Raw genomic sequence first — 72,089 nt, 5'->3', positions numbered from 1 at the left:
ACACAGACACTCATACACGTCAACATTTTGAAATGAATGAGTTTTGTCACCTGTCGACTGCTCTGCACGACATATTTGCTTGCTGTGTTCTTGGAGAGAATACTCTGCTTAGGGCAATATGGAGACAGTAATTAAAATGGTGTTGTGAAGAGAGTGGCAGTTTGGTACAATGTGTCTCTTGAAGACCTGGGAAGAAAATAGTTGCATTTTGCAGTTTTTAAAAAAAATAAGAACTTTTCAAATACTGAAGGTAGTCGAATATAGCTTACATAGAGTCTCAACAAAAGGCAACTACACTATACAGTTGAAGTCGGAAGTTTAAATACACTTAGGTTGGAATCATTAAAACTCGTTTTTCAGCCACTCCACAAATGTCTTGTTAACAAACTATAGTTTTGGTAAGTCGGTTAGGACATCTACTTTGTGCATGACACAAATCATTTTTCCAACAATTGTTTACAGACAGATTATTTCACTTCCAATTCACTGTATTCATTGGTCAGAAGTTTACATACACTAAGTTGACTGTGCCTTTAAACAGCCTGGAAAATTCAAGAAAATGATGTCATGTCTTTAGAAGCTTCTGATGGGCTAATTGACATCATTTGAGTTCAATTGGAGGTGTACCTGTGGATGTATTTCATGGCCGACCTTCAAACTCAGTGCCTCTTTGCTTGACATCATGGGAAAATCAAAAGAAATCAGCCAAGAAAATTGCAGACCTCCACAAGTCTGGTTCATCCTTGGGAGCAATTTCATGTGCACAAACAATAGTATGCAAGTATAAACACCATGGGACCACACAGCCGTCATACCGCTCAGACGAGAGACGCGTTCTGTCTCCTAGAGATGAACGTACTCTGGTGTGAAAAGTGCAAATCAATCCCAGAACAACAGCAAAGGACCTTGTGAAGATGCTGGAGGAAACGGGTACAAAAGCATCTATATCCACAGTCAAACGAGTCATATATCGACATAACCTGAAAGGCCGCTCAACAAAATTCACCCAACTTATTGTGGGAAGCTTGTGGAAGGCTACTTGAAACGTTTGACCCAAGTTAAACAATTTAAAGGCAATGCTACCAAATACTAATTGAGTGTTTGTAAACTTCTGGCCCACTGGGAATGTGATTAAAGAAATAAAAGCTGAAATAAATCATTCTCTCTACTATTATTCTGACATTTCACATTCTTAAAATAAAGTGGGGATCCTAACTGACCTAAGACATGGAATTTGTACTAGGATTTAATGTCAGGAATAGTGAAATACTGAGTTTAAATGTATTTGGCTAAGGTGTATGTAAACTTCCGACTGTATATACAAATGTATGTGGTACACCTTCAAATGAGTGGATTCATCTATTTCAGCCACACCCGTTGCTTCCAGGTGTTTGAAATCGAGCACACAGCCATGCAATATCCATAGACAAACATTGGCAGTAGAATGGCCTTACTGAAGAGCTCAGTGACTTTCAACGTGGCACCGTCATAGGATGCCACCTTTCCAACAAGTCAGTTCATAACATTTCTGGTAGAACTGCCCCGGTAAACTGTAAGTGTTGTTATTGTGAAGTGGAAACGTCTAGGAGCAACAACGGCTCAGCCGCAAAATGGTAGGCCACACAAACTCACAGAACGGGACCGTCGAGTGCTGAAGGGCGTAGCTCATAAAAATAGTCTGTCCTCGTTTGCAACACTTACTACCAAGTTCCAAACTGCTCTGGAAGCAACGTCAGCACAAGAACTGTTCTTCGGTAGCTTCATGAAATGAGTTTCCATGGACGAGCAGACGCACACAAGACTAGATCTCAGTGCGCAATGCCAAGCGTTGGCTGGAGCGGTGTAAAGCTCGCCGCCATTGGACTTTGGAGCAGTGGAAACGCGTTCTCTGGAGTGATGAATCAAGCTTCACCATCTGGCAGTCCGACGGATTAATCTGGGTTTGGCGGATGCCAGGAGAACGCTACCTGCCTGAATGCATAGTGCCAACTTTCAAGTTTGGCGGAGGAGAAAACAGGGGCTGTTTTTCATGGTTCGGACTAGGCCCCTTAGTTCCAGTGAAGGGGATTCTTAACGCTACAGCATACAATAACATTTTAGACGATTCTGTCCTTCCAACTTTGTGGCAACAGTTTTGGGAAAGCCCTTTCCTGTTTCAGCATGACAATGCCCCCATGCACAAAGCGAGGTCCATACAGAAATTGTTTGTCGAGATCGGTGTGGAAGAACTTGACTGGCCTGCACAGAGCCCTGACCTCAACCCCATCAAACACCTTTGGGATGAGTTGGAACGCCAACTGCGAGCGAAGCCTAATCGTCCAACATCAGTGCCCAACCACACTAATGCTCTTGTGGCTGAATGAAAGCAAGTCCCTGTCACAATGTTCCAACATCTCGTGGAAAGAAGAGTGGAGGCTGTTACAACAGAAAAGGGGGGACCAACTCCACATTAAAGCCCATCATTTTGGAATTTAATTTTTTACCTAACCAGGCAAGTCAGTTAAGAACAAGTTCTAATTTTCAATGACAGCGGGTTTAACTGCCTGTTCAGGAGCAGAATGACAGATTTGTACCTTGTCAGCCTGGGGATTTGAACTTGCAACCTTTCAGTAACTAGTTCAATGCTCTAACCACTAGGCTACCCTGCCGAATGAGATGTTCAATGAGCAGGTGTCCATATACTTTTGATCATGTAGTGTATTTTCTTTGATATTCAAATACAGGTCTCAGCAAAATAATAATTTATAGTATTTTGAATACCTCTCAGAAAACCAAAAAATATTTGAAAGTATTTCAATATGTGAAAGTTATTTGAAAACCAAAAAATATGTATTTGATGACTGCCAAATATTTGATGAAGAACCAAAAACTACAACAGTTAGTTGAATTAGTTCAAACCCCAGAGCTGACAAGGTACAAATCTGTCGTTCTGCCCTGTTCCTAGGCCGTCATTGAAAATAAATATATGATCATAACCACGTGGTTTGGACGGCTCTTAGATATGAATCTTAATGTGGCCTATAGCCTAGAATTAAATATGAGGGAGTAGACAGAGTAGAGGGAGTAAGATAGAGTAGACAACTTTTGAAGCTTGAAAATGACGAACAAATATATTTTCAGAATGAGTGAGACATAAGGTAATTACAATAACACTTGACACCAAGTTCTTATACATGTGTAGTAACTTGGTGATTATTACAATAGTAACATTTTTGTTGCATAGGACTTTGGAAATGGCTTTATAATTGCACAATAACGGGATTATTATGCAGCCACTATTCCTCTCGTGTACAGTAAGTTACAAAAAGTCTCATCTCATTGCTATGCAATGTCAAATGTAATTACCAGTATTATGTAACAACATGCTAACAAAATGTAGCTCCACAAGTCATTATAGGTTTTTTTTACACAGGCATAAGAACAGTTTAATGTTATGTCTTACTGAGAACGCTAACAGTTACAAAATATGGCTATGAAGTGTTGAAAGGAAACGAAATATCCCAAAACGTCCTTCTTGAATCAACTAACAGCCAAGGTAGGTGAAACAATCATGTTAGTTTGTATTCTGGGTAAACTACCCCTTTAGAGATGGTGTGTGTTTGAAACAAGAACCCTCAAATGGACAAAGAGGTTGGAAGTTGTCGTTGCATCCAACTTGGCTTTGAATTACTCCGCAGTATTATCCAGCTATCGATCTTTTCAGTGGCATGTTGAAAGAGTCATACAGTAGTCGAGCGTCTGGTTAATTATCTGGTTAATTGGTTTGATTTGATTATGTACACATATGGAGCAATGGACATTCAGGAGGATGGGCATTTACTAAATGTTCAGATGGAAATGTCTTGTGTAGATCAAATATGACTGTTAGATTGGAATATTATAGGCGGATCGTGTGCACTCTATTCATTCTATATCTATTCATTCTATCTTCAACCTTTTTTGGGGGATCTGTATCCAAATAGTTGTCTCCATTGGCGTGACAATGGACAATAGGAGTTGGCAAGACATCACAAACAGATCTGGGACCAGGCTAAGTGCTCCCTTCCTCTGACAGATGATGCAGTGTCATAATAGAAACAACGTAGCACAACTACACTGTCTTCCTCACTCCCATATTCACCGGTCTATGTCCCAGTGGGTTCCACCTTTACCGTCCTCTCAGGAGGCTTGTCTGTGTAAACGGGGAGTCACACAGTTGGTCCCTAACCCAGGACAGCAGTCACTTCACCAAAGAGATCTCAGGACCCTTTCATTGCGACATAATCTATCCTGCCAAGTGACATAGGAGTTACTGAGCTATTACTACACAGCAATAGCAGAAATGGCATCATGTTGAACACATGCTCGATACAGGTTGAATATGAACATTACTGCAACCCTCATTGAAGGCAATATGTTATGCAATCATTTGTATACCCCCTTGAGAAATCTGCACCGGAGAGGAGCTGAACAACGAGAGACAACATTGGAGCCAGGGTTCCAATATCATTTGGGTCCGGGTAATGACGTACGGCCATGATGTACGGCCATTGATTCATTGCATGGAGAAGTGGTGACCAGACGAAGTCTCCCGAGTAGGGCGTTGGTCTAAGGCACTCAGTGCAAGAAGCATCACTGCAGTCCCTGGTTCAAATCCAGGCTGCATCAGATCTGGCTGTGATTGGGAGTCCCATAGGGTGGCTCACAATTTTCCCGGTGTGGCCGGGGTAGTAAATAATCATTTGTTCTTAACTGACTTGCCTAGTTAAATAAACAAAGAAGAAAATAAATAGAAATGCTGGACAGAGAAAATAAAGCAGGATGGAAGTGTAGTGATTCATAGCTACCACTAGAGGGATTTCCTGGCCCTCAAGACCAGTGGGTCCTACAGTCCAGAACAGGTGCCATCAGTCACAATGACCCTCTAGTTCGCCTAGCATCATGTGCTTATATGGTATGTGTGAACTATACTGCGCTATACGTAGCCCACACAATGCTATATTATCTCAACAAGAGAATGCGTGCACATACAACATTACACACTCACGTAAGTGAGGAGATTGGGCAATGGTGATGACTCATACACACCACACCTCACCCATTTACAACACAGAGGTCTCTATTGTCCTTGTTTCCCTCCAGTCTCAGGGTAATCTCAGTCATACTTCCGGCCCCACGGTCCAACACCTTTTCTCAACCTGGCCGTGCCAGACTACCAGTCTGCCTTGCTGTGATGAATATCCTTACGAGCATACGATTTAGCAACGAAGCAACGGATTGGGCATGCGCACTAACTGGCGTGCCAGCATGGGCATTGGAACGAGGCTTACACCTACTTCCCGTTCACTGACTTGAAGGGCTTCAAGCGCATCAACCACGTCAATTGTCAAACTTCGCAAGTGAGTGACCGTAGTCACTGGAGGAAGCTCAGTTCTGCAGCCGAACAATGACGATATTGAACGTAGGCCTAGTTGCTTAAAGACTCCAGGCTCCAACCATCCCACCTCATTCACAGAGGAAGCCGCACTTAAAGTACATACAACACTATATTATGCGCTTCTCTATATGGGAAGCAATGACAATGTCTGCTATTCCACACATCCAGGGTTATGGGGGGGCCAAATAGGCAGCCCCCCCTCCTCCTCTCTCTATACAGCCACTCAGCAGTGTTACGGTGACAGACGGAGAGATGGAGCGCAGGTGAAGGGCGGGGTCAAGCCTGTCTCATGAAGCTTATAGAGGTGAAGGACACTCTCCATCATCAGACTGTAGTATAGACATCACATATACGGATCATTTACATCCATATACATAGGCTCGACCTGGGCCATTCAAGAGAAAATGAGCGAAGATGACTAAATGAACCCGGTTTCATAGTCAAACTGATAGATATACACAGTCTTGACCTGGACTTGGGCTGTTCCCATTTAAAAGAGAGAGATACAAAGAAGCTAACCACTTCTTATCAGTCCACATATATTCCTATTTTTTCAACTAGGCAAGTGAGTTACGAACAAATTCTTATTTTCAATGACAGCGCCTGCTTTGTTCAGGGGTAGAACAACAGATTTTTACCTTGTCAGCTCAGGGATTCGATCTTGCAACCTTTCAGTTACTAAAGTAATACTGCAACAACTAAAACAACATAGATCTTGTACGCAACAAGCCACTAAAGTAATATTGCAACAAACAAACAAAACATGCATCTTGTACGCAACAAGCCACTAAAGTAATACTGCAACAAACAAAACAAACATGGCAAAGAAATATACTTTTTGGCCTAAATGCAAAGCCCTTTGTTTGAGGAAAATCTATGCTTGACATCGGAAAACACCGGGGAGTTTTTCAGGATAAAAAGAAACGGGATAGGGCTACGCACAGGCAGAATCCTACAGGAAAACCTGCTTCAGTCTGCTTTACACCAGACACTTGGCGAGCAATTCACCTTTCAGTAGGGCAATAACCGAAAACACAAAGCCAAAAATCTACACTGAAGTCGCTTACTAACAAGATGGTGAATGTTTCCAAGTGGCCAAGATACAATTTTGACTTAAATATAATGGCAAGACTTGGAAATGGCTGTCTAGCCGTGATCCCCAACATCTTGACAGAGCTCGAAGAATTTTGAAAATAATAATAGGTAAATATTGCACTATCCAGGTGTGGAAAGCTCTTAGAGACTTACCCAGAAACACACAGCTTTAATCACTGCCAAAGGTGATTCTAACCTGTATTGACTCAGGAAGCTGAATACTTAGGTAAAAACGATATTTTGTTTAGTTCGTTCTTATTAATCTTTTACAAAATATTAGCATTTTTCTTCCACAATTACAATTCAAATCCATTTTAATCTCACGTTGCAACACAATCAAACGTGAAGAAATCCAAGCGGTCTGAATACTGTTGCAAGTTACTGTACATAGACTCGACCTGGGCCGCTCCCATTGAACAGAAGAAGCAAAGGAGCCAAGACGAAGAAATTAACCCTGTTTAATAGAAGGGGTGGTGGTGGTGTGGTGGGGGCGGGGGGGGGGGGGGGGGGGGTGTGATCTCATAGACTCATCGACTCATCCTACTGATGAATACATAAAGGCATAAAGGAGGCGTAGGGGCGAGCGGATCCTTAACGTCCCATCAGACGTTTTGGGGCAGTATTGCTGGGTGCCGTCAGGCCTTTGTTGTTCCACCAGACAGAGGGAATATGAAAGCAATCTGTCCTGTAGCGAAGCTGGCTCCAGAAGCCGGGCCCTGATAAGGGGACCCCCTGGCCTCCCGCTAGTGTTTGGTCCAGCGGTCTAAGCTCAGCCCCTTCTCTAATCCCCTGAAGAAAAAGTGCTTTGATTATTTGCTGACCAATAAATCCAAACTGGGTTAGAGGTGTTGGGAGTTGGGCGATGCGGCAGTCAGAATAAGAAAGGGAGTCTTGATTGGCTCGTTGATTGGGAAGTTTATCGTTTATTTGCCATCAGGTCCGCGTGGCGGCTAATGTGAGTGGAATCTGGGTTTGAGGTGTCCGTCCATTGTGCTTTTCATTCCTTATTTCCATTCTTTGCTCTCGACTCAGTCTCGCTTTCTTTATTCCCTTTTTATCGGCGTAAAACAATTACTTCGGAATGGAACCACTTTGAAAGGGGCTAATCTTTGATTGCGGAGAGGTGGGGTTCTTAAGGGCCAGAAAATGTCACTCGGGTTCTAGTGGGAGCATTACATAAACCTGACAGGCACACACACAGACTGATAGAGGCCATACGTACCCATTTCCCCCAAATCTCATACCCACTAATTACGGGTCACCCCCCCCCCCTAAAAAAAACCGCACAATGCAAATTACCACATTGGCTCGAGCGAGATATCACTGTGCCTTTAAATCTATGCAAAAATATGCACAGCCCAAGCCGAGGAGGAGAAAGAGGAAAAATAATAAGATGTGAAAAGTGGGGTAGAGCGAAAGAAGAAAAAAATGAATATATTTTGGCAGCATGCTGGCTGTATATTTAGCCTGTCTGGAGTGCGCTGATGATTTATTACAGTCTATCACTTTCTTCGTTCACTTCAGGAACATTGAAGTCCCCGTCCCCTGCATCTCGCTCCTAATTAAAGTGTTTGTTGTCACACTCGGATCCGACGGTGTGAAATCAAGTTAGCAGTTTACGTAAGAGCCGTGGCGAAATATCAAACACTTTGTTCATCAGAAAGACAGGGACTTCAATCACTCCTGAGCTCCATATATATGTTCCTATTGTTGAGTTTGCTATCTGCATGCTAAGCCAATTTTCTACTTAAGTCTCCCGGCTTTAAAAAAAAAATGTTATTGAGTTTCCCTATGTGGTCTTAATTCTTACCCCTCGCTGATAAGCAGCAGAGCCGTGGCAGACAGTGAAAATATAGGCCCAATTATAGAGGAATTTAAATTCCAAATCATTCTTGGGCGCAATAAATAATAACGTTAATAACAAAAAAGAACTGGGGTGTATTTTGGGGTCCGATGGTCCTTAGCGCCAAGGCCCAAACCCACTCCCACGGGACCAAATGGGCTTAATACTCAAACTCAAGAACTAGGAGACAAAAAAAAAAAATGGAAAATGAGAAGGAAAAAAATGAAATGCATCCATTTAGTCATGATCAATTCAGGACCATTTGGTCAATCCATACATATTCACGGCATCCATTTCATGTTGTTGTGCCTGCATGAAACAACCAGGCAGCCAGACACGTAAGTTGCTACCAGCAAAATAGATTCTATTTGGGTTAATATAGGCTATTGATATCACTAAGTACTGATATGAAGATCATTGTCCAACTGGGTCCAGTGGCCTGAGTGTATGAAAACCAGTTGGCGCATCCTGTGAAGATGAATAGCCACCACTACCAAAGTGCAAGACCCAGGCATCCAGACAAGAGGGCCCAGGCCAGCTGCGGCTGGCAACCCCGAGACGGAGCAGCGTTTCTGGGGCAGGTGTGTCTCGACGTGGGCCCTGGGCCTCCAGTCGGTGTCAGGGGCCAAGAGATTGTAGGAGACCTGGCAGAGGTCTGGCTCTCTGTGGGTCTCTGTCAGCACCCTGCCACCTGGCCCCATACCCCCCCCCCCCCCCTTTAACCCCTCCCAGGGGCAACAGGATCTGGTCCAGGGGGATAACAGAACAGAGGCAGAGAGGAGAAAGAAAATCCAATTCCTTATCCAGTCTGGCAACTGACTTAATTCCATTTTTGGCAGCCCTGCGACTGGCTGGCTGCTTTGCCTAGCCTACATTGCCTGAAGCAGCCAAGAAGCAGCCCAGAAATGCCTGGTTTCGGGAGAAACAGGCTCATTTAGGAGAGGATGGAATTCCCATTTAGAAGTATTCTGCAAAGTTCTAGTTACTACTTACAATTTGTATAGCTTCGAGGCTACAGACATAACTTGCAACTTGTACAGCTTCGAGGACTTCAAGGCACCTTTTGGGGCCCTCATGACTATCCACATCTCCGATCACATTGTGTGCTACCCCCCCCCCCCCCCCCCCCCATCTCACCACCACATCACAGAGATAGCAACAGTTCTAGTCCTCTCCCCCTCCAAGGGCCACTGCAGAGCAGGCCAAATTGAAAAGGTGGGGCTAGGGGCCCTGGACCATGAAAGAGGATAGAATAGGAGAGAAGAGAAAGAGAGAATAGAACGGAAAGACAGAGGACAGGGAGGAGGGAGGCCTTAAAAGGACCCCATCCCGATCACTTAAGAGACATGAGAGGAGAAGGAGAGTGACCGAGAGAGGGGGGGGAAAAAAAGAACAGAGTGACAAATTATTAACACTCCCGCAGCCACTTTTAAGACAACAAAGGGGGCGGCGACATGGGCAAGGGGGGGACGAGGGGGTTGGGGGGGGGGGGGGCATTGACGTTTCACCCAGAGGACCGCCCCCCTCGTTTAATTAGCCACTGAGGGTAAATTAATCGACCCGGAGGGGGACAGAGGGAAAGGTACAGGGGGCGACATCATTCCTGTTCTGTCAGATCTACCCCCCCCCCACCACCACCCATCCAATATCGTGCAGGGTCGGGTAGGTAAACCCAAAGAGTTGGCCCCCCATGCAATTCCATTGTTTTCCCAGGAACAATCCAAAGAAGTGTTTCTTTCTGTTCAAGTCAAGAGAAACTGTGTGGGGGTGGGGGGGGGGGGGGGGCAGGGGGGTGCGAGGTAGGTTGCTTGTTCGTTTGAGATGTTTTGAATAACGATGATGACATTCCATTGTCCTGATGCCTCTTTGAGGATGACTGGCAGACAGTGTGTTCAATTAGTGGCTTGGTCATAGAAGAGCCAACGGTGGGATGTGGAATGTAATTACATGTGGTTTTTATGCTTAATGGAGAGTTGTGCCTCAGGTCATCTTTTAACCACCTTCAGAATGATGGTCAAATAGAAATCTGTGTGTGTGTGTGTGTGTGTGTGTGTGTGTGTGTGTGTGTGTGTGTGTGTGTGTGTGTGTGTGTGTGTGTGTGCGTGTGTGCGTGTGTCTCTCTGTGCATTAACATCTCCCGGGGTGAAGTCCATATGTCGGTGCACTTTTCGAAATTGATTCTATTTAACCGAGATCTCATCTAGATTGGGCTCCCAGACTTAATTCTTTGTTTTACAATTTGCTCTAAATCGGCCTTCCCTATAAACTAATGATAAGAGCAGATTTCTCCTTAGGCTAAAGCCCTCATTGTGAGCCTTTAAAGCTCTTAAATAAATAAGATTAGTGCATATCCCGTGTTACATTTGTGAATAAGAGCAGTCATATCTGATCCTCTTGTGAGCGGCATTATTGTTTGTGATCCACTCTAAACGGTCAGAATCTAAATCTAAACGGTCTCCTCTCCTTCATCTGTTCCCATATCTCCATCTCTGTCTGTCTTTGTTCCCATATCTCCATCTCTGTCTGTCTCTGTTCGCATATCTCTGTCTCTGTCTCTGTCTGTCTCTGTTCCCATATCTCTGTCTCTGTCTGTCTCTGTTCCCATATCTCTGTCTCTGTCTCTGTCTGTCTCTGTTCCCATATCTCTGTCTCTGTCTGTCTCTGTTCCCATATCTCTGTCTCTGTCTCTGTCTCTGTCTGTCTCTGTTCCCATATCTCTGTCTCTGTCTGTCTCTGTTCCCCTCTGTCTGTCTCTGTTCCCATATCTCTGTCTCTGTCTGTCTCTGTTCCCCTCTGTCTGTCTCTGTTCCCATATCTCTGTCTCTGTCTGTCTCTGTTCCCAAATCTCTGTCTCTGTCTCTGTCTGTCTCTGTTCCCATATCTCTGTCTCTGTCTGTCTCTGTTCCCATATCTCTTTCTCTGTCTGTCTCTGTTCCCATATCTCTGTCTCTGTCTCTGTCTCTGTCTGTCTCTGTTCACATATCTCTGTCTCTGTCTGTCTCTGTTCCCAAATCTCTGTCTCTGTCTCTGTCTGTCTCTGTTCCCATATCTCTGTCTCTGTCTGTCTCTGTTCCCATATCTCTGTCTCTGTATCTGTCTCTGTTCCCATATCTCTGTCTCTGTCTGTCTCTGTTCCCATATCTCTGTCTCTGTCTCTGTTCCCATATCTCTGTTTCTGTCTGTCTCTGTTCCCATATCTCTGTCTCTGTCTGTCTCTGTTCCCATATCTCTGTCTCTGTCTCTGTCTCTGTCTGTCTCTGTTCCCGTATCTCTGTCTCTGTCTGTCTCTGTTCCCATATCTCTGTCTCTGTCTCTGTTCCCATATCTCTGTTTCTGTCTGTCTCTGTTCCCATATCTCTGTCTCTGTCTGTCTCTGTTCCCATATCTCTGTCTCTGTCTCTGTCTCTGTCTGTCTCTGTTCCCATATCTCTGTCTCTGTCTGTCTCTGTTCCCAAATCTCTGTCTCTGTCTCTGTCTGTCTCTGTTCCCATATCTCTTTCTCTGTCTGTCTCTGTTCCCATATCTCTGTCTCTGTATCTGTCTCTGTTCCCATATCTCTGTCTCTGTCTGTCTCTGTTCCCATATCTCTGTCTCTGTCTCTGTCTGTCTCTGTCTGTCTCTGTTCCCATATATCTGTCTCTGTCTGTCTCTGTTCCCATATCTCTGTCTCTGTCTGTCTCTGTTCCCATATCTCTGTCTCTGTCTGTCTCTGTTCCCATATCTCTGTCTCCGTCTGTCTCTGTTCCCATATCTCTGTTTCTGTCTGTCTCTGTTCCCATATCTCTGTCTCTGTCTGTCTCTGTTCCCATATCTCCATCTCTGTCTGTCTCTGTTCCCATGTCTCCATCTCTGTCTGTCTCTGTTCTCATATCTCTGTCTCTGTCTGTCTCTGTTCCCATATCTCTGTCTCTGTCTGTCTCTGTTCCCATATCTCTGTCTCTGTCTGTCTCTGTTCCCATATCTCTGTCTCTATCTGTCTCTGTTCCCATATCTCTGTCTCTGTCTGTCTCTGTTCCCATATCTCTGTCTCTGTCTGTCTCTGTTCCCATATCTCCATCTCTGTCTGTCTCTGTTCCCATATCTCTGTCTCTGTCTGTCTCTGTTCCCATATCTCTGTCTCTATCTGTCTCTGTTCCCATATCTCCATCTCTGTCTGTCTCTGTTCCCATATCTCCGTCTCTGTCTCTGTCTCTGTCTGTCTCTGTTCCCATATCTCTGTCTCTGTCTGTCTCTGTTCCCATATCTCTGTCTCTGTCTCTGTCTGTCTCTGTTCCCATATCTCTGTCTCTGTCTGTCTCTGTTCCCAAATCTCTGTCTCTGTCTCTGTCTGTCTCTGTTCCCATATCTCTGTCTCTGTCTGTCTCTGTTCCCATATCTCTGTCTCTGTCTGTCTCTGTTCCCATATCTCTGTCTCTGTCTCTGTCTGTCTGTCTCTGTTCCCATATCTCTGTCTCTGTCTGTCTCTGTTCCCAAATCTCTGTCTCTGTCTCTGTCTGTCTCTGTTCCCATATCTCTGTCTCTGTCTGTCTCTGTTCCCATATCTCTGTCTCTGCATCTGTCTCTGTTCCCATATCTCTGTCTCTGTCTGTCTCTGTTCCCATATCTCTGTCTCTGTCTCTGTCTGTCTCTGTCTGTCTCTGTTCCCATATATCTGTCTCTGTCTGTCTCTGTTCCCATATCTCTGTCTCTGTCTGTCTCTGTTCCCATATCTCTGTCTCTGTCTGTCTCTGTTCCCATATCTCTGTCTCCGTCTGTCTCTGTTCCCATATCTCTGTTTCTGTCTGTCTCTGTTCCCATATCTCTGTCTCTGTCTGTCTCTGTTCCCATATCGCCATCTCTGTCTGTCTCTGTTCCCATGTCTCCATCTCTGTCTGTCTCTGTTCCCATATCTCTGTCTCTGTCTGTCTCTGTTCCCATATCTCTGTCTTTGTCTGTCTCTGTTCCCATATCTCTGTCTCTGTCTGTCTCTGTTCCCATATCTCTGTCTCCATCTGTCTCTGTTCCCATATCTCTGTCTCTGTCTGTCTCTGTTCCCATATCTCTGTCTCTGTCTGTCTCTGTTCCCATATCTCCATCTCTGTCTGTCTCTGTTCCCATATCTCCGTCTCTGTCTGTCTCTGTTCCCATATCTCTGTCTCTATCTGTCTCTGTTCCCATGTCTCCATCTCTGTCTGTCTCTGTTCCCATATCTCCGTCTCTGTCTCTGTCTCTGTCTGTCTCTGTTCCCATATCAATGTCTCTGTCTGTCTCTGTTCCCATATCTCTGTCTCTGTCTGTCTCTGTTCCCATATCTCTGTCTCTGTCTCTGTCTCTGTCTGTCTCTGTTCCCATATCTCTGTCTCTGTCTGTCTCTGTTCCCAAATCTCTGTCTCTGTCTCTGTCTGTCTCTGTTCCCATATCTCTGTCTCTGTCTGTCTCTGTTCCCATATCTCTGTCTCTGCATCTGTCTCTGTTCCCATATCTCTGTCTCTGTCTGTCTCTGTTCCCATATCTCTGTCTCTGTCTCTGTCTGTCTCTGTCTGTCTCTGTTCCCATATATCTGTCTCTGTCTGTCTCTGTTCCCATATCTCTGTCTCTGTCTGTCTCTGTTCCCATATCTCTGTCTCTGTCTGTCTCTGTTCCCATATCTCTGTCTCCGTCTGTCTCTGTTCCCATATCTCTGTTTCTGTCTGTCTCTGTTCCCATATCTCTGTCTCTGTCTGTCTCTGTTCCCATATCTCCATCTCTGTCTGTCTCTGTTCCCATGTCTCCATCTCTGTCTGTCTCTGTTCCCATATCTCTGTCTCTGTCTGTCTCTGTTCCCATATCTCTGTCTTTGTCTGTCTCTGTTCCCATATCTCTGTCTCTGTCTGTCTCTGTTCCCATATCTCTGTCTCCATCTGTCTCTGTTCCCATATCTCTGTCTCTGTCTGTCTCTGTTCCCATATCTCTGTCTCTGTCTGTCTCTGTTCCCATATCTCCATCTCTGTCTGTCTCTGTTCCCATATCTCCGTCTCTGTCTGTCTCTGTTCCCATATCTCTGTCTCTATCTGTCTCTGTTCCCATGTCTCCATCTCTGTCTGTCTCTGTTCCCATATCTCCGTCTCTGTCTCTGTCTCTGTCTGTCTCTGTTCCCATATCAATGTCTCTGTCTGTCTCTGTTCCCATATCTCTGTCTCTGTCTGTCTCTGTTCCCATATCTCTGTCTCTGTCTGTCTCTGTTCCCATATCTCCGTCTCTGTCTCTGTCTCTGTCTGTTTCTGTTCCCATATCTCTGTCTCTGTCTGTCTCTGTTCCCATATCTCTGTCTCTATCTGTCTCTGTTCCCATATCTCTGTCTCTGTCTGTCTCTGTTCCCATATCTCTGTCTCTGTCTGTCTCTGTTCCCATATCGCCATCTCTGTCTGTCTCTGTTCCCATGTCTCCATCTCTGTCTGTCTCTGTTCCCATATCTCTGTCTCTGTCTGTCTCTGTTCCCATATCTCTGTCTTTGTCTGTCTCTGTTCCCATATCTCTGTCTCTGTCTGTCTCTGTTCCCATATCTCTGTCTCCATCTGTCTCTGTTCCCATATCTCTGTCTCTGTCTGTCTCTGTTCCCATATCTCTGTCTCTGTCTCTGTCTCTGTCTGTCTCTGTTCCCATATCTCTGTCTCTGTCTGTCTCTGTTCCCAAATCTTTGTCTCTGTCTCTGTCTGTCTCTGTTCCCATATCTCTGTCTCCGTCTGTCTCTGTTCCCATATCTCTGTTTCTGTCTGTCTCTGTTCCCATATCTCTGTCTCTGTCTGTCTCTGTTCCCATATCGCCATCTCTGTCTGTCTCTGTTCCCATGTCTCCATCTCTGTCTGTCTCTGTTCCCATATCTCTGTCTCTGTCTGTCTCTGTTCCCATATCTCTGTCTTTGTCTGTCTCTGTTCCCATATCTCTGTCTCTGTCTGTCTATGTTCCCATATCTCTGTCTCCATCTGTCTCTGTTCCCATATCTCTGTCTCTGTCTGTCTCTGTTCCCATATCTCTGTCTCTGTCTGTCTCTGTTCCCATATCTCCATCTCTGTCTGTCTCTGTTCCCATATCTCCGTCTCTGTCTGTCTCTGTTCCCATATCTCTGTCTCTATCTGTCTCTGTTCCCATGTCTCCATCTCTGTCTGTCTCTGTTCCCATATCTCCGTCTCTGTCTCTGTCTGTCTCTGTTCCCATATCAATGTCTCTGTCTGTCTCTGTTCCCATATCTCTGTCTCTGTCTGTCTCTGTTCCCATATCTCTGTCTCTGTCTCTGTCTCTGTCTGTCTCTGTTCCCATATCTCTGTCTCTGTCTGTCTCTGTTCCCAAATCTCTGTCTCTGTCTCTGTCTGTCTCTGTTCCCATATCTCTGTCTCTGTCTGTCTCTGTTCCCATATCTCTGTCTCTGCATCTGTCTCTGTTCCCATATCTCTGTCTCTGTCTGTCTCTGTTCCCATATCTCTGTCTCTGTCTCTGTCTGTCTCTGTCTGTCTCTGTTCCCATATATCTGTCTCTGTCTGTCTCTGTTCCCATATCTCTGTCTCTGTCTGTCTCTGTTCCCATATCTCTGTCTCTGTCTGTCTCTGTTCCCATATCTCTGTCTCCGTCTGTCTCTGTTCCCATATCTCTGTTTCTGTCTGTCTCTGTTCCCATATCTCTGTCTCTGTCTGTCTCTGTTCCCATATCTCCATCTCTGTCTGTCTCGGTTCCCATGTCTCCATCTCTGTCTGTCTCTGTTCCCATATCTCTGTCTCTGTCTGTCTCTGTTCCCATATCTCTGTCTTTGTCTGTCTCTGTTCCCATATCTCTGTCTCTGTCTGTCTCTGTTCCCATATCTCTGTCTCCATCTGTCTCTGTTCCCATATCTCTGTCTCTGTCTGTCTCTGTTCCCATATCTCTGTCTCTGTCTGTCTCTGTTCCCATATCTCCATCTCTGTCTGTCTCTGTTCCCATATCTCCGTCTCTGTCTGTCTCTGTTCCCATATCTCTGTCTCTATCTGTCTCTGTTCCCATGTCTCCATCTCTGTCTGTCTCTGTTCCCATATCTCCGTCTCTGTCTCTGTCTCTGTCTGTCTCTGTTCCCATATCAATGTCTCTGTCTGTCTCTGTTCCCATATCTCTGTCTCTGTCTGTCTCTGTTCCCATATCTCTGTCTCTGTCTGTCTCTGTTCCCATATCTCCGTCTCTGTCTCTGTCTCTGTCTCTGTCTGTCTCTGTTCCCATATCAATGTCTCTGTCTGTCTCTGTTCCCATATCTCCGTCTCTGTCTCTGTCTCTGTCTGTCTCTGTTCCCATATCTCTGTCTCTGTCTGTCTCTGTTCCCATATCTCTGTCTCTGTCTGTCTCTGTTCCCATATCTCTGTCTCTGTCTGTCTCTGTTCCCATGTCCCCATCTCTGTCTGTCTCTGTTCCCATATCTCCGTCTCTGTCTGTCTCTGTTCCCATATCTCCATCTCTGTCTCTCTCTGTTCCCATGTCTCTGTCTGTCTCTGTTCCCATATATCTGTCTCTGTCTGTCTCTGTTCCCATATCTCTGTCTCTGTCTGTCTCTGTTCCCATATCTCTGTCTCTGTCTGTCTCTGTTCTCATATCTCTGTCTCTGTATCTGTCTCTGTTCCCATATCTCTGTCTCTGTCTGTCTCTGTTCCCATATCTTTGTCTCTGTCTGTCTCTGTTCCCATATCTCCGTCTCTGTCTGTCTCTGTTCCCATATCTCCATCTCTGTCTGTCTCTGTTCCCATATCGCCGTCTCTGTCTGTCTCTGTTCCCATATCTCCACCTCTGTCTGTCTCTGTTCCCATATCTCTGTCTCTGTCTCTGTCTGTCTCTGTTCCCATATCTTTGTCTCTGTCTGTCTCTGTTCCCATATCTTTGTCTCTGTCTGTCTCTGTTCCCATGTCTCCATCTCTGTCTGTCTCTGTTCCCATATCTCCGTCTCTGTCTGTCTCTGTTCCCATATCTCCATCTCTGTCTGTCTCTGTTCCCATGTCTCTGTCTGTCTCTGTTCCCATATATCTGTCTCTGTCTGTCTCTGTTCCCATATCTCTGTCTCTGTCTGTCTCTGTTCCCATATCTCTGTCTCTGTCTGTCTCTGTTCCCATATCTCTGTCTCTCTATCTGTCTCTGTTCCCATATCTCTGTCTCTGTCTGTCTCTGTTCCCATATCTTTGTCTCTGTCTGTCTCTGTTCCCATATCTCCGTCTCTGTCTGTCTCTGTTCCCATATCTCCATCTCTGTCTGTCTCTGTTCCCATATCTCCGTCTCTGTCTGTCTCTGTTCCCATATCTCCACCTCTGTCTGTCTCTGTTCCCATATCTCTGTCTCTGTCTCTGTCTGTCTCTGTTCCCATATCTTTGTCTCTGTCTGTCTCTGTTCCCATATCTTTGTCTCTGTCTGTCTCTGTTCCCATATCTCTGTCTCTGTCTGTCGCTGTTCCCATATCTCTGTCTCTGTTCCCATATCTCTGTCTCTGTTCACATGTCTCTGTCTCTGTCTGTCTCTGTTCCCATGTCTCTGTCTCTGTTCACATGTCTCTGTCTCTGTCTGTCTCTGTTCCCATATCTCTGTCTCTGTCTGTCTCTGTTCCCATATCTCCGTCTCTGTCTGTCTCTGTTCCCATATCTCTGTCTCTGTATCTTTCTCTGTCTGTCTCTGTTCCCATATCTCCGTCTCTGTCTCTCTGTTCCCATATCTCTGTCTCTGTCTCTGTCTGTCTCTGTTCCCATATCTCCGTCTCTGTCTCTCTGTTCCCATATCTCCGTCTCTGTCTGTCTCTGTTCCCATATCTCTGTCTCTGTCTCTGTCTCTGTCTCTGTCTCTGTCTCTGTCTCTGTCTCTGTCTGTCTCTGTTCCCATATCTCCGTCTCTGTCTGTCTCTGTTCCCATATCTCTGTCTCTGTCTGTCTCTGTTCCCATATCTCTGTCTCTGTCTCTCTGTTCCCATATCTCTGTCTCTGACTCTGTCTCTGTCTGTCTCTGTTCCCATATCTCCGTCTCTGTCTGTCTCTGTTCCCATATCTCTGTCTCTGTCTGTCTCTGTTCCCATATCTTCGTCTCTGTCTCTCTGTTCCCATATCTCTGTCTCTGTCTGTCTCTGTTCCCATATCTCCGTCTCTGTCTTTCTCTGTTCCCATATCTCTGTCTCTGTCTGTCTCTGTTCCCATATCTCCGTCTCTGTCTCTCTGTTCCCATATCTCCGTCTCTGTCTCTCTGTTCCCATATCTCCGTCTCTGTCTCTCTGTTCCCATATCTCCGTCTCTGTCTCTCTGTTCCCATATCTCCGTCTCTGTCTCTCTGTTCCCATATCTCCGTCTCTGTCTCTCTGTTCCCATATCTCTGTCTCTGTCTCTGTCTCTGTCTCTGTCTGTCTCTGTTCCCATATCTCTGTCTCTGTCTCTGTCTGTCTCTGTTCCCATATCTCCGTCTCTGTCTGTCTCTGTTCCCATATCAATGTCTCTGTCTGTCTCTGTTCCCATATCTCCGTCTCTGTCTCTCTGTTCCCATATCTCCGTCTCTGTCTGTCTCTGTTCCCATGTCTCTGTCTCTGTTCACATGTCTCTGTCTCTGTCTGTCTCTGTTCACATGTCTCTGTCTCTATCTGTCTCTGTTCCCATTTCTCTGTCTCTGTCTGTCTCTGTTCCCATATCTCTGTCTCTGTCTCTGTCTCTGTCTGTCTCTGTTCCCATATCTCTGTCTCTGTCTCTGTCTGTCTCTGTTCCCTTATCTCCGTCTCTGTCTGTCTCTGTTCCCATATCAATGTCTCTGTCTGTCTCTGTTCCCATATCTCCGTCTCTGTCTCTCTGTTCCCATATCTCCGTCTCTGTCTGTCTCTGTTCCCATGTCTCTGTCTCTGTTCACATGTCTCTGTCTCTGTCTGTCTCTGTTCACATGTCTCTGTCTCTATCTGTCTCTGTTCCCATTTCTCTGTCTCTGTCTGTCTCTGTTCCCATATCTCTGTCTCTGTCTGTTCCCATGTCTCTGTCTCTGTCTGTCTCTGTTCCCATATCTCTGTCTCTGTCTCTGTTCACATGTCCCTGTCTCTGTCTGTCTCTGTTCCCATATCTCTGTCTCTGTCTGTCGCTGTTCCCATATCTCTGTCTCTGTTCCCATATCTCTGTCTCTGTTCACATGTCTCTGTCTCTGTCTGTCTCTGTTCCCATGTCTCTGTCTCTGTTCACATGTCTCTGTCTCTGTCTGTCTCTGTTCCCATATCTCTGTCTCTGTCTGTCTCTGTTCCCATATCTCCGTCTCTGTCTGTCTCTGTTCCCATATCTCTGTCTCTGTATCTGTCTCTGTCTGTCTCTGTTCCCATATCTCCGTCTCTGTCTCTCTGTTCCCATATCTCTGTCTCTGTCTCTGTCTGTCTCTGTTCCCATATCTCCGTCTCTGTCTCTCTGTTCCCATATCTCCGTCTCTGTCTGTCTCTGTTCCCATATCTCTGTCTCTGTCTCTGTCTCTGTCTCTGTCTCTGTCTCTGTCTCTGTCTCTGTCTCTGTCTGTCTCTGTTCCCATATCTCCGTCTCTGTCTGTCTCTGTTCCCATATCTCTGTCTCTGTCTGTCTCTGTTCCCATATCTCTGTCTCTGTCTCTCTGTTCCCATATCTCTGTCTCTGACTCTGTCTCTGTCTGTCTCTGTTCCCATATCTCTGTCTCTGTCTGTCTCTGTTCCCATATCTTCGTCTCTGTCTCTCTGTTCCCATATCTCTGTCTCTGTCTGTCTCTGTTCCCATATCTCCGTCTCTGTCTGTCTCTGTTCCCATATCTCTGTCTCTGTCTGTCTCTGTTCCCATATCTCCGTCTCTGTCTCTCTGTTCCCATATCTCCGTCTCTGTCTCTCTGTTCCCATATCTCCGTCTCTGTCTCTCTGTTCCCATATCTCCATCTCTGTCTGTCTCTGTTCCCATATCTCTGTCTCTGTCTCTGTTCCCATATCTCCGTCTCTGTCTCTCTGTTCCCATATCTCCGTCTCTGTCTCTCTGTTCCCATATCTCTGTCTCTGTCTCTGTCTCTGTCTCTGTCTCTGTCTGTCTCTGTTCCCATATCTCTGTCTCTGTCTCTGTCTGTCTCTGTTCCCATATCTCCGTCTCTGTCTGTCTCTGTTCCCATATCAATGTCTCTGTCTGTCTCTGTTCCCATATCTCCGTCTCTGTCTCTCTGTTCCCATATCTCCGTCTCTGTCTGTCTCTGTTCCCATGTCTCTGTCTCTGTTCACATGTCTCTGTCTCTGTCTGTCTCTGTTCACATGTCTCTGTCTCTATCTGTCTCTGTTCCCATTTCTCTGTCTCTGTCTGTCTCTGTTCCCATATCTCTGTCTCTGTCTCTGTCTCTGTCTGTCTCTGTTCCCATATCTCTGTCTCTGTCTCTGTCTGTCTCTGTTCCCATATCAATGTCTCTGTCTGTCTCTGTTCCCATATCTCCGTCTCTGTCTCTCTGTTCCCATATCTCCGTCTATGTCTGTCTCTGTTCCCATGTCTCTGTCTCTGTTCACATGTCTCTGTCTCTGTCTGTCTCTGTTCACATGTCTCTGTCTCTATCTGTCTCTGTTCCCATTTCTCTGTCTCTGTCTGTCTCTGTTCCCATATCTCTGTCTCTGTCTGTTCCCATGTCTCTGTCTCTGTCTGTCTCTGTTCCCATATCTCTGTCTCTGTCTCTGTTCACATGTCCCTGTCTCTGTCTGTCTCTGTTCCCATATCTCTGTCTCTGTCTCTGTTCACATGTCTCTGTCTCTGTCTGTCTCTGTTCACATGTCTCTGTCTCTGTCTCTGTTCACATGTATCTGTCTCTGTCTGTCTCTGTTCACATGTATCTGTCTCTGTCTGTCTCTGTTCCCATATCTCTGTCTCTGTTCACATGTCTCTGTCTGTCTCTGTTCCCATATCTACATATCGGCAATGACATCATCTCGGTACAAGGAGAGGTTATGGTTTAATCGCAAATAAATCTTATCCTAATCTGCAGCGTTTGAATGTTAATCCATGACTTAAAAAACACTAAAGACCAAACACTAAAAACCATCGTCAAAAAGTAACTTCAGGGAATGGGTGACATTAGTGACACTGATTTCCAAGTCCAAAGTAGACCACTAAAACAAAGTAACTCAAATGTCCATTGGCAAACAACAGAAAGCAACTGATAATGCCAAATGAGAATGCATTGTTTGAATTGTATGTCAACTCTTGGCGATGACCTCAAAAATAGTGGATACCACTACCACTGTTTCTAGGGGCACCCATGGAAACACTTTCAACCTTTATGGGGGTGCCCTGACATGAACCCGACACCCCCGGGAAAAGCAGTTGTTCAAACCCCAATGAGTTATAAGGGCTTTACCGAAAAAGAGTGAAGAAAAGTACCAGTGCCACATGAAGGTAGTCAAATGTCTCTTGGACATGTTGGTTGCTGCCTTTTTGGCCCCTAAAATAGCAGTGTTTGTTTATGCTTGGTCAACCTTAATCCCAGGTTTCTAGTGTTGCGCTGGCCTGTCAATCAAATGGTGACAGCACCACCGAAGGGCTCTTCAGATCCGTACACACACACACGTGAAGACACGCCACCAAACACCTAAACAATGTCAAACGGAAACAAATACTGATTTGTCTCTTTGCTGTGCCACAATTAGTAAGACTACCTTAGAAGCGATGTTACGCCATGTAGGACTAACACATGGAGATACTGAGTTAGAAACTGAGAGGGGAACGGATACAATTCACTGTAATATTGTAAATGACTGTTGAAACACAGTGTCAATTATGGCAAGTCGTAACACAGTTGTAAATTGATCCATTAGGAGTCACAGGGCTAGGCTTCATTTTACACCTAGGCCGACTGAGTGATGTCACATGACTCCAGAGGGCCCAACTGTTACTTCCTTTCAAAGATCTCACTCATGTCCTCCTTTTTTTGCCACAAAAAAAAAAACCTGAAATGATTCCTTTGTGAGAAAGATGGGAGCGTTCTTTCTCTCTCATTTGTGTAAGTGTAAGACAATTGTGTAAGGCCCACTCCAGAGCACACTGTACACACAGCACATTGATATTCCAGGAAGGGGAAATGAGTCACTTGGTGAAAATCAAATCAACGCAAAGTCTGGTGAACAAGCGTGAGGCACTGCCACTGGTTAATGTACTCCATGTGTAATGGTTCAGAGAAAAACATACACTTACACAAACAATGAAGACTCCCATTTTATCAGGAGCTTCAACGGGGTGTAACGTCAACACTCTGAGCCCAAGTTATCGAAACCCGGTTAAAGGGAGTCCCGAAAATGTCCAAAATAAAATGTTCTGTAAGTACGTTTGTATGAAGTGGCGGAAGGGATTTTTTTAAATTATTTTTTATTAAAACGTTAAACATGGTCAGAAATTTGATATGGGGAAATTATGTTTTCTTTGGGGCTATTTGGTGACCAAGTTAACATGATCGAGGCCCCAAGTACAACACCAGTAAAGAGCTATTTTTGGGTGTAAGTGTAATGAATTAGTCCCTTTAAACCTGACTTCAATCAAAGCTCAGCAAAATGTCCAGCTCTCGTATTCCTCCTGGCACTCCAAGACTGAAGTTAATGGGGGTTGCCTTTAAGGCCCTAGTATTGAAAACGTTTTTTTTTGTTTTGTTTGTTTTTATCCTTGGGAAACTTCCACCCGTATGGGTTTGTTTGAACCGAGCCACTGGCTATCCCACTAAGTACAGCCCCCAGTCATCTGAATCATTAGATTAGGCTTAGGCATGGCCTGACAAAGGTTCTCCATCACTGTTTGTTTCAAGGAGAGGCCCTGCTTTAGCTCATAGATACTCCGCTGGAAGAGGCACTTGGTAGTAGGGCTTCCATGCCAGGGTATCCTTCATGATACACACTGTGTTTTTGTTCGGAGACATTGAACTCTTGCTCTATATATTGAAATGCACTGCATTTGAGCTGAAATACAGCGGTATGTATGAAGGATGTTTACGTGAAAACCGTAGCATCTCATACACACTACATTTGAGTGTGCCGAACTTGTACTTCCATGTCAACAAAGTTACTACAAGCGAGGAGTTGTTTCAATTCGTGGACTGTCCTCGGCTCCTCGTGATAGAATAACGAGTGCGGGAATATTCATGACGGGAAGGCCCTAGATTTGATTTTTAAGTAGCGGAGGAAGGAGCCATTTTGTGTGAGAAGAAGGAGTCCCGTCCCGGACATGTCAGAAGCTGTTGACAGTCTGCGCCTGGGATTAGCGAGACAGCGGCGCACGGCGATCCTTAATCCCCCCACTATATCGTAATCTATTTACCCGGCATGCTAAGGGGATTTTCACATGAAAATATACACAAGGATATGATGGAAGTGGCAAAGTGCACTATATCAGAAGCCATGATTTGGCTCCCCCCCCCCCCCCCCCTCTGTGGTGTTTCGTTCATGACCGAAGCACTGCTGTTGTGTTGTTTCGTTTGTTGGTGTTTCACAGGGTTGTGACTGAGGAAGATGTAGTCGGATGGAGAGGAGCCCTCCATTTTGTATTTTCTCCTAGGTAAACATGTTAAGCGTGTGTTGGAGGATCTTTTAGAGGTTCGTCAGCCTTAGGGTATGACGGAGGTTTGACAAGGTGGTTGAGAGAAAGCAAATAAAATGGTTAAATAGCGTTTGCGTGGTGTGTGCGTTACACGACGAACCTCATCACTTAAATCTAATTCTCCGAAGACAATTCAATGCATTTCAACACAACTCCTTCTGAACCTTCTCTCCTACCTAGTTACATTATAATTACAATAACACGCTGCCAATTTTCTGTAGCCAAGGGAGGAGCAAGTCAAATCAGATTGGAAAACATTGAGGTATAACTGTTTCGTCTATCAGACAGAGATTCACTCATATATTTGATTCATATAGTCATTCATAGATTTGATTATGGCTTTGAGTATAGCTGTTGTTTAGAGGCCCATAATCAGATGGCATGAATGGAGCCTCCTGTACTGCGCCTGATGGTAATTACGACAGCATGTATCAGACATGGGTTCAAATCACTCAAATACTTGAGCTGTGCTTGAGCTTGAGCTTGTCTGGCACAAAGGACACAATGGAATATTCCAGAACCTCAAACCTCGCCCATCTGGGACTCCAGGCAGGTTCAAGTAAACGCTCAAAGTATTTGGAAGATGTTGAAAGATTTCAAATACTATTTGATCCCTGGACGGGCCTGTATCCAGCCATCTCTCTGAGGATCTCCCTTCCTTCCAACTCAGCCGGCCCTCCACAAGCAAACTTTAGACGACTGTCGCGGTTCAGCTGGTGGACAGACGCCTCGTCTACGAGCACCCAGGTCACCGGCAGGTTCCAAGGCAATCAAAAACGTAGCTCCGTTCGCTGTCGGCTGCCACATCCTCTGTGAATTATTTAGGCCGAGGTTGACTAAGGCCGCCAAGGTCAGAGTGTCACCTGGTTCTAGTTGAGATAGGACTCAAGAGTGTCTACTTGAGGGGTTACTGAGGGTAAGGACGGGGTGAGGATGAGGATATCCCCTTTAAAGCAATGTCAACTAGATTGATCCAAGTTTATAACCGCTTTCTGTACTTACAGTGGGCTCCAAATATAAACAATATAATTATAGAGATAAACTCAAAATACCAACACGTGAGAAATACTGTACTTTATTAATGTTTAAATGGAACCCACCAATCATTTAGTGATTCAAATAAAAATAACTGTCCTCCAAATGAAGGTTTCATAATTAATGGCACGCTTAAAGATTATTGCAAATAACATCTGCCAAAATTAAACCAGGAATTAAATTCCACTTGCATTTAAGTTTATATAAGTCTTAAGGAACTATATTGAGCCATTTACATCCGTTCCTGTTTCACTAGGGTATAAAATGAGGTAACACGCATGCAATATCCCTTTGTCATCCAACACCATGAAGAAAAGAAAAGAACTGGCAGTTCAAAAGAGACAGATGGTCGTAGTCCTTCATAAACCCGGTAATGACTACAAGATCCACAAACGATTGAATATACCACTGAGCACTGTCAGGGCAATTATTTCAAAATTCATAAGATATGGAACAGTTGAAAACCTCCCGGGTAGAGGACGCAAATGCATTTTGCGCCCCAGAATAGGGAGGAGGATGGTGAGAGAAGCAACAAAATCCCCAAGAATCACTGTGAAATAATTGCAGGCCTTGGTGGCGTCTTGGGATCACCAGGTTTCAAAAATACTTTAATTCCAGAGGTCCAGGGGGTACTGGTTACGATTGATGGCATAATGAATTCCACCAAATATCCGGCAATTTTTGCTGACAATCTGGTTGCCTCTGCCAGAAGGCTGGGACTTGGCCGTAGGTGAACTTTCCAACAAGACAGTGACCCGAAACATACCTCTTAGATCCACACAGAAATGGTTCTGTGACAACAAAATCAATGTTTTGCCATGGCCATCTCAGTCGCCGTACCTCAATCCAATGGAAAACCTGTGGGCTGAGTGGAAGAGGGCAGTTGATAAGCGCAAACCCAAGAATGTGAAGGATCTTGAAAGGATCTGCATAGAGGAATGCATGTCCAAAATCCCTCCAAATGTGTTCCTGAACCTTGTCAAACATTACAGGACAAGACTCTATGCTGTTATCCTTGCCAGAGGTGGTTGCACTAAGTACTAAATGAGGAGTGCCAATAATTATGAAACCTTGATTTGGTTAAATGTATTTTGTATTAAATAATTGTATGGTTTTGGTTGGTTCCATTGAAACATTAATCAAGTACAGTATTTCTCACATGTTGGTATTTTGAGTTCATCTCTATAATTATATTGTTTATATTTTTTTTTAAGTATTGTTTGTGCATTGCCGGTCAGGGGTGGCACTAATCATGGAGCCCACAGTAGTTGTTTTTGGTTGTGTGAAATGATAGGCCACTTGATATGTATTAAAAATGTAGATTGATTGTAAGTCTATCCACATCTGGATGTATCTCCACCTGTAGATTCCCCAGGCCATGGCGGTCAGCATAGTCAGAGATTATATGGTGACTTCAATTCTAATCATAAGCAGTTAAGTATTATAAATGTTTGACTTTTTAGTATGCCATCAAAGCAAATGATGCTGTTCATCAAACGGTGATAATCTAACAGGACGACGTGATGCTAGTAGGACAATGCCATTTGTCAATAACGACAATACAGAGCGCTGTCCCCACACTGTTGTCAAAGTTTCCACATCTGAACAGCACTGCCATAGGAGCAGTTGGTTGCTGTCGTGATGGGACATCAGAACAGGTGTTTGGGACGGCTCAGCAAAATGAACTGCCATGATTCCTTGAACATGGCCTGGAGATGAGTTATTCCTTGTTGGATGCAAATGTAGTAAATTCAGGCCTGTTTGCATGGGGGGGGGGGGGGGGGGGGGGGGGTTGGTGGCGGCATACTGGCACTGCCCAGCGGGAGACAGCCAGGCAAACACACGTCATGTCGGCTACTTCTCCTGGGCGCCATGTTTGCCCAAACCTGTTTGTCCAGCTGGTCGACTGTGGTGTGGAACAGCACAAGAGCAGGGATTTCTGTTAATTAAAATCGTGATTTGTCCTCTTTTTGTGTCTTGGATCAACAACATTATATATTACTGTCAACATGCAAAGAAAAATGCTCAGCATGCCAGGATACATGTTTGCTAATCTGAATTTGTTTTGATTGAACCTCTGTGAAGTTTATTCATTGAGCTGGTGGCCACTGGAGGGATTGTGGTCGTGGAAATGCAAAGACGCTTGTGATTTCTAAGTATAGGAATATTACAATTTTCACCACATAGTTTTACATATATACACATTTGTAGTTTTGCCCCCCCCCCCCCCCACCACCACCACCACCACCACCACCACCACTACCACCACCACCACACACACACACACACTTGTTTTACTATCCTTGTGGGGACTAAACAATTGATTCCCATTCAAAATCCTATTTTCTTTTTTTTACCTAACCTATTTACCTAACCCTAACCTTAACTCCAATCCCTTAACCCCTAAACCTATTTTTTTTAGGTCCCCACTTGTCTGAATTTTCCTTGTTTTACTATCCTTGTGAGGACTTCCGGTCCAAACAAGGATAGTGAAACCAAAAACACACACGTTTGACAGCCCTTCAAATTAAATCACAGAGCCCAAAATAAACATGAACATAATTTTGGGTGTTAACATCGAATACATTTGAGGATGCATGATGGAGTTGGCATCTTAATGTGGATTATAATTACAAATCTCTTGGGTAAAAACACCACATTTCCACTCCCCAAAACAAATAAACGCAAAACCTGAAAGTTATTATGCATTTTGTGACGAAGGATCACTACAAATATGTAACTTTATGTAACACAAATTATAGGAACCGATAGCCTATTGCAATTGTCCTTCTTAGGCCCATTTCATTCCCATTTTAGGCCGCAACTTCTATTTAAAAAGACAAACTTGTTAATGAATAACCTATATCAATGCAGTAGGCCTATTTTAAAATGCGATAATCTAAAGACAAGATTTTTGCTGTTTTATTTTGTTTCCACCGAATGTTCAGTCAAAAATAATAGACCCGTCTGTCTTCGATTTGACATGAATAGAGACGGGTTGAACAGGAGGTCAAAAAATGTGTGTTCATCATAAAATGTGTTGCGCTATTTAGTCTCATCAACATTCATATTAAAAATGACAACTTCTCTCAAAGGGATAATGAAAATAAATCATAATTAGGGCCCTGTGTTTTTGCGTAATCATATGACATAGCAAGATGTTTTCCTGTGTTTTAAGCGTTATGCAGAAACAAGAAACACACCCAAAATGAAAGCAATTGTCTAAGGATGGTGCTGAAATATCTGACATGAAAAGAGGATAGTTTGATGAAAGTTTTTTAAATACATGTTCAAATCCAGGCATGTCACACGATTGCGCAAAAAACAGAGCCCTGCTCAGTAAAGTGGCACATGGATAAAGAAATTAAACCATCTTTAGGCCAAGTCCATTATTAGCCTTTGAATTAAAAATTTAAAATTCAATTTGTTTACAATATACTACTTTTAAAATATGTTCATTCTTTGGTTATACAGTTCTGAGGCCCGTCTAAGTATTTAAATTAATGTAATCTAAACCTGCCAAAAAAAGCACTACTAGGCACCATTACAATTCAGATAAGAACACTCTTTATATTGGAAAAACCAACCATGTTTTTAACGAATCTTTATTATAAAGACACGAATGTACATTTTTTATTTCATTGGAATACTGACATTGCGTGTCTAATTCACATTTTCTTCGTAAAGAACAATAGCAAAATAGTTTACCTTATAAACAAGTGCTGCAAATAAACTTCCAAAATACAACACTACAGTCCGGACAATGAACAATATTCAAGTTGGAATTAACATAAATTTGAATATCAGCAAACTGAAAACAATAGCAGCATCTTAATTTCTCAATGTAAATGGTCTCTAATGGGTAGGCCTATATCAAATACATGAGCATAAAATATCATATTTTTCCATAAAACACATTTTGTGACAAAAGGTTTGCCCTCAATTGGTCGTTCTTGGGAATATTTATGGAAAATCCATAACACAGAGCTCTTGCTCCATCCTGAAAAAAACAATTCTAATTCAAAGGGATAAACTACATACTTTGAACTTGTTGGAGGGCAATTTTCAGAGTTCACGTGTAGAAAAATATTCCTTGATGTTCCAAAGTACGGGTGAGGGGGTCCAATTCAAGCGTGTTCTAAAGTTGATTCATGAAATGGTCAAAGAAGATGCCACCCTTACAGGCTTTTTCATCTGTGAGTTACTTGATTTTTCCAAACATTAACTTAAAAAAGGCTTGATAATTGTCTCTACTATTAGTTAACTTCTTAATGCTTTGAAGAAAAAAGCTCTTCAACAAAAAAAAACGAAACAAAAATACTTATTTGAAAGGAGTAAAAAAAAAAGTCACAAGACTTGGAAACGCCAGGAGGAAGCCTGGTCTTTGTAGTCCAAGCAGTCGGTGGTGTTGAAGTTGAGTTTCCATGAAGAGGCTGCGGCCGCGGCCGTTTGTTCTTTGTAATCCAGACAGTCTGAGGAGTTGAAGGCCAGGCCGGCCCCGCTGTAGGCCTGGTGGTGGTGGGGGTGGTGATGGTGGTGGTGCCCTGAGGTCTGCCCTATGTGGTGGTGTGGATGGCCAGACATAGAGGAGCCCGTCATGGGGCTGAGCTGGTGCGGATGGTGGGGGTGGTGGTGAGAGTGCATAGGGGCCAGGTACGAGCTGCATTCCACCCCTCCGAAGTAGGAGCCCGTTGACGCTGGGGCGGGGTAGCCCTGCCCATAGGCCGCTGCTGTCTGGCTGTAGGACACCGGGTAGGAGGACGTGCCTCCAGTACCTGACACAGACCTCTGCATGCAGGAGGCACTGGTGGGGGGAGTGGGGTCGGGGACAGGGGGTGGTGCGGGGGCCGGGGAGATGGGCGCAGGGCTCCAGATGGAGGACACTGGGGCGGTGACGGAGGTAGAAGTGCTGCTCAGGCCTTGGCCTCCATGGCCGGAGGGATGAGAGCCACCGGACGAGGCAGAGGAAGAGGAAGAGGAGCCGGTGCTGGTCACTACCGGAGGGGTGAACTGACCACTGCTCTCTGAGCCTGTGCTCTCCCTGGTTGGAGAGGACTTCTTCTTGGCCGGCCGGACTTTAGCATTGTTTCCACTCTGGGCCTGCTGACGGCACTTGGCTCTCCTGTTCTTGAACCATACCTGCACAACAAGAGGCAAGGGGTCGACTTTAAAATGCTGTATGTCATCCACCCAAACAAATTTGCAAAACATTGATTGATTGCAACAAACTGAAAATCTATTTCCATTTGAGAATATTGAATGCTTTGTCATTTGTACAATTTGTACAATCGCAAAGGCATAACTAATATCAACTTTATCAACCAATCGTTAATATCTTCTTGTAGGTCAACAAAGCACCCTTATTCTTTATTCACTGATTCTCCTCTCCCATTTTAGGCATCACAAACACTTGGAAATGACACGAAACCGTTGTGCAGTTAGTGTTCGATTTGCAGGCTACCTCTGCACAGGCTTGGCTGCCTACCCTGCATACTGTGCACATTTCTCAGCTAAATCTGTGAAACTCGAGAGGAAGCTGCCATAATTGCAGTAAGCCTGTGAGAGGGGTACAAAAGCTGGTTACATAAAGGCGTGTCACGCCCATTTCAAAAGGGGGCTCATAACTTCTAAAGGTGGCCCTTATGTGAGAGCTGAACATAAATGATATTTGAAAACATGGAATTGTATGTATTTGTTGAACTATCAGAACCAGTTATGATAACAGATTATGCATATTGTTTATTCCTGTAGTATGCAATTGCAGCTAAAAGCTGAATTGCAGTGTAGGATACATAACACTTAGCCCAAATAAATACTTAACTGTGTTGAAACTCATTCAAATCCAAAATAAAAGGTAACGTTTTGATTGAAATGTGCAGTAATAGGCCCTGTCCAGGTCGTTGCAGTTTTGCACTGCAAGTTCGGCAAGTTCCCACAAATGGCAAACAAGTTCACACAAACAATAGTAGGCTACAGTACAGCAGTAACTATATAATTGCAATTCTGCACAAACCTGGACTCTAGACTCAGGCAAATTGATTTTCAGTGCGACTTCTTCCCGCATGAAAATGTCTGGGTAGCGCGTCTTGCCGAAAAGGGACTCCAGAATGTCCAGCTGAGTGCGAGTAAAAGTTGTCCTCTCTCTCCGCTGTTTCCTCGGATGCGCTGAAATGGAATAGAAACCTGTCAATGGAAACTCTTCGAAGCCATTTCGATCTGATAATAAAACGAAATGAAAAAACATTGTTCATCAAAACAAACGAGGTTCAATATAAGTATTCAAAGCTTCCATCTCAAAATGGTCATATATTTCCGAAGTAGCTAGCTTCAAAATCAAAGTCAAGTGTTTCTTCAAAACGAAATTAACCTACGAATGATATATATATATATATTTAACCGTTTTAAATCACAGAATCTTCTGCACTACAATAGACCTTCACCGTAATCACACTAGGTCTAAAGTTACTTAGTCACGTAACATGTGGAAACGGAAAATAGTCTTGTTATTAAATCATACCATCCTATAGACTGACAATAACTTAATTATGCTTTTCCGTGCATATTGGGAGTGTCATTCTCCAGATGCACATGGAATGTATTGCGGGGAGAGCAGTGTGTGCCAACTGGTCCTATATTTGTTCATGATGAGCAACAGATAACTGTCCAATATATCTTCACAGGTGATTCGGATTTGGCACAGTTAGTGTGAAGTGTTAGGGGGGCGTTTTACCTGGATACCCCACTGATGGGTGCAGTAGGTCCATGGCCGTACCGCTGAGCCCCATTCCGTTCATGCCGTACGGGGCCTGTTTGAGGTATGACATCATGCTAGAAACGGACACGGGGAAACCAAAGTCCGTGCGGAAATGTTCGTTTCCCCCGACGTTGCAGTCCCTTGATGAAATCCTGCAATGGAAAACTCATTGTGAGTAGAATGTGAAAATATATATTTATGTTGGTTACTTATTTATATTTAGTAGCCTACAAAGAGCAATTCAGCAAACTACATTTGATTATAATAATTGAAATGGCCTTATATTTAAATTATGGTTAATTCAATTGGAAATAGACTGAAACAATATCAAAGCCAATTTATATTTCCAATTTCAAAACGTTGCTATATTCGAGTTGCCTATAGGACTTTTTGATTGAGACTTCCAACTTTTACGCGAGTCGTATCAAAAAAAGTGAATCAAAAAGCCGATTCCCTCTCCAAAAATCCAAAGATTAGCCGTTTACAAAGGTTTCCAACAAAGTATGACATGACGCGTTAACGTGGCTAAACGATATCCAATTATAAACTCAGGTTGCAGTCATCCATCACTACAGTAAAGAAATAATTACGGATGAAATCTGTCGCCAGTCGTGTATTAATTCCTTTTGACGCATGACTTCTTATGGGCAACCTCTTGTCCTTGTTTTGATCAATGCATCCACCGTTAAAAACAGTACATTCCCCATTACGCACATTTTCGGTGCATGGAGAGGCCTGCAAGATAAGATTAATGACTTTGATCAATAAAATAAAGCATGCATTTGGATCCAGATAATTGGGCACACAAATATGTAAAGTGTCATAACAGCCTGCATAAAATACAAGTACACGCACAAGCTTCACATAAACAGCCGTATAATCCATTTCACTGTTAATGTAGGCCATGTTATGGCAAAATCAGCCCAATTTATTAGACTATTTCATACGTAGTTTGTCTAGGCCTATAGGCTATAACAGGCCCTGCGTAAAATAACAAATGGACCAAAGTTTAATGTTGAAACGAAAATGGAGTCGGCTGTTTGTCAAAATATTGCATGACATTATATTTTACAAATACATATTCTAGGCCTATATAATATCCAGATCTTCTGGAGTGTGTTCCACAGGATTGCCTTTAATGGAACATTCTCTTTCAGCAGACAAATTTCTTGTTTTTAATATTAGATTATTTTATATATATATATATATATATATATACATACAAAAATAACACTAATTCTGCATTTTAATAGTTGTTTTCATTGTTATAACATGGTTATATCCTGATAATAAGAATATCTGTCCGATTGAAATATGCTCCAAGCGTATCAAGTTAGAAAAATATTCAAATACAAATTTGAAATCAAACCAACGGGCCTGATGGCATATATGATATCATATGTAGATGCATTTCAGTAATTGGACGGGGGTGCCTTAATGTAAAGGTTGAAATAAATCGTTTATTATTTTTTTTTTTTACTTCATTGACTGGCTACAATGTCTTTGGTCCCTAAATAGACCTACTTGGGTCCATGCTGTGGGCACGGACCAGCTGATGGATTTGTATTGAGGCGTAAATACTTCACTCTATTTCCATAACCGCAGGAAGGAGTTTAAGCAAATGTAAATGGCGAAAAACTCTGTGCAAATGAACTCTATTGCGATTCAGATGAGAGCTCCAGGGAAACCATTATGAGAAAAGGTCTTACGAACAAAATAAATTAACAACATCTCAAAGATATACATTACATTTGTCTTGTCAGGCCTCAGAGTTTTTCCATTCAGATAATAAGTGCACAACCAAACCAGAAGTAGCATTTAGAATATTAATTGACCATAAAAACTACATTTCCAGTGGGGAGTTTACTGTCAGGTAATTATTAATAGCTTCCCCTGACGAGCGTGATTGTTTACAAGGACCATTTACAATGACCATTATCAATGAGCGCACAACGGCAGCCAACGCAAATTGCACCCAAATGCAAACTTCGTAGTCTTATCAAATACAAATATATCGTTTTCGAAGAATGCGAATAGCTTACAGTAGGCTCAATTGTATAAATAATTTCATCAAAAGGACGAATAACACAGAAGGAAGTAGCCTAAACGGACTACATAGGCCTATAGAAGACAACGAAAACTTTGCATTTACCACTCACCTTGCGTTTGGGATCCTGTTTCCTTATTTGCTTTATTTGTAGTCAAATCAAGAAGATCCGGTACATCAAAAATATCCACATGGAGAAAATGTTCTTGAAAGCGAGACAACCGTAAGAAGGTTGTAGGAGAGGAGGAGAAATACGCAAACTGCAAATAAGGAGTTTACGTCAACCAACGCTGTTTTTCCGATCCGAACCCCAGCGGTGCGTCAGAGGTAAATTTCACAATTGGAAAAAATATTATAAAAATCAAATCAATCGCATTGTCTTGTGCGTCTTGCACAGTGGTAAGGTGATTGCCAATGTTGACGGATGGAGATTGATCACCTTCTGCCTACCCTGCCCTTCTATGAACGAAAGACACATGCAGAACCGCCCACTTCGTCCAATCCAAGCGCCCGTGGGCCTTACAGGCATCAGCGGTAACCAGTCAATTGCGAGGGTTGTTAAGAAAACCCCTCCCCTTCAAATTGTTAAATAAATCTATACCACGTGAGAGCCCACAATTGGAAAAAGTTATACTGAATAAAAAACGACATTACATTGAATGCTCTACTTAGATGTAGGCCCACGTCGTTCTTAATTTAATTTGCATCTAGTATATTTTGCGTTTGCATAAAAGCAAAGTGTAGGCAAACCTATGAACCTAAAAAAACAAACCTATGAATTAACAATTTTCCCATCAAAAGGGATGATGTAAAGTGAGTTGGGAACAAGGCCTACATGAAAAAATGCGAACATAGTAACTAAATTAGATTACCTAAAACAAAATGTAATATCTTAAAACGTATTATAGCTTTATTGTAGCCTATGTGATTGATTAAAATAACAAGAAAACCAGCCTGCCCTCGGTAGTAATGCATTTTGGACCCTGTGTGTGCGTCTTTCTCGTTTTGGCTGTAATTGTTTGTGAACAACACCATCGTTTATACAAATTGGAGCATTTTTTTCCATAGCAGCGGAATACTTTCCAAAAGTGGTAAAGAGGCTCTGATTTAACCGTGTAATATATTTTCATGAATATTAATGAATGAGATAATCCTCACTTGGATTTCCATTTCAGAATAATAGTGCAGTTCATCCAAACGAGGGTCTCCTCTCAAATAAAGTTTTATATGAATTAAACTGGAGGTGGAATCGACTATTCTATATGCTATAACCTAAAATAAAAACATTTAAAAAAAAATTTTTCAATATATAAATGTGCATAAAGAATGGAAAATACAAGTTATATTTATATTCGGGATTAATTGTTGAGACCGTCCATGAGGCGTCTGTCTCCACTGCAACAGCCTTGGCTGGTGCTTTGTCGAGCTCCTATTAAAATTAACTCTAATTGTAGCCGGAGCTGCAATATAATAAATCACGAGCAAATAATCAAAAGACTGTCATGAACATAAGTGAACTAAATGTGATATCAAACGAAGGCATTTTTAACATCCTCTTTTGATCTTTAGAATGGCGTAATCGAACCAAGGATGTAACAGCGCTTAAATACAAACTGTTTATGGTTGGAGGACAATCAAAGAGCGTTTCGAATGACAACAGGTTTGCACTTTACACTTTACATTTATTCACACAAAATCACAGGTGGCATTTTATGTGGTAGGCTTTGGCTATGAACGAAATAAGGCTAATATTATTAATTCAAGGTAAATTCCAATAGGCAAGTCAATTACGTTTTTGTCAGGGCCACACAGGCCCAATGCATATTACAATGGCCAGAGAAAAATACAAAAGCGATATTTCTCGGCTAAATCTCACACGTTTGCTCCAACTATTGTATGACTCAAGCGCCCAACATATAGGCCTAGACCTGTCAAAGCCAATGTGATCGATCGCACACAAGTATCAAGATATCAAATAGCAAAATGCCATTGTTAAAAGAGTATTGGACCTAATCCCAAATTGCAGTAAAATGTTCTTAATGCTAAGCCCGTAAAACCAGGGATCAGGGCCACTCAAGGGGTGGGGGGTGTAGGTTTGTCTCTTTAGCTGGCAGGATTGGAGAAGGTCGTGTATGTTTTCGGTGCTTATTAAAACGATGATGCATAAAATCCCCCCAAGTTGTCAGAAAGCATGAGCACACGGAGTCGGTATTCTCTCCCCCTACTTTTGTAAAAAAAAAATTAAAAAAAACTGTGGCTGTGGACGGAGCTTTGCAAAATTCACCCATGATCAACACCTGCATGCGCGGTAATAGCGACAGACTTCAAAGCTTGCACATCTGCAATACCCAGGGAGGTTATCCGTTCTCCCAGACAGATATCTATGGCATGTGTGCTACAGCTATAGCACTCCGCAAAAAGACCAGGACTTCAATTTGAACGGAAAAAAACTTTATCTATGGGTTTATAGTCGGTGTCAAGGATTGAGTGGCTTTTTTTCTTTTTTGGACACACGCGTAAAAGGGAAGCATTACGCAATGGTGGAAATACACAGAGGTAAGGTGCGCACCTTAATGCGGAACTCTGGATGGAGACAGTAATCAAATGATCATGGTTTGTCATGCACATTATGTGGAATTTTAGTTTTGAGGCTCGATATTGTATTTTAAAGATTTCTATAACAGCAGGTTTAACGGCAAATGTCAAAATAATGGTGAGAATTGTTTTCAATAAATAACATATGCCATTCATAACGAAATAGCCTATAGGCAAGTTATAAATAGGCTATATTTTTTCTAAACTATTTCAAACATTCTTTCACCGAGGTGTAGCCTATAGGCTACGACTGTAAAAACGTTCAATTGAGAGATTTCCACTACATTAGTCAATGTACTACATTGTACTACAATGAAAACTCCCATGCAGATTAAATTACTATATTGTTGACGTACATGGAGCCGTGCCATTTCTTTTGACGGAGCTGAAACTGAATGAGATCCGACCACAGAAGTCAAAACGTTTTTTTCGAATAATAATATTCACATGATAATACGTATGAGTAAGACTGGTGCTGTTGCATTCCGTTCCATCCACACATTATTATAGATGAAATTGTGTTGTGAAATAGTAACCCATGTGAATAATCTTCTGATTAAAACAAGAACATTCTGATCATGAAATTCAAATCTCGGCTCTATTTCAGGAATTAGTGGAAATAAATCCAGGCTATGTAAATACTTAAACCATTTGATGCAAAAAAAATCATAGGAAAATGAATCATTGCTGGAATCCTAATCATGCATAAAACAATCCCATATCAGTTCAGCTTCAAATGCATATCAATATCAAACTAAATTGTATTATTTTTGAAATATAAAAACGATGAATGCATTGTTATTAAGATGTTAGGCATTTTGTTTTAGAGTAGCCTAGTCTGATCCTCTAAATTGTAGGCCTATACCATAAGTGAAAGTAGATCATTAAATCGCACACTTATTACTATCGCAAATAACATGCGGAATTATGAAACCACGTGAAATAAACAAAACAAAATCTTGTTTACAGTAAAGTCAATTGCTATGTCATATTTACAGCAAGGACTATAACATCATTATTAAAGGGAGTCGGGAGACTTTAAAACGTATTTGTGATGCATTTCTGTTTAAGTTTTAATCTCTCTGCTCATCAACTGACTCGTTTGACTAATAGATAATTGTTGCATCCTTTCCATTAACCATCTTCCATGATTTATTATCAATCATAAGAAACAGGCCTATTAGGCTATGCAATAGCTCCACAAGTGCTTAGAGATCACATGACCAATAGGGTGAGGGAGTGTGATGTGTTGTGATACTCTGCTGCTTGATACTGTGCTGTAATGATGTAAACACGTGGAAAACGGCATGTACTGTACTGGTTCACATAGAGCTAGTTTCCCAGTCTGAAATATCACCTGGTGTCCTCCTCACAATGGAGACACGAGCATCATGTAGTCCTAGGCACGCCAGCCTTCAACAGGGCACTGGGAGGTCAGATGGGTTGACAGGTAGCTAGCCTACTCACTGTCCCTGCAAAAAAAAACTGCTAGCCTACAATCAAAGGTAACAGTAGCCTATCATATGCATTCCACATTTGTCCCCAAGGCAGTTGAAGTACAGTTTTCCCATACAGTAGGTGGTTGATAAAAACAAAAACAAATGGTTCTCATGTAATGTGATCTGCATAACACAGTCAGAAGGATATGCATTTTGAGGACCATGCACTTATCACGCAAGGCTTGTCTACTGCCCTGGCACTCAGTTTCTCTTTGTCCCACACTGGCACTTAATGGGGGAGTCAAGGGTATAGTCACTTAGCCAGGGTGCCCAGCACTTTCTGCATTCAACAACATTGTATCATTACCTAGCCTAGAGAATGACCAAAACTCAACAGACTGGCAGTCTGCAGGCTAGCAGTTAGTAGGCCCTCGTACACCTAATATTATTTAAAAGACGGACAAATGTGATATTTTTGAGTGAAAGAAACAATACCGTCTATTTTTTTCTGCACGCAAATGGATAAATGGGCATGACGTCCCTGATATGACATACATAACTTACATTTAAATGAAAGTCTTGAAGACACCATTACTACAGTTGGTGTTGGTGAAACAGTAGTGCTTCAATAAAGAATTGAGAGTGCAACATGTCATACCTATTTTTAACACCTCTTAAAATGGACTTCATATATTGAACATTGTGCAATTTATCATCTTAAAAAATGCACGTTCACTTCATTTTCATAGGCCCTATTTGTAGTATTGGCATGACGTCAATTTCCAAATACTAGTGCAAATACTAGGCTACACTGCAACTTACAGCTCACATGAATAAACAGGACTAGAAAGAAAGTCATGATTCATGACGTGCCATGAACAGAGCAGTGAAAAATATTCATACATGGACAATGAGAGAGACAGAAAAGGAAGAGAGAGAGAGAGAGAGGGGGGGGGAGCAGAGAGGGAGAGAGAGCAAAGAGATATGGCTGAGATACAGAGAGTGAGCAGAGCTAGAGAGAGGTAGAGAGCAGAGAGAGAGAGAGAGAGAGAGAGGGAGAGAGCAGAGGGGAGCATGTAGCTGTCTGTCACAGGGCCGGGCCTTCCCGCCCCTCTCATTAGGAAGGTAAACAATGAGGAGGAATGATGAGAGACACGGCAGAACAAATGAGGAGCAGGAGGGAGAAATCAGACACCGGCTTAAAGATCCCACAGCCCACAGTCACCCAACCAACCCAAACACCATACATACACCCCCATCGCAATCCCCCCAAAAACAGAGTGAGTGAGGGGGTGAGGGGGGGGGGGGGGGGGGGGGGGGGACCCTGAGCAAAGAGTAAGGCAACTTTCAATCCTTTTAGGATTAGGCTCCCCCCACCCTGTATCCCTCACTCTGTTCCTCCTCTCTTTCACTCTACTGCCCCCGGGCAATCACGTTAAAACTTGCATGGCCAGTGCTCATTCAGATATCCCTAACAATGCGCACCAGTGGTAACCATGTGAGCGTTGGCAAGCCACACAAGAATGCACAGGTTCAGTTCCCCGTGACCCTCCCTATGCACAGAAAAAAAGAGGAGGAGAATATACTGAAGGCGACGCTGCATTTCTCAGCAGCTTGAGGGAAGAGAGACTTGGGGTGCTAGTTTACCAAACCTAAAATGACACATTTTTACGCCAATCACGATGGTTTTAGGAATCAAACTCGTAATTCAGTGCTTTTTACTTTTCGCCGGATAAGCCTAAATCATTTGGGAAACAGGATAATCACATTTATGACGCCACACTGGCAAGGAAGGAGTTAACCGTGGTAACAAATGACCTGTCGAGTTCTTACCAGCCCAATCTATTTATACTCTTTTCTGGTCATTCAAATGCCGTTCGAATGGCCTACTTTTGAGTTGAAGTGGATTTGCCTCATCGATATACAATGAGCTGCTGAAAAGGATTCACTTTTAACCACAGGGTTACTTGGTTGACAAAGAACTGGCAAGATCAGAGACTAGTGCATATTTGTGAGGGTTAAAGTGACTTTGAAAGTAGGCAAAGGAGAGACGCACTATGCAACACACGATTATTTCCAAATACTGAAAATAGCTACAAAAGTGCAATTGGAGCACAGGAGCAAATAACAACTTCCTACTTACAACATATACTAACACTGTTTTTTTTTCTTCTTTTTTTCTCTACCCAGAGTGCAGCAGGAGGGAAGGGAATTGCCATCCAGCCTTATCTCCAGTTCCAGTCAACTAGAGGCCCTGAAAGAGTGTGCACCATCATCAGAGCTGGCCATTTGATAGGATTCTGGCACTGCACCTAATCAATCTGTGGCATAGAGCCGCCAGAAGACCTGTAACAAAGCTCAAAGAGCCTCACAAATGGCCTAGTGCAGGGGATAAGCCCCTGCACAGGATTACATATTGATTTTGAATGTATAAAAATAAATATATATATATATGTAATAAAAACGTATCATACAAAACCCGAGACGGACTACAAAAGTAGGCAGTAGTCTGTGCATGAATCTCCCCTTTAAGAGCAGGAGCTTCAACTTTCAAATACGGAGACCCCGAGCGTGAACCAAAACCTCGAAAAAATGGCTAGAGAAATCAAAAGCCAGGGGGGTGAGGTGTGGTAGCAGTGCATTTGTTGCAGGGAGTCACTACAGCTCCACTTCGCCTTTTTGAGGCGAAGGGTCAATATGGCGGCTACACATATTACTCAAATGAAAACGTGCATACTTGCTACGTCTCAGCCGCTACATCCGGGGGGGCATCTCGACAGACAGATGCCCCCCCTCCCCCCCCCTGTGTAAACACTATTGTCTTGTTGAGCCCACAGTATGAATGGTACTAGCGGTGCAATGTTTTTTGAAACGGCTGAAATGTATAGACATTTTCATAATATTTTAGACTTGTTTTAATTGAGTTTTTACCTGAAATCGCAGCGATAGCCTGTTACGTTCTGGAATTGTTGCAGTAGCTGCTGGCTGCACTGAGCCACGTAAAACTATGGAAGCCCATCCCTACCACCAAAAAACATGTCAAATGCAGATCATACAAGTATGTTTTGTCTTCTTCCTTTGTAACATTGTGTGATGATTTCAGAGGTGGCACCACTGGTCCCAGAGTGGTTAGGGGGGGGGGGGATTGTTTTCCTGGGGCTTAGAGTTTTTCCTAATCTGGTAGTAGGCTAACCTAACCAACATCCGGACCCTAGTTGTTGCATATGACGTTGTTATAAATCAGCAGTAAAAAAAAAACTTTTTTTTTTTTAATGGGTTTCATACGGGCTATGATGGGACCACATAGCTTTTCTAAACATACGGTTTAAAAAAATAAATAATAATAATCCCTGGGAAAACTCCTGCCCCTAGGGAGGATGAAAACATTAAAACCCTTCACACAGACAAAGAGAACAACAATTGGCCCAAAACGAACATGAAAACAAACAGGGCTGAGTTCGCTGTATGCAGGGTTGCAGGGTATAGACCTTTGCGTCTGTAATTGAAAAGATACTCATACATTATGACATCACCATTGGGTTGATTGATTCATTCCAGTCAATCATTTTGGATTAAAAAGGCCAAGGCAGCCAAGCCCCCTGAAGTGTGAATACAAAAACTACATTTGATCACATTTGATCACATTTGATCACATTTGATCACATTTGATCACATTTTCTCAGAACACAAATAAATAGCCTCTAAGTAAATAGCTTGAGCTATTAAAAACATGACGCTATGTTTCCCCTGGCCCAGATGGGATCAGAGCGCACAGGCTTCTCTTAGCTACCTGCAGCTGTGGTTGTTATCAGTAGGCTACAGTTGATCAGACTGAAGCACAGACTAATTGTGCACGTTGACAAATCACAAGGGAAATCGTATTACATTTCTGGGGTGGCGGTTTCGGGCTTCCATATAAAACAGCTTGTTGGGGTGAATTCACATAAAACCAAGTTTTCAGTCGCAATTTGCTTGTACCACATGTAACGATTTGCATCGTCTTGATAAAAATGAAGCCTGGTCTGTTGTGATGCTGTACGGTAGGCCTACTGTCCTTTTACATTTGAATGAGAGGGCTCGTCGTAAATTCTTGATAGGCTAACGTTACTTGATGAAGACACGCTGTCATAGCAACTGTGTTACTGTCTTGAAGCTCAAACGTAATGAGTGTAGCCTACAGACATGAAAATAAACCCTTAAATTGTCTACACACACATGCTAGTGAATTGTTGCGTTATTCAAGAGTGTAATATGGTCAGGTTGCACTATTCAATAGTGTAATATGTTTTAGAAGAAAAGTTTGTCCTTTTTTGAATAGTTTGTGCTTACTGGCTATGGCTACTGGGATGTTTACAGTCAATTTGAGCTGCGGACCAAGAGTGTCGGGTTGCCAGCCACAAGGAAAGGTAAGGCAGGGATGTTAATGTGAATTGAAAAGTAGAATTCTCTTCCGCCACCCCGCCACTCAGACACTCCTTCATATCTCGTAGTGAGAATAGTAGCCTTAGTAGTACGTTGATGACTTCAATTGGCAAACTTTCGACACCTCACTGTTGGTTTGCTGTCACCTTGCAGAGTCGGTCTCACCTTCACCTCCCTTCGACTACGCTAACGTTTGTCAGTCTGACAGCTATCCGTCAGTCCCAACAAGGGGGTCTCGCACACACACGCACACACACACACACACACACACACACACACACACACACACACACACACACACACACACACACACACACACACACACACACACACACACACACAGGGCACACACACACACACACACACACAATGTGGTTCTGACAGGAGCAGCACTGAGTAACCAAGCAAAGCTATTCAGAGGACAGATAGATCTAGAACCTCATGTCCTTGATAGGAGTGCAGAACTAAATACAGCTGTTCCCCCTTCCATCAATAATCCTCACTTAATAATCAGGAGATGAACTGATATCAGGTGTGCAGATGACTGGCGGCAGAATAATAAACAAGTACGCTGAAAGAGAAAAAAACAAGAGAGAGCGCAGAGTCCCCTAAGCCAAGTCCCCCCCCCCCCCCCCCCCAAACTAATTACAATTGATTTCTTATGGATCGGGTACCTTATCAGAAGGAATTACCATGGCGAGCCAAAGGGTTGTTGCGGGTCGTCGTCGAATGGCAAAATCAATCTGCGTGGAGTGACTGACTGTACCCGTCTCCCTATTGTAGAGAGGGCAGACATTGTCCCTGGTATAAAATGTACATAAGTCACGTTGATTCAACGTAACAGGGATATAAGACAAATTGGAAGACGTAACAGGAAGATGGTCAAAAGCCCTACGTAACTTTCTTACAAATAGATAAATATGTAGTCTAAGAGCTACACATTATCCACAAAGACTGGAGTCTAACCCAGATGCTACATTTACTACTGCATGATAACATTATTCAAAGTCAGCAATAATGATATTACAGGCACAAGCATTATTTAAAGAAACGCCCCAGAAACTACTGCGCAAATCCAGAGTACTAAACATTGACTCTCCACCTCAGTGTTGAAACTGGCTTCAGTTCAGCCTCTCCACTACAAGCTCTTTTCTCCCTGGGCAACTTGGGAAAAGTTCATCAATATGTTAATTACTTAATCTTTAAACACTTAAAGAAACCATTAATAAACATTGATTTGAACACTTGCCACCAGTGACTCGCATTAATCCACTGCAAATAGCTGATACACAAACTGCAATGGGGGGCAATTTGGGTAGGGATTACCAATAGTAATAGACGAGAGGAGAAATTGATCACACTTTCTCTTAACAGGGAAGAGAAGAAAGCTCCTTTAACCACTTTGCGTGATGCCTCTGCTTTTTGTTGTTGTTGTGGAACTGGAATCTTATTGATTTTCTCACTGCTTTTCTATTCCAAGGGGGAAAATACAGTGCCTTCAGAAAATATTCATACCCTTTGACTTATTCCACATTTTGTTGTGTTACAGCCTGAATTCAAAATTGATTAAATATATATATTTTTCTTCTACACACAATACCCTATAATGAGAAAGTGAAAACATGTTTTGGGATTTTTTGCAAATGTATTGAAAATGAAATACAGAAATATCTCATTTACATAAGAATTTACACCCCTGAGTCAATCTGTTAACTTAGATGGGGAGCGGTGGTGAACAGCAATCTTCAAGTCTTTCCAGTTTTTCAAATGGGATTCAAGTCTGGGCTTTGGCTGGGCAATTCAACAACTTTCACATTCTCGTTCTGAAGTCATTCCAGTGTTGCTTTGGATGTATGCTTGGGGTCATTGTCCTGTTGGAAAGTAACTCTTTGCCACAGTCTAAGGTCTTTTGCACTTTGAAGCAGGTTCGCATCAAAGATTTGCCTGTATTTGGCCCCATTCATTGTTCCCTCTATCCTTACCAGTCTCCCAGTCTCTGCTGCTGAAAAGCATCCCCATAGCATGATGCTGCCACCCCCATGCTTCACGATAGGGATGGTGTTAAATGGCAGATGAGCTGTGCCTTGTTTTCTCCAGACATAGCGCTTTGCATTCTGGCCAAAGAGATACATTTTTGTCTCATCAGACCACATAATCTTTTGCCTTATGATCTCAGTCTTTCACATGCTTTCTTGCAAACTCCATGATTGCTGTCATGTTCCTTTTCCTCAGGAGTGGCTTCCGTCTGGCCACTCTGCCATAATACCCAGATTGGTAAAGTCAAATCGAATCAAACTTTGTCACATGCCCCGAATACAACAAGTGTAGACCTTACTGTGAAATGCTTACTTATAAGCCCTTAACCAACAGTGCAGTTCAAGAAGAGTTAATACAATATTTACCAAATAAACAAAAAGTAAAAAATAATGAAAAGTAACACAATAACATAACAATAACGAGGCTATATACAGGGGGTACCAGTACCGAGTCAGTGTGCGGGGGTTAGTTGAGGTTATTTGTACATGTAGGTAGGGATGAAGTGACTATCCACAGATAATAAACAGTGAGTAGCAGCAGTGTACACAACAACTGGGAGGGGGTTCAATGTAAATAGTCCGGTGGCCATTTGATACATTTTTCAGCAATCTTATGGCTTGGGGGTAGAAGTTGTTAAGGAGCCTTTTGGTCCTAGACTTGGCGTTCCGGTACTGCTTGCTGTGCAGTAGCAGAGAAAACAGTCTATGACTTGGGTGACTGGAGTTTATGGGCTTTCCTCTGATACTGCCTATTATTTAGGTCTTGGAAGGCAGGAAGCTTGGCTCCAGTGATGTACTGGACCGTATGCACTACTCTTTGTAGCACATTAAAGTCAGATACCATACCAGGTGGTGATGCAACCGGTCAGGAAGCTCTCGATGGTGCAGCTGTATAACTTTTTGAGGATCTGGGGATACATGCCAAATCTTTTCAGTCTCCTGAGGGGGAAATTATTTTGTAGTGTCCTCTTCACGACTGTCTTGGTGTGTTTGGACCATGATAGTTCGTTGATGATGTGTACAACAAGGTACTCGACCCACTCCACTACACTAAAGTGCTGTAGAGACGCTTATCCTTCTGGAAGCTTTTTCCTTCTCAGCCAAGGAACTCTGTAGTTCTGTCAGAGTGGTCATTGGGTTATTGGTCCCCTCTCTGATCAAGGTCCTTATTGACCTGTTGCTCAGTTTTCTTGGATGGCCAGCTTTAGGATGAGTCTGGGAAATTCCATATTTTTTCAATCTCCCAATGGTGGTAACCACCAGGTTCTTGGAAACTTTCAACATTAGACATTTTTTTGTACCTTTCCCCAGATATATGCCTTATGAAAATATATATCTAGGAGATCTAGGGACAGTTCCTGGTAAAGTTCATGGTAAAGTTTCTGCACTGTCAACTGTGGGACCTTACAGTATATAGACAGGTGTGCTTCTCTCTAAATTATCCAAACAATTTAATTGGCCACAGGTGGATTCCAATCAAGTTGTAGTGACATCTCAAGGATGATCAGAGGAAATTAGTTGCACCTGAGCTCAATTTGGAGTGTCATAGCATGAATACTTTCTGAAGGCACTGTAGCTAATTACTCCAACTAGAGACAACACAGTATACAGTGCCTTGCAAAAGTATTCATCCCCTTTGCGTTTTCCTATTTTGTTGCATTACAACCTGCAATTCAAATTTATTTTGATTTTGATTTCATGTAATGGACATACACAAAATAATCCAAATTGGTGAAGTGAAATGAAAAAAAATACTTGTTTAAAAAAAATGGAAAAATGGAAAAGTGGTGCGAGCATATGTATTCACCCCCTTTGCTATGAAGCCCCTAAATAAAATCTGGTGCAAACAATTACCTTCAGAAGTCACCTAATTAGTTAAATAATGTCCACCTGTGTGCAAGCTAAGTATCACATGATCTGTCACATGATCTCAATATATATACACCCGTTCTGAATGGCCCCAGAAACTGCAACACCAGTAAGCAAGGGGCACCACCAAGCAAGCGGCACCATGAAGACCAAGGAGCTCTCCAAACATGTCAGGGACAACGTTGTGGAGAAGTACAGATCAGGGTTGGGCTATAAAAAAATATCAAAAACTTTGAACATCCCACGGAGCACCATTAAATCCATGATTAAAAAATGGAAAGAATATGGCACCACAACAAACCTGCCAAGAGAGGGCCGCCCACCAAAACTCACGGACAAGGCAAGGAGGGCATTAATCAGAGAGGCAACAAAAAGACCAAAGATAACCCTGAAGGAGCTGCAAAGCTCCACAGCGGAGATTGGAGGATCTGTCCATAGGACCAGATACTCCACAGAGCTAGACTTTACGGAGGAGTGGCCAGAAAAGACATTGGTTAAAGAAAAAAATAAGCAAACACGTTTGGTGTTCGCCAAAAGGCACGTGGGAGACTCCCCAAACATATGGAAGTAGGTACTTTGGTCTAATGAGACTAAAATGTAGCTTTTTGGCCATCAAGGAAAATGTCTGGTGCTAACCCAACACCTCTCATCACCCCGAGAACACCATCCCCACAGTGAAGCATGGTGGTGGCAGCATCATGCGGTGGGGATGTTTTTCATCGGCAGGGACTGGGAAACTGGTCAGAATTGAAGGAATGATGGGTGGCAGTAAATACAGGGAAATTATTGATGGAAACCTGTTTCAGTTTTCCAGAGATTTGAGACTGGGACAGAGGTTCACCTTCCAGCAGGACAATGACCCTAAGCAAGTTTTCAGTTTTTTAAATCTTATTTCTTGTTTGTTTCACAATAAAAAAATATTTTGCATCTTCAAAGTGGTAGTGGTGTAAGTGGTGTAAATCAAATGATACAAACCTCCAAAAAAATACATTTTATTTCAGGTTGTAAGGCTACAACATAGGACAAATGCCAAGGGGGTGAATACTTTGAATACAAGCCACTGTACATGGGCAACAATCATAGTTGATGATTACCATATACAGTTTCTTCAGAAAGTATTCATACCCCTTGCAAATGTATTGAAAATGAAATACAGAAATATCACAACCAAGTCCATACTTTGCAGAAGCACCTTTGAGAGCTTTTCACACCTGGATTGTGCAACATTTGCCCATTATTCTTTAAAAAAATCTAATCGGTTTTTTGAAAAATGCTAGAAAAACCTTTTTGGAGGTCTTAAATTAAAACTGTGACTCGGCCACTCGGTAACACGTTCACTGTCTTGCTAAGCAACTCCAGTGTAGATTTGGCCTTGTGTTTTAGGTTATTGTCCCTCTGAAAGGTGAATTCATCTCCCAGTGTCTGGTGGAAAGGAGACTGAACCAGGTTTTTCTCTAGGATCTTGCCTGTGCTTAGCTCCATTCCGTTTATTTTATATCCTGAAAAACTCACCAGTTCTTAACGATGACAAGCATACCCATAACATGATGCAACCACCTCAATGCTTGAAGATACCGAGAGTGGTACTCAGTAATGTGTTGTGTTGGATTTGCCCCAAACATAACACTTTTGTATTCAGGACCAAAAGTTACATTTCTTTTCTTTAGTGCCTTGTTACAAACAGGATGCATGTTTTTGAATATTTGTATTGTGTACAGGCTTCTTTCTTTTCACTCTGTCAATTAGGTTAGTATTGTGGAGTAACTACAAGGTTGTTGATCCATCCTCAGTTTTCTCCTATCACAGCCATTAATAAACTCTGTAACTGTTTTAAAGTCACCTTTGGCCTCATGGTGAAATCCCTGAGCAGTTTCCTTCCTCTCCGGCAAATGAGTTAGGAAGGACGCCTATATCTTTGTAGTGACTTGGTGTATTGATACACCATCCAAACTTTATAACAAAGGGGACATTTAAGCTTTTTATTTTTACTAATTTGTACACATTTCAAAAAAATAAAATTCCAATTTGACATTGAGGTATTGTGTGTAGACCAGTGACAGAAACATCTAAATGTAATCAATTTTAAATTCAGGCTGTAACACAACAAAATGTGGAAAAAGTCAAGGGGTGTGAATACTTTCTTAAGGCACTGTAGCAAACAACCCCAATCCAATTTTAATAGCACTGGTACAGACTTGTTAAAACAGGCAGGCACACACACACACCCTGATAAAGAGGACTTTTATTTGTGATCCAGAGGACTTTGTTTGAACACCTGTGATTGACAGCGCACCACAGGACGTGTGCTAAATGTGTATTAAATAGACAAACATGAGACACTTAGGACGATGCCCATGTCAATAGACAAACTGGTATTTCTTTGTTGGGCAAACAGCTTAGATTACTGCACTTGCAAGAGCAGGTGTGTGACTTTGCTAGGCACAAGTGTGTAGTAGCATCACCAGAGAAGGCATTTGCACACACACACACACACGCACGCATGCACGTGCACACACACACACACACACACACACACACACACACACACACACACACACACACACACACACACACACACACACACAACATGCTCAGATAGATAGCAGAACTCAAATACCATTAGGTGTCATTGTACTATACAGTATGAATGGAAGTGAATGAGGAGAAGTAGAATTGGAGGGTGGTAATGATGTTTCTGGTTCCTGGGAAGCTTAACTGCCGATGCACAGAATGGCATTTTCATATTCAGGTGTGAAGTGTTTGAAAAAGAGATGAGACCAAATAACGATGAAAAGGCAGAAATATGAAAGAGTTAAAACAATGCTTCAAGTCGTTTCCTCTTGTCCCACTCCAGACAAAAACACTTCAAAATGTAATTGCTGTACTAGTTTTTGTGCTAGTGGGATGGTAATAAAATGTGGTTGTGTCTAATTAGCCTTCCTTGAATGGAAAAAAAAGGTCGTCACAGCTAAATGTTTGGTCCTGGATCAGGGCCTGTACTCAAAGCGTCTCTGAGTAGGAGTGCTGATCTAGGATCAGGTCCACCCACCCCGTCAATGTAATCGTACCCATTACTATCTAAAAAGGTCAAATTGATCCTAGATCAGTACTCCTACTCTGAGCTGCTTTCCGAATACTCAATACTGGCCTGGAAGGAAACAGCTTGGACTGACATAAGATTCAGGGATGGCGGTAGACCTCGGCGGTCTGGTTCTCCAGAGGAGATCTTTGAAGAGGGCGGTCTACTACTCCCAGGCAGTCCCCCTGCTCCTCACCTCAACCCCTTGAGCCCCTTGAACTACGACCTTGTGGAATAGATTGAGCTGCTGTTGCAGGGATTGAGGCAGCAGTTTGTGGTTTGTGGGGCCCGGGCTTATGGGGACTGGGCTATGTCCCCAAAGGCCTTCGAAAACCAACCAGGGAGACCCGAGCAGAGCCTCAATAACCAAATAAGATTAAGATTACCATCTTAGCCGCCGCTACATTAAAAAGATAAAGCTAATGAGAGTGGCCCAGTGTCTCAATTCTATTACTTTGGATCTTCAGCTGATTAAAAATGAGGGCCTTTTGTGAATACGCTCATAGAATTAGGCTTGATTCTCCTTTGTTGTTTCTGCTTCATCAGGATTGCTCCTTTTTTAATGTTTAAACATGTTCCGTATTATAGGGCTCAAGTCATTTTTTAAATGAATGTGTGTCTGGTTGGGAAATGATATTATTTACTTTCATTGATTCATTGAGACATGAGGTGCAAAATTTCAACATTTTAAGGATGGACAATCAAGTCTTTGCATCATACACATATGCATACACGCATCCAAAATATCCTGCTAGGGTTCGTTTTCCTTGTTCAAATAAATATATCTTTGGGATAACACCTTCCTCTAAACCTCAAATCTCACAAAAGACCACCAGAAATGGACTTAAAGCGTTGTTATAGTACAATTTTTCCTGTTTGCTTTAGATAACAAATCTTCAGTTGACCCGGAGGGTTAAGGGAGCATTACAAATTAATCCCGGGTTTTAATAAGTCTGTCTTAAGCCAAGGGGTCTTTACTCCAAAAGAAAAGAAATAAAAGAGGGAGGGAGAAGAAAGGGATCGGAGAGGAAAATAAATATATTAAACCCTGTGATCACAGCCAGCTTTTCTTGTTTGTTATCCCTCCGTTTTCCGTTTAATCCAATACTCACTAATCCAATTTGTCTATCGGGCTTCGAACCTAACTTCTCCTCATCTAGGTTTTTTTTTCTTCCAACGGAGCCGTTTGAAGTGACCAACTCCTCGTTTTGCAGTCTAACGACTCACTGAAACAAACTGCAGACTAAGAGGTAGATGGATAGAGTTCCAAAAAGGAGAAGGAAGAGAAGAAAAAAAGGAGAAGACAAAATGGCAAAACACGATCAGCTCATGACACAAACATAAAAGTAAGAGCTCGTTATGGACGAAGTCGAGCGGTCTTCACCCTGAATATGCATGAAGAGTCATAATCAGATGTGGGGCAGTCACCCACTGAAGGAGAATATTGGAGAAGCACAAAGGGATTGATTTAATTACTTGAAGTGGGCCTGTGTTTGGAGCATTCTTGTTAAGTGAGTGAAAAGGCTGGCAGTATCCTTGCACAATTTTTTTGTGAAGGGGTTGGAGTTGGGGGCAGATGGTGGGATATACCAGAGTAGTCTAGCTCCTTAAGTCAGCAAAACTAATCTCGGGGTCTAAAGCACTTGTGATTGAAAGGGTCTTCATTGATTGCGAAATGGACATAGAGTGTTCTCTGTTTAACGTCAACTTGGATAACCGTTATCCAAGTTCTGCGCAATTATTTAGCCTTTATCCAGATCATTGTGTAATCTCTTAAAAATGAGCAAAAGCCACGTATGTTATTTTGACAGAGAATGTACAGTGCCTTCAGAAAGTATTCACACCCCTTGACTTTCCAACATTTTGTTGGGTTACAGCCTGGATTTAAAACGGATTCAACTGAGATTTTGTGTCACTGTTCTACACACAATACCCCATAATGTCAAAGTGGAATCATGCGTTTAGACCATTTTTACAAATTAATTACAAATGAAAATCTGAAAGGTTTAGTCGATAAGTATTCAACATATTTGTTATGGCAAGCCTAAATAAGTTCTTGAGTAAAAATGTGGTTAAAATTGTTACATAATAAGTTGTATGGACTCACTCTGTGTGCAATAATAGTGTTTAACCTGATTTATAATGACTACCTCATCTCTGTACCCCACACATACAGATAATTGCAAGATCCCTCATTCGAGCAGTGAATTTCAAATACAGATTCAACCACAAAGACCAGGGAGTCTTTCCAATATCTCGCAAAGAAGGGCACCTACTGGAAGATGAATAAAAACAAATTTAAACAGACACTTAATATCCTTTTGAGGATGGTGAAGTTATTACACTTTGGATGGTGTATCAATACACCCAGTCACTAGAAAGATACAGGTATTCTTCCTAACTCAGTTTCCGGAGAGGAAGGAAACCGCACAGGGATTTAACCATGAGGCCAATGGTGACCTTAAAACAGTTACAGAGTTTAACGGCTGTGATAGGAGAAAACTGAGGATGGATCAACAACATTGTAGTTACTCCACAATACTAACCTAAATGACAGAGTGAAAAGAAGGAAGCCTGTACATTATACAATTATTCCAAAACATGCATCCTGTTTGCAATAAAGCACTAAAGTAAAACTGCAAAAAACTTGGCAAAGATATTATCTTTATGTCCTAAATACAAAGTGTTATGTTTGGGGCAAATCCAACACAACACATCACTGAGTACCACTCTTCATATTTTTAAGCATGGTGGTGACTGCCTCGTGTTATGGGTATGCTTCATCAGCAAGGACTAGCTTTCTAGGATAAAAAAAATAATGGAATAAAGCTTATCACAGGCAAGATCCTTGAGAAGAACCTGGTTCAGTCTTCTTTCCAACAGACACAGAGCCAAATTCCTCTTCCAGCAGGACAATAACCCAAAACACGCCAAATTTACACTGCTTACCATACAACATTGTTGCTTACCATACAGTTGCTTACCATACAGTTGCTTACCATACAACATTGAATGTTGAGTGGCATAGTTACTCAACTTGAAAAGACTTGAAAATGGCTGTCTAGAAATGATCAACAGCCAACTTGACAGAGCATGAACAAATTAATTACTTTAAAAAATCATACAATGTGATTTTCTGGATTTTACATGCTTTGTAAGTAGGAAAACCTGCAAAATCGGCAGTGTATCAAATACTTGTTCTCCCCACTGTAAGTATTCACACTCTTTACTCAGAACGTTGTTGAAGCACCTTTCACAGTGATTACAGCCTCGAGTCTTCTTGGGTTACAATTTGACGAGTTTTCCAAATTCTTCTTTGCAGATCCTCTCAAGCGCTGTCAGTTTGGATAGGGAGCATCACTGCACAGCTATTTTCAGGTCTCTCCAGACGTTTGATCGGGATCGAGTCAGGGCTCTGGCTGGGCCACTAAAGGACATTCAGAGACATGCCCCCGAAGCCACTCCTGCATTGTCTTGGCTGTGTGCTTAGGGTCGTTGTCTTGTTGGAAGGTGAACCTTTGTCCCAGTCTGAGGTCCTGAGTGCTCTGGAGCAGGTTTTCATCAAGGATCTCTCTGGACTTTGTCCTGTTCATCTTTCCCTCAATGCTGACTAGTCTCCCAGTTCCTGCCGCTGAAAAACATACCCACAGCATGATGCTATGTAACAGTCAGTATCTGGTGTGGCCACCAGCTGCAATAAATACTGCAGTGCATCTCCTCCTCATGGACTGCACCAGAATTGCCAGTTCTTGCTGTGAGATGTTACCCCACTCTTCCACCAAGGCACCTGCAAGTTCCCGGACAATTCTGGGGGGGAATGGCCCCAACCTTCACCCAATGTCTTCCCCTTAACGCACAGCGTTGAGATTGCCTGTAATGACAAGCTCTGTTCGATGATGCTGTGACACACCGCCCCAGACCATGACGGACTCTCCACCTCCAAATCGATCCCGCTCCAGAGTACAGGCCTCGGTGTAACTCTCATTCCTTCAACGATAAAAGGCGAATCTGACCATCACCCCCGGTGAGACAAAACCGCGACTCGTCAGTGAAGAGCACTTTTTGCCAGTTTTCTGGTCCAGCGACGGTGGGTTTGTGCCCATAGGCGACGTTGTTGCCGGTGTCGTCTGGTGAGGACCTGCCTTACAACAGGCCTACAAGCCCTCAGTCCAGTCTCTCTCAGCCTATTGTGGTGTTACGAACCCCTTTGGCCCTGCAGTCTAGGGAGGAGGGAAACGAGTCCCGTAACATATCTCATGCAAATCATAACAGTGAAAAGGAACAGTGAGAACTAAAAACAACAGACAACATAAATCTACCGTCAAACACTTTAGGTTTATTGTTCAAACACACGGTAACAAAATACAAGTTTTCCTACAGGTAATGTATGTCCAAGGGCGACTTGGCTTGGTATCCCCTTTTCACACCAACAAACAAACAGCCATACACCACAGCAATGCATGCTCACATGATAACAGACAATGTGAGAGGTAGGCGCAAAAACAAGAGAGATAGCTCCAGAGACAACTGATTGGGTTTCTTTTAAACCAAGGGAAAGGGGGTGTGATTAGGTAAGGGAAAAGGAGCAGGTGTGTCTTCAGATTGGCGACTGATTGGCGACTGATGACTGCCACCTGTGACTAGGGCAGAAGGAGAGAAAACAAATACACACAGGGCACCTGTATCCGTGACATGCGGACAGTCTGAGCACTGATGGAGGGATTGTGCGTTCTTGGTGTAACTCGGGCAGTTGTTGTTGCCATCCTGTACCTGTCCCGCAGGTGTGATGTTTGGATTTACCGATCCTGTGCAGGTGTTATTACACGTGGTCTGCACTGCGAGGACGATCAGCTGTCCGTCCTGTCTCCCTGTAGCGTGGTCTTAGGCGTCTCGCAGTGCGGACATTGCAATTTATTGCCCTGGCCACATCTGCAGTCCTCATGCCTCCATGCAGCATGTCTAAGGCACGTTCACGCAGATGAGCAGGGACCCTGGGCATCTTTTCTTTTGGTGTTTTCAGAGTCAGTAGAAAGGCCTCTTTAGTGTCCTTAAGTTTTCATAACTGTGACCTTAATTGCCTACCGTCGGTAAGCCGTTAATGTCTTAACGACCATTCCACACGTGCATGTTCATTAATTGTTTATGGTTAGTTGAACAAGCATGGGAAACAGTGTTTAAAACCTTTACAATGAAGATCTGTGAAGTTATTTGGATTTTTACAAATTATCTTTGAAAGACGGTCCTAAAAAAGGGATGTTTCTATTTTATTATGAACTGGTTATAATCGTAATTAGAGCAGTAAAAAATATATATACAGTATCTCGGACCTGCCTGGTGTGTTCCTTGTTCTTCATGATGCTCTCTGCGCTTTTAATGGACCTCTGAGACTATCACAGTGCAGGTGCATTTATACGGAGACTTGATTACACACAGGTGGATTGTATTTATCATCATTAGTCATTTAGGTCAACATTGGATCATTCAGAGATCCTCACTGAACTTCTGGAGAGAGTTTTAAAGCGGCTGAATAATTTTTCAGTTTTTGATTTGTTAAAAAAGTTTGAAATATCCAATAAATGTCATTCCACTTCATGATTGTTGTTGATTCTTCACAAAAAAATACAGTTTTATATCTTTATGTTTGAAGCCTGAAATGTGGCAAAAGTTCGCAAAGTTCAAGGGGGCCGAATACTTTCGCAAGGCACTGTATAATATATATATGTAACTGCGTATGTACAGTTGTAGTCTGAAGTTTACATACACCTTAGCCAAATACATTTAAACTCAGTTTTCACAATTCCTGACATTTAATCCATATCCATTTTGCCACAACTTTGGAAGTATGCTTGGGGTCATTGTTCATTTGGAAGACCCATTTGCGACCAAGCTTCAACTTCCTGACTGTGACGACCCTCCCACTCTGTCTGCCGTATTTTGTCTTTGTTCTTGTTTCCTTATTAGGATGCGGGTGGGCGGAGTTGAGAGGGTCGTCAGCTACATGGGAAACACCTGGGCCCAGGTGTTTCCCAGGATAAATACACCCCTTCCCCATTCATGGAGGAGACTCTCTCCATGCAGACATTTGTAGATTGTGTTGTGGTTCTTGGTGGCCTTTTGTTTGTTTGTTTGTTTGTTTGTTTGTTTGTTTGTTTGTTTGTTTGTTTGTTTGTTTGCTTTGGCACCTTTCAACACCCTGCATTCTCACATTCATGCATGCAAAACACTCACTTACACTACTGATTACTGATTACACACACCATTGTATATTTTCCTTAGTTGCTTTAGTTAATAAATATATATTTTGTTACTCCTTATCTCCACGTTGTCTCCCTTTGTTACGGGCTTTGAGCCGGTTCTTGACAAGTGGGGGCTCGTCCGGGATATTTGAACTATTGGTTTGGGAGACCGTGGAAGTACGTGTTTGTTTGTATATTGTGTTTGAGTTTAATAGGCCCAGTATTGGTTGCCTTTGTTGTTTGGGTTGTGTGCTGCGTTGGAGAGAGTATAATGGTTAGTTTCCAGGCCCTGCCTAGCCTGGAAACGTTTGTTCTACTTTCTGTTGGGACATCAGCCTGAGGTGAGTAATCGGCTGTGTACCTCAGTGGGAGATTTGGGTAGGGTAGTGGAACTTGCTACCTGGAGCTATAGCTTTTTTCCCCTGATAGGCTTAGCGACATGTTTCATTTTTTTTGGAATATGTTGGGCATGGTTAATGTTTTATTTTTGTGTGGTGTCTGTGGACTGAGCAGTTGTCTCGGGGCACATCCGTGGCTTGGTGGAATTTACCAGCATGCTGGGGAGTTTTTCCTTGCCAGCAGGCTACAGTGCGTAAATTCCCACTGCAAATCTGCATGAAGACTAGGGTTGAGTTATTGTAGGTTTTGGGGAAGCTCCGTATCTCATCTCTCTTCTGTGGTGCTCAGGGTGATTGTCAATTCTCGGGTTGTGGTCTGGTGTGCTCAGCAGAGGGGAAGAGCGAGATTTTTATTTTTTTGTAACTATGGCATCTTATATAGATGAATTCATTCGCTTTCCATCTGAGAAATTGTTAGATTTAGGTACTAAAGAACAGCTGTTGAAGGTCGCTGAACACTACAACGTTGAGATTAGTGATAAACGTCTAAAGAATTCTATTAGGTTGATATTGAAGGCCAATCTGATGGAGAGTGGTATTCTTGAAGTTACCACTGGGCCAGCCTCTGCTGAGAGTTTGTCGTCTCCCCATAACGTTACAATGGCCATTCCATCGGTTAGTCCAAGTAGCCTTCTTTTTGAACAGCAGAAAGAACTGCTTTTGTTACAGCTGGAGCATGATCGTGAAAAGAGAGAGCATGATCGGCAAAGTGATCGTGAGAAGCTAGAGCATGATCGTGAGAAGCTAGAGCATGATCGTGAGAAGCTAGAGCATGATCGTGTAAAGTATGAAAAGGAATTGGCATTTAAACAAGATATGGAGCGTGCTAAAATCAAGTTGCAACAAGAACGTATAGAGTTGGTTAGGGAAGGAAAGATCTCAGGGGAGAGTTTGTTTTGGGAAGGTGATCCAGATTTACCTAGGGGTAGTTCCTCTTTTGGTCGTGCCCCAGAGACATTTGATATTGTTGGGAACTTACGACTTTAATGTTGCAGTGTGTGCTGACTGGTAAAGCGCAGGAAGCATATTCAGCTCTTAGTGTACAGACAGTGCCAATTATGATAAAGTTAAAACAGCTGTGTTACAGATTTATGAATTGGTCCCTGAGGCTTACCGCCAACGATTTAGAACATTAAAAAGGGATGATAAGCAATCTCATGTTGAATTTGCGCGACAATTATCTTTACAGTTTAATCGCTGGTGTTCCGCCTCTGCAGTTGTGACTTTCCAAGGGCTGTGTGATCTGATTATGTTAGAACAATTTAAGGACACAATTCCTGATCGTATTGCCACGTATATTAACGAACAGAAAGTAAAGAATGTCGCTGAAGCTGCGGTTTTGGCGGACGAGTATGTGTTGACTCACAAAAGTGTCTTTGCAGAGCCTCGTATTCGGAAAGAGTGGGGGCGTTCGGATAGATTTGGGCTTCGCTCACCGAGATACTTTGGTTCACGGGCAGAGTTCTATTCAACTAGGGTTGAGCCTGACTCCCATGGTAAAGCTGACTTTGGGCAGGAGTGTCACTACTGTCAAGGTTCAGGTCATTGGAAAAACAAATGTCCACTTCTCAGGTCAAAGGGTGCTTACGCTAAATCCAAGCCTACCGCGTTAGCTGCACCTGTTCCACATCAGTTCACTCATGACTCATTTCCTCAGGCCCAGGAGAATGTGAAAGTCCATATTGATCCAGACTATTTACCTTTCATTACGGAAGGTTTTGTGTCTATGTTAGGAAGTAAAGACCTAGTGCCAGTGAAGATCCTGAGAGACACAGGTGCCTCTGAATCATTTGTGTTGGAATCTGTGTTACCCTTTTCTGCTAAGACTGATTCGGGGAATAGTGTTCTAATTAGGGGAATAGGTTTGAACACTCTGTCAGTTCCATTGCATAAACTGATGTTGGATTGTGGACTGGTGAAAGGTGAAGTTGTTGTGGGGGTGCGGCCTTCGTTGCCTATTGAGGGTATCGACGTTATCCTTGGGAATAACTTGGCTGGTGAGCATGTATGGCCTGCCGTGTTTCCATCTCTAGTGGTTTCCACTAAGCCGTCATTTGTTGGGATTCCTGATGAGAGTGTACAGAGTTTCCCAGAGGTGTTCTCTGCGTGTGCAGTGACACGTTCTATGAGCCGTGGCGAATTGGTCACTGCGCCGACTAATGATAATAATACAAAGAAGTATGCCACTGTTTTCCCTGTTATTCCGTTATCTGTAACCCGCTCAGATCTAATTAATGCGCAACGGGATGACCCCACGTTAGAAGAGTTGCGTGACCAAATTGTGCCTGTAGAACAGTTGGGAGATGTCGCCCATGGCTATTTTCTCCAAGAGGATGTCCTGATGAGAAAGTGGGTGTCTCATGATAGTTGTTTTCTGGGGCAATTAGTCAGGTTGTTGTACCAGTTAAGCTTCGTGAGTTGGTGTTGGAAACTTCCCACAGCGACGTTGCTGGACATATGGGGGTGAGGAAAACCTACAATCGCATTTTAAGACATTTCTTTTGGCCTAGATTAAAGAGGGATGTTTCTGATTTTATAAAAACTTGTCACACCTGTCAATTAACTGGTAAGCCTAATCAAGCTATTAAACCGGTACCATTGTTTCCTATTCCTGTACTCAGCCAACCTTTTGAGTATCTGATTATTGACTGTGTGGGTCCCCTACCTCGTTCTAAAAAGGGTAGCAGTTACCTGTTCACTGTGATGTGTCAGACCACTAGGTTTCCTGCTGCCTATCCTCTCCGATCTATCACAACTAATTCGGTGTTAAAAGCTTTGACTCAGTTTCTCTCATTGTTTGGAATCCCTAAGGTCATTCAGAGTGATCAAGGATCTAATTTCACCTCTAATCTGTTTAGTCAGGTTCTTCAACAGCTCCATATTAAACACAATTTGTCTAGCGCCTATCACGCGCAAAGTCAAGGAGCACTGGAACGTTTCCATCAAACTCTAAAGTCTTTGTTGAGAGCTTATTGTACTGAGATGGAGAAGGATTGGGAGGAGGGGTTGCCTTGGTTACTGTTAGCCGCTAGGGAGGTTTCACAGGAGAGCACTGGTTTCAGTCCAAATGACCTTGTGTTTGGACATAGGGTGCGTGGACTTTTATCTGTTCTCCAGGATGACTGGAAGTCTCCCGAACCTCCTCAGTCCCTGTTATCGTATGTGTGTGATTTCCGGAGACGGCTGTATGCCGCTGGTGAAATGGCTAAAGAGAAGTTATCATCTTCACAGGAGAGGATGAAGGGCATATTTGATCGCCGAGCTGAGCCTCGTCAATTTAGTCCGGGTGACCAGGTTCTTGCTCTGCTGCCAATTGTTGGTTCTCCTTTTCAAGCCAAGTTTCAAGGTCCATATACAGTGTTGCGCCAGTACACTGAGCAAAATTATCTAGTGGCCACTCCAGAACGAAGGAAAGCACACCAGCTGTGCCATGTAAATCTGTTAAAACCCTATTATGCACGTTCCTCTGAGACTGAACAGTGGGATTCTGCAGAGGACGCTAAACCTGCTCTTTTGGCTGATACCGTTGTTTCCTTGGGTTCTTGTCGTGCTAGATCTGTGCATGAGGAGGAAGATGTTCCTAGTCCTGACGATTGTATATTGCAGGGTAGATTGAAAAATTCAGAAACACTGGATATCTTAGACAGTCTTCTCACTCACCTACCTGTTGATGGGCGGAAAGAGATGGTTGGTCTGATTCAGAGATTTCCAGGTTTGTTTTCTGATACACCTACACGTACAAACTTAATGGAACATGATATTGACATTGGAGATGCTGACCCCATTCGTCAGCGGTTCTATAGAGTTTCTTCAGAGAAACTACGTTGTCTGGATGCTGAGGTCAAGTACATGCTGGAGAGTAAGATAGCAGAGCCTTCTTTCTCCAGTTGGGCTTCTCCCTGTATCTTGGTCAGTAAACCGGATGGAACAAACCGATTTTGTACAGACTACCGTAAGGTAAACAGTGTCACAAAGCCAGATTCATTTCCTCTTCCTAGGATGGAGGACTGTGTTGATCAAGTCGGTGCAGCTAAGTTTGTGAGCAAATTTGACCTGTTAAAAGGCTATTGGCAGGTGCCACTGACGACTAGGGCACGTGAAATCTCTGCCTTTATTACATCCTTTGGTCTGTACTCATATTCGGTTATGAGTTTCGGTCTGCGTAATGCACCTGCGACTTTTCAGCGACTTATGAACAGGGTTGTCGCCGGTTTGACCGGGTGCGCTGTTTATTTCGACGATGTAGTGATATATGCAGATACTTGGGAAGAACATCTGTCCCGTGTTCAAGCCTTGTTCGAACGTCTGGCTGAGGCTCGCCTCACAATCAATCTGGCTAAATGTGAGTTTGCTCAGGCAACCGTTACATACCTTGGAAAAGTGGTTGGGCAGGGTGAAGTGCGTCCTGTTCGGGCTAAAGTGGTGGCTATTGATGCTTTTCCATCACCAACTACTAAAAAGGAACTGATGCGTTTCTTGGGCATGATTGGTTATTACCGTAGTTTTTGTAGTAACTTCTCTACTGTGGTCGCTCCCTTGACCGATATGCTGAAAGCTAAGGCTGTTTACGTTTGGTCTACTCGTTGTCAACACGCTTTTGAAGATGCAAAGAGGTTGCTTACCTCAACTCCGGTGCTGGCTGCTCCTCGCATGGATTTGTCATTTACCTTGCAGGTGGATGCTAGTCATGTGGGGGCAGGTGCAGTTTTGCTGCAAGCAGATGTGTCTGGGGTTGAGAGGCCTGTTAGTTTATTTTCCAAAAAGTTTAACGATTATCAGTTAAACTATTCGGTTATTGAAAAGGAAGCACTAGCACTCATTTGGGCGCTACAACACTTCGAAGTGTATGTCGGGTCGGGGGTAGTACCTATTGTGGTCTACACCGACCATAACCCCCTCACTTTTTTGAGGTCCATGATGTGTCCAAACCAGAGGATAATGCGATGGTGTTTATTTTTACAATCATTCCATCTCGATGTGCGGCACATCAGGGGATCTGAAAACGTGATTGCTGATGCGCTCTCTCGTGCACCCTGCTCCTAAATGTTTACGGGACTGACCATTGCTTCCTATTGTCATGTTCTCTCTGTCCTGTCTGCTCCCTCCTGGTCTTGTTTTCTTCGTTCCTCTTAAATATTGCTTCCTGTGCGAAGGTTGCTGAGGTTTGGGGAGGAGGTTGGCTGGGGCAAATTGTAAGTGTGAACACATAACCCCTCACCAATTTGGGACTGCAGGGGCTGGTATGTTGTTCCAGGGTCCTTGTTGGTCCCCGGTTTTATGGGGGGGAATGTGACGACCCTCTCCTTATTAGGATGCCGGTGGGCGGAGTTGAGAGGGTCGTCAGCTACATGGGAAACACCTGGGCCCAGGTGTTTCCCAGGATAAATACACCCCTTCCCCATTCATGGAGGAGACTCTCTCCATGCAGACATTTGTAGATTGTGTTGTGGTTCTTGGTGGCCTTTTGTTTGTTTGTTTGCTTTGGCACCTTTCAACACCCTGCATTCTCACATTCATGCATGCAAAACACTCACTTACACTACTGATTACTGATTACACACACCATTGTATATTTTCCTTAGTTGCTTTAGTTAATAAATATATATTTTGTTACTCCTTATCTCCACGTTGTCTCCCTTTGTTACGGGCTTTGAGCCGGTTCGTGACACTGACTTATGTCTTGAGATGAGACGATTATCATCATGGCCACACAGTTCTATTTTTGTTTCATCAGACCAGAGGACATTTCTCCAAAAATAACCATCTTTGTCCCCATGTGCAGTTGCAAACTATAGTCTGGCTTTTTTATGGCGGTTTTGGAGCAGTGGCTTCTTCCTTGCTGTTCAGCCTTTCAGGTTATCGATATAGGACTCGTTTTTACTGTGGATATAGATACTTTTGTACCTGTTTCTTCCAACATCTTCAAGGTCCTTTGCTGTTGTTGTGCGATTGATTTGCACTTTTCGCACCAAAGTACGCTCATCTTTAGGAGACAGAACGCGTCTCCATCCTGAGCGGTATGACCGCTGCGTTGTCCCATGGTGTTAATACTTGAGTACTCTTGTTTGTACAAATGAACGTGGTACCTTCAGGCGTTTGGAAATTTCTCCCAAGGATGAACCAGACCTGTGGATGTCTACAATCTTTCTTCTGAGATCTTGGCTGATTTCTTTTGATTATCCCATGATGTACTTTTTGAAGGTAGGCCTTGAAATACATTCACAGGTACACCTCCAATTGACTCAAATGATGTCAATTAGCCTATCAGAATCTTCTAAAGCCATGACATCATTTTCTGGAATTTTTAAAGCTGTTTAAAGGCACAGTTAACTTAGTGTATGTAAACTTCTGACCCAATGGAATTGTGATACAGTGAATTATAAGTGAAATAATCTGTCTGTAAACAATTGTTGGAAAAATTACTTGTGTCATGCACAAAGTAGATGTCCTAACTGACTTGCCAAACTATAGTTTGATAACAAGAAATGTGAAAAACGAGTTTTAATGACTCCAAGCTAAGTGCATGTAAACATCCGACTTCAACTGTGTATATTCATTAAATAGAACCCGCAAAACACCAGTCTCAACGTCAACAGTGAAGAGGTGACTCCGGGATGCTGGCCTTCTTGGCAGAGTTGCGAAGAAAAAGCCATATCTCAGACTGGCCAATGAAAAGAAAAGATTAAGATGGGAAAAAGAACACAGACACTGGACAGAGGAACTCTGCCTAGAAGGCCAGCATCCCGGAGTCGCCTCTTCACTGTTGACATTGAGACTGGTGTTTTGCTCTGTTCTGTGAAGGGAGTAGTACACAGCGCTGTACGAGATCTTCAGTTTCTTGGCAATTTCTCACATGGAATAGCCTTCATTTCTCAGAACAAGAATAGACTGACGAGATTCAGAAGCCATTTTATTTCCAGCCATTTTGAGCTTGTAAATTGAACCCACAAATGCTGATGCGCTAGAGACTCAAGAAGGCCAGTTTTAATGCTTCTTTAATCATTACAACAGTTTTCAGCTGTGCTGACATAATTGCAAAATGGTTTTCTAATGATCAATTAGCCTTTTAAAATGACATATCTTGGATTAGCTAACACAATGTGCCATTGGAACACAGGAGTGATGGATGCTGATAATGGGCCTATATACACCCATGTAGATATTCCATTTAAAAAATCAGCCTTTTCCTGCTACAATAGTAATTTACAACATTAACAAATGTCTACACTGTATTTCTGATCAATTTGATGTCCTTTTAAATGGACAACAGTTTTTGCTTTTCTTACAAAAACAAGGACATTTCTAAGTGACCCCAAACTTTTGAATGGTATATATATATATATATGTGTGTGTATAGTACCAGTCAAAGTTTGGACACACCTACTCATTCAAGGTTTTTACATTTTTAAAATATTTTCTACATTGTAGAATAATCGTGAAGACATCAAAACTATTACATAACACATATGGAATCATGTAGTAACCAAAAAAGTGTTAAACAAATCAAAATATATTTTATATTTGAGATTCTTCAAAGTAGCCAGCCCTTTGCACACTCTTGGCATTCTCTCAACCAGCTTTTTTATTTTATTTGTTGAATTGTACCCCTTTTTCGTGGTATCCAACTGTTTAGTAGCTACTATCTTGTCTCATTGCTACAACTCCCGTACGGGCTCGGGAGAGACGAAGGTTGAAAGTCATGCGTCCTCCGATACACAACCTAACCAAGCTGCACTGCCCTCCAACCCGGAAGCCAGCCGCACCAATGTGTCGGAGGAAACACTGTGCACCTGGCAACCTTGGTTAGCGCGCACTGCGCCTGGCCCACCACAGGAGTCGCTGGTGCACGATGAGACAAGGATTTCCTTACCGGCCAAACCCTCCCTAACCCGGACGACGCTAGGCCAATTGTGCGTCGCCCCACGGACCTCCTGGTCGCGGCCAGTTACAACAGAGCCTGGGCGCGAACCCAGAGTCTCTGGTGGCGCAGCTGGCGCTGCAGTACAGCGCCCTTAACCACTGCGCCACCCGCAACCAGCTTTTTGAGGTAGTCACCTGGAATGCAACTCAAATAACAGGGTGTGCCTTGTTAAAAGTTCATTTGTGGAATTTCTTTCCTTCTTAATGCATTTCAGCCAATCAGATGTGTTGTGACAAGTTAGGGGTGGTATACAGAAGATAGCCCTATTTGGTAAAAGACCACGCCCATATTATGGCAAGAACAGCTCAAATAAGCAAAGAGAAATGACAGTCCATCATTATTTTAAGACATGAAGTCAGTCAATGCTGAAATCAATGAACTTTGAAAGTTTCTTCAAGTGCAGTCGCAATAACCATCAAGCGCTATGATGAAACTGGCTCTCATGAGGACGAGGACCGCCACAGGAAAGGAAGATGCAGAGTTACCTCTGCTGCAGAGGATAAGTTCATTAGAGTTACCAGCCTCAGAAATTGCAGCCCAAATAAATGCTTCACAGAGTTCAAGTAACAGACAACTCTCAACATCAACTGTTCAGAGGAGACTACGTGAATCAGGCCTTCATGCTCAAATTGCTGCAAAGAAACCACTACTAAAGAACACCAATAAAAAGACGAGGCTTAGACTGGGACATTAGACATTAGACTGGGGGAAATCTGTCCTTTGGTCTGATGAGTCCAAATTTGAGATTTTTGGTGTCCTAATTAGAGATTTTGTGTCCCAACCGCCATGTCTTTGAGACGCAGAGTAGGTGAACGGATGATCTCCGCATGTGTGGTTCCCACCGTGAAGCATGGAGGAGGTGGTGTGATGGTGTGGGGTTGCTTTGCTTGTAATACTGTTGGTGATTTATTTAGAATTCAAGGCACACTTAACCAGCATAGCTACCACAGCATTCTGCAGCGATACGCCATGGGACTACCATTTGTTTTTCAACAGGACAATGACTGAAAACACACTTCCAGGCTGTGCAAGGGCTATTTGACCAAGAAGGAGAGTGCTGCATCAGATGACCTGGCCTCCACAATCACCCGACCTCAAGCCAATTGAGATGTTTTGGGATGAAAAGCAGCCAACAAGTGCTCAGCATATGTGGGAACTCCTTCAATGTGTTATTTCATAGTTTTGATGTCTTCACTATTATTCTACAATGTAGAAAATAGTAAAATATAAAGAAAAACCCTTGAATGAGTAGGTGTGTCCAAACTTTTGACTGGTACTGTATAAACATATATATTTACAAAAATATATATGTGGGATTGGAAGTAATGCAGACAATTACATTCATGGAAGCTACAATCTATCTGCAATATTAAAGCTGATCTACCCCTGATTTTTTTTTAATGATAATAACATTGTACAATGCAAGTGTGCAAAGCTCTTAGAGACTTACTCATAAAGACTCACAGCTGTAATCACTGCCAAAGGTGATTCTAACATGTGATGACTCAGGGGTGTGAATACTTATATAAATTAAATATTGATGTATTTTATTTTCAAATGCATTTGCAAAAAAAATTGAAAAACTTGTTTTCACTTTGTTATTATGGGGTATTGTGTGTCGATGGGTGACAGAAACACATCTATGTCATCCATTTTGATTTCAGGCTGTAACACAACAGAATGTGGATTAAGTCAAAGGGTATGAATACTTTCTGAAGGCACTGTAAGTGACCCCCCCCCCTATAAATCTCATAACATGAATTGTTTTGTTGGGTGGGTGAATTGAGGCTTGCAGAAGAACACATATACATACATTTAGGCATACTAAAACACAGCACACACACAAGGGAGAGGATTTTCCTCTATACTAAAAACCTGTTTCAAATGACCCAAAGGCAGATGTACTGCAATATAAAGCTGTTAGTCCAGATTCAATTTACTTCAACATTCTATACCTCTCTCCTTCAGTTTGTATAGCTCTACTCCACTACGTAGGAAAGGGGGAAAGAGGGTAAATTAATTAATGAATTGAAACATATTTGATCTTTCTATGACCAAGAGAGGTTGCTTTATTCATCTCCCTTTTCCCTCCTGCCTCGACCTACCTTCTGTAGCTTTTGAATTGGTTGAAGATGATGACAGATTCGAGGGTCTTTAGCGGGAAACAGAGCACTTGAGGTTTTCCTGAGGGTGTAGTAGATGGGAGACCCCTGAGCGGCGCTCACCTGATAGAGCCCTGGAGAGGTGTCTCATCAAAATACCCCCTTTTACCACATAAACCAGACAATGAGCGCAGGGAGACGATTCGAGGGGCTTTTGTGCTCAACAGGCACCGGTGACAACGGAACCCTTAATAATCTCATGACAAAAGCCAAAAGGCATCATCCTATTAACCAGTGTGCCTGGGCGCTAATATGAGTAACTGCCCAGGAGCCTTTCACAGGGCTCAGTGCTATTAAAGGGGGTCTAAAACAGCCAGCGGGAACCGAGGGCCCATTCACCTTTCATCTGCCATGCTGTTGTTTGGCCCACTATAGCGGAGGCCGATTCAAGATGTTAGTGATCTGATTATGGTGCTTGTGAGAAACACCCGCCAAAATGTGAGCATCTTCTCCCTTTTCTTTCTTTCTTTCTTTCTTTCTTTCTTTCTTTCTTTCTGTCTTTCTTTCTTTCTTTCTTTCTTTCTGTCTTTCTTTCTTTCTTTCTTTCTTTCTTTCCGATTTCAAATCTCAGGATTATTTTTTCTTTCTTTGTCAGTGCCTTGTGCACTCATAAATCGATTATCGGTAAATATGTCCATTTTTCGTGGAAGTTTACTCATCCTTACCCCCCTGTTGCACCTCTTTCTTATCTTTTCTTTTCACGGAGGGAATATTCAATGAGCAGTTCCGAGCCTGAGAAGCAAGCCGCCGCCGAGAGTCCCGGCTCCACTTTTTCTTCTCGGATTTCTCATTTAGTTGTCTTTATGCTGCTCGCGCCATGTGGTCCTTGAAGGTGTTGAAAACATGGGAAGCGCCGGAGGGATCAGAGCGGCCTCATTAGCATCGGCTCAGAATTGGAGTGGCCGGGGCTGTATGGCGAGGCCTACTCCTCCTCGGGGTCCGAGACAGCCGCTAGTGGTGCGCCTTGCCTTCGTCCCTCATTCTGCTTTTGTGTCCTTTCAAGTCATTTTCTTTTTTTGTTGTCATGTCGTCCGGGTTGTTTTCCTAAGACTCGAGGTTGCCAAAAGGATCATGGGGGGGGGGGGGGGGGGGGGAACAATAACATCATTGCCTTCCTGTACTTTGAACACGTTCTTAATGAGAAATTCCTTGGGTTTTGTTTCTAAATGATTTAAAGAAGTCCCTTTCAGTGAATGCTTGTGGCTCCTCATCACGCCATTTTGCAATATATGGGCCTATAGCCTAATGTGTATCCTAAAGAGAAATTGCCAACGGTGCAAGATGGACAAAGGTCTATTCCATTATTCCATTATATTCCATTATTAGACAAAATATGAGGCAAGTTTGCAGGCAAAGCAAGGAATGTGAGAAGCCGTGTTAACATAGGCTTACACGTGCAAATATACAAACCTACCTTTCGAATAGCTTGACAGAACTCTTCTTTATTTAACGCAGACAGCACATTCACGTCAATATTTATGAGGGAGATAGGACTATAGAGGGGTTACATTGCCAAGCATCGTTTCGTTAACCTTTTCCAGTTGTGGGGAAATGTGAAATGGATAAAGGTCTCAGTGGAAGGGTTTATCTCCTAAATCCTGGTGGTTGGCCCAGCTATCTTGGACAATGACCCCAAAGAATGTCAACAGCTCATTTCCACAAGAGCTGGAGGGAGTTATAATCTGTTACTGCTGCTGCTCAAAAGCCCATATCTCAAACACTGAATTTGAAGGGGAAAAAAACGCCCTGGTATCGTTATGCAGGCCATCTCCATCTCCTCTCCCTTTGACAATCTGCATTTGAATGAAATTAATACATTATTATGACAATAATGTTTCAGCAATGGTACAGCAAATCAAATAAATAGGATTCCCAGCATCGGAATTGCTGTCCCCTGAACGCCATTACAAACACATGCCACCACCGCCATCAGGGAGAAAGTGTACGGAGGACGGAGGGATGAGGCAAATCCAAAAACACTTAAAAAATTGTCATTAGTGTCGAGCAACATCCTTTCATTAGCGAGTTTATCAGAGCAACCAGCCACAGGAGGGAGATTCATGCACCCTTGAGCACAAAGACTCAAGTTGTTCTACATTTACAGAATCATTTAACTTATTTTAATTATTCTTTAAATTACAATTGCAAATAAAGTCGCCGCCTGTGGGTTATGCATGGCCTGGAAAAAAGAGCAACATTTTTAGTGATTACTTTCCTCGTTCCTAACTAATCTCTGAGGGGGAAAGAAATGAATGAGAAAGGGGCGATATTCTCTGCCTGCTACTTTAGTGGAGAGGCCATCAGTCGCCAGCTACAAGGACTGCTCAGGACCAGATGTTGCAGAACTGACCAACAATTGGGCCTAAAATAGAGGGAGTGTGGGGGGGGGAGGCTCGAATAAATTAATTGCTAATTTCTCCGTCTTTGATGGAATTAGGCTCACTCCTTTCCCCCATGTGCTGTGTGAATGTCCATGCGTTAAACGTTTTTTCTTTCTTTCTCCCTCTCTCCCCCTCTGCTTTCTTGACGGTTAAGGGCCACCCAGAGGAGAGCGAGTGATGCAAAACCGAGGAGTAATCCCTCTGTTTATCTCGGCTTCGAGGCTCGGCCCCAACCCCTGCCTCTATTATCCCACGGATTTAAGGCAAACTTTCATTTATTGGCTGGCCTCAGTTTTCTATCCAACTCTGTTGCCTGAGCTCGGGACCCCTCCCCCCAGCCCCCTATTCCAATGTGAATGGATTTGCATCAAGCAACAATGCATGTTGCCGGGGCACTGATTAGTCAACGGTAGGACGGCGCTCCTCGTATGCGTGGTTTGCCCCGGCACACATGGCTATGGAAGAATGTTGGGCTCCGGGGGGGGGGGGGGGAGAAGCAGCACCTGCATGACATAACTAGGCCAGCCACCAGATCAGGCCTCCCTCTGCCTCAGCCCACCAGATGCAGCAGGAGTCTGGAAACGTTGGCTAGATTGATACCAATAGTGATTAAGTATACTTAATGCAATACTGTCTATAAGCCCCTGATCACTACTGGCTAATGACTATATACTACTTTTCTCAATACCTAGCAAACGAATACGTATTCAAAGCAATTCTACTACTACAACCAATTTGAGTTCAGCTCACACATATTCCTCAGAAAGGTGGTTCTACTGATGCTCATCTGGCCGTTGCTTGTGAGAGGGTCCATGGGAGAGCGTATTGGTGACGGTGGCCATATGTTCTGTAGGGCCCTTGGTGTGAGACTGCAGACTATTGACTCAACAGTGCTCCAGATGAGTGCTGACAGAACGGCAGGGAACACAATGTAAAGATAGGCCTGCAGAGACCTGAATGTAAAAGCCTCTTCACCCTGCAGGTAAATAAGACTCAGACCACCCATCCCCACACCCAAACAAACAGGCCTTATCGCTCTCCTAGCACAGGCCATACACTTCCCATCGCACTCCAGATGTACAGAGAAAAAGAGAACGGTGGAAACGAGTGGAGGAGAAAGAGAGAAGTGAACGAGAGGAGGAAGAAGAAGACATGAAAAGAGGAGCGAAAACAGAGGTGAAAAGACATTAAGGAAAAGAGCAAGGAAGTGAGAGAGAGAGAGAGAGAGAGAGAGAGAGAGAGAGCGAACGCAAGCAGAGCGGTGGAAAGAAATAGCTAGTCAGTCAGTTCTACTACAGTCTGTTGACAGTACCAATTCAATTTGCATAATTGGCTCCGCCTCCCCCATTAGCACCGGGCTGTTTGGCTCCCCAGGGCATGTGTTAGAACAAATTTGAGCAGTGTCATATTGCACGCGTTTCAGCAGGGCCGACAGGGTTAGCCTCACATTAGCTTAATGAATTAATCTGCTCGGGCTAATGGCTGCGCTAACACCATTAGTCTACGGCAAAGCATCTCTGGAGGAAGGATTCCAACAGGGAGGTTTTTTCCTCTCTATCTCCTTAAATTTTTTAAAAGATAGCTAGGGGAAGGCAAACGCTCTTCCCAAAATACAAGAGGGTAATTTCCTTTCCTATTACCTTATCTCTTATGTAATGTGCTGGTTTAACTGGTGTTCGCTGCTTGTTGTTGCTTATCAAATCTGGGGGTGGGGGTAAGGCAAACACCTCAAAGAAATATCTTGAATGTTAACTGTTAAATAGAAGTAGTGGATATAGTTTAACATTAGGCCTGCTCACCAAGACTAGCCTTACTCATTCAATGACATTTGTGTGGTTGTAAAATTGCAAAACAAAAATGTGAATATGTTTACAAGAAAACAATCAATTGCATTTCCTATTAATTCCAATGTTGCTCATCAATTGAATTACAATTCCTGGCATCTGGATGTCTATCAGCCAAAACAGGCTCTAGGCTAAAGGACAAAACAACTACTTAAGGAATGGAATGGCTAGTTTAGCAAGTCAATGAAGTGGCATCATTAGCAGGCTCCCAGTCATTGACCATTAACTGATATGAGCGTCTTGGATCAGTTCACATGTCGATGGACCACATACATCAAATTCAATCACACCGTCAGGATATCATTTGTAAACTAAATGAGGATCAATTAGGCAAAGATACCCTGTCCTCCCTCACCTAATGATTGGCTTCTTCTTAGATGTGGCAGAATTTGTAATCCTTCCCCAAAAAAGATTGAGGAAACTAAATGTGGATTAAATGAATGGACTATCGAGAGTCGGCAAACAGTATCGCCTTTCAATTGATTAAAATGAGGGTGCTAATGGGTTCGTCAATACACATGGATTGGTCATCAAGCACATCAATGCTATGGGGGGAAATGTTAGCCTATTTAGTTTTTTGGGGGAGAGGCATGAACAAAATGCTCTGGATTGTTGTTGACAGCGATCTTTTGCCATAACACATTTGATAGACATTGTAAACCCTATTATGAAATTCCTATCCATGACAATATGGTCAATTCTGAAGAAGATGCTGCAAGATTAAAAGGAGAAGAATCCTTGTCACAATATTTCCATGAAGCTGATAATACAATGAGCGCCAATCACTGTCCTATTTTTGGCCATGTGCTGTTGCCATGCCAAATTTCACCAGCTTATTGCTGACATCAATATTCAGCAGCTGAAGAAAGCGTCACTGGCAATGCAAGGTCCTTATGATAAGGGTTGGCTGGCTTGCTATATCAAAATATCAATATCATTTTCCTCAGTGGGCTCTATCGCTTCTAAGCAACTCCAACATACCCGCCCCCACCACCACCACCTGCCCCCGTACGCTACAAATCCCTCCCAGTCCCATCCCCTCCAGCTCCCCTCCCATTCCACCAAACCAATGCTTTTTATCTGCAGATTTTCAGACAATGCCTGGAGGATCCCGTTGCCTAATCTTCTCTATCCCCCATCCCTTTATCCCACTGTTAAAGAATGTTTGAAACGGGTAACACCGATTTTTTTTTTTTTTAAAGAAGAGAGAGAAGAAAAAAAATCACATCAACATCTGTGGAAAATGGGGTGGGGAGGAGGGGAAGGGTGGAGAATTTGCAAATAAACAAATAAAACGGCTTTCGTTCTAGATCATGTAATTTGCGTATTGCATTCTGTGTGAAATGGTGGCGTTCGTGGAGTTTGTGCGTCGGCCAAACAATGTTAAAGTAATACCCAAAATAACAAACCCTACTGATCTTACTAAATGTAATTCCAGTGAACATAAAACGTGCACATGTTACAAGGAGAATATATATAAGATACTTCTTCAAACTTCTACAGTTATATTAACACATCTATATGTTCATCTCTCATGTTGTCTGTATGTATCATTTTTTCCCTTCTAATTTTGAGAAATTCACATTTAGATATTGGTATCTCCTAAAAAAACATGATAAAAATCATCAGGCAAAATTAGCATCTATAAATATTCTGTGATTTCATCTCCACCTTTGCCTGTTGAGGGAGTTTTTAAACATCGCAAAAAATAATTCCAAAAAAAGCTTCCCAAAAATGTCAGTATTATTATTTTTTGAAATGGTGACACAGATAAATGAATACAAAACAACTGAAAATCCCAGGCAGTCAAAAATGTCAAATATCTAGTTAATGCCCAGATAAACAACAAGCTATGTCAGCCCTGCACTTCACATCACAGACCTTCTTCCACTCACAACTTGGAAGGGTATTATGTTTAAAACACTTTATTCCTCCCTTACTTCGGATAGATTATACTAGTTATCCCATTAAAGTTCAGTAAAAATGCCAT

The 72,089-nt window shown here is 43.0% G+C and overlaps 1 protein-coding gene and 1 long non-coding RNA gene across 4 annotated transcripts; one reads left to right on the top strand and one right to left on the bottom strand.

Moving 5' to 3' along the window:
* Positions 1-28,503: 28,503 nt before the first annotated feature.
* On the bottom strand, positions 28,504-34,177 carry LOC110486008 (homeobox protein OTX1 B-like). 3 transcript variants are annotated; one of them, XM_021557292.2, is made up of 4 exons: positions 33,830-34,177; positions 31,647-31,822; positions 30,930-31,132; positions 28,504-30,055 (listed from the first exon to the last, which is right to left on the bottom strand). In XM_021557292.2, exons 2-4 carry the CDS (start codon positions 31,741-31,743, stop codon positions 29,264-29,266), a joined length of 1,092 nt encoding a protein of 363 aa, XP_021412967.1. In that variant the 5' UTR covers positions 31,744-31,822; positions 33,830-34,177; the 3' UTR covers positions 28,504-29,263. The 3 variants fall into 3 exon arrangements, with proteins under 3 accessions (XP_021412967.1, XP_021412968.1, XP_036796559.1); XM_021557293.2 differs by having other exon boundaries at positions 30,930-31,081; positions 33,830-34,175; XM_036940664.1 differs by lacking the exon at positions 33,830-34,177 and having other exon boundaries at positions 31,647-32,867.
* A 1,556-nt stretch (positions 34,178-35,733) lies between these two features.
* Positions 35,734-41,965, top strand: LOC118938244. Its single transcript, XR_005035505.1, has 2 exons — positions 35,734-36,273; positions 39,942-41,965. It is a non-coding gene; the product is annotated as an uncharacterized LOC118938244 (long non-coding RNA).
* Positions 41,966-72,089: the final 30,124 nt, after the last annotated feature.

The sequence above is a fragment of the Oncorhynchus mykiss genome, chromosome 13, assembly GCF_013265735.2.
Source record: "Oncorhynchus mykiss isolate Arlee chromosome 13, USDA_OmykA_1.1, whole genome shotgun sequence".
NCBI lineage: Eukaryota > Metazoa > Chordata > Actinopteri > Salmoniformes > Salmonidae > Oncorhynchus > Oncorhynchus mykiss.
This window is presented reverse-complemented; position numbering and strand designations above follow the sequence as displayed.

Coding starts and splice junctions, on each gene's coding strand:
- LOC110486008 (XM_021557292.2), bottom strand. CDS start 31,743: ATGATGTCATACCTCAAACAGGCCCCGTACGGCATGAACGGAATGGGG. Junction 31,133..31,646: donor CCCATCAGTGGGGTATCCAG/GTAAAACGCCCC, acceptor TTTTATTATCAG/ATCGAAATGGCTTCGAAGAG. Junction 30,056..30,929: donor TGCCTGAGTCTAGAGTCCAG/GTTTGTGCAGAA, acceptor CTTGTTGTGCAG/GTATGGTTCAAGAACAGGAG.